The sequence below is a fragment of the Bactrocera dorsalis genome, chromosome 2, assembly GCF_023373825.1.
Source record: "Bactrocera dorsalis isolate Fly_Bdor chromosome 2, ASM2337382v1, whole genome shotgun sequence".
Taxonomy (NCBI): Eukaryota; Metazoa; Arthropoda; class Insecta; order Diptera; family Tephritidae; genus Bactrocera; species Bactrocera dorsalis.
The window spans coordinates 44,078,475-44,150,563 of NC_064304.1; the positions used below are offsets into that span (position 1 = coordinate 44,078,475).

Consider the following 72,089-nt stretch of genomic DNA (forward strand, 5'->3'; position numbering starts at 1 on the left):
GATCCCTGTATTTTAACGACGTATTGATCATTAGTTGATTTGGAATACCCGCCTGGACTTGGTTCGTTGTTAAGGCATTCTAGACCCCCTTTGAATAATTTGTGCCAACCAAAAATACTTACTCACGACAAAAGGTTATCACCGAAGCCCTTTTCCAACATTGTGAACGTTTCGGCAACAGAAATTTGATTTCGCATACAAACTTTAATGGAATCATTAAATTAAATGCTAATTCAAAAACTTAAAAAGCATTCATTGCAAACTTGCAAGTGACATATGTGGAAAAGGGGAGTCCGCTGACTAGTTATGCATGAGCTGCATACAAGTTTTAAACTAGTTTATAACCAGTTGCTTCGACTGCAGGATATCTATGGTAATCATATACATATTCGTGTGACTTCATACAAATGCGAAGCATTGTTGGTGCTCGGCTCTCATGCGGAAACACCAATATTATCATTGTAGTTGCTGCGGTTGCTTGCTGTCTCAGCTTCACCTGTTTATGTAACTTACCACAAGTGCTACGTATTAACCTTTCTGTAGTCTTTATTTTCAATTTGTATTGCCACACGCCATATATGGCACATACTTGTGTGTGATTTTTACTGTTTAATGCCGGAGCTAGTTAACACTTGTGTGATATTAGGAATACGCTGGCAGCCAACTGCAAACTTAACTGGCTAAAATCAACCAATTTAGTATTTTTACCGTTCACCGCAACCGCTCTGTCACGACATATATATATTTAGCAGTGCCATTTTACGGTTTTACCGTTATACCTTGCAGTCACAGTCACTGCTTTTGGCATATTTGCTATGCATATGTCATTGTTATTGTTGTAATTCCATTTTATAAATGTATATTTACTTTGTCAGTTTGCCAAAAATAGTTTCATGAAAATTTCATTAGCGGTCACATATGAGACAAGTGCCTGAGGCACAACAACACGCACACAAACACATGCGCAATAAAAATTTATGGGAAAATGCACACATTAGAGCTTCGAAATTTACATACATACATGGTGTAACTGCAATAATGTGCTCGCAAATATGTTTATATGCGTGTATTTGCATCAGCATCAACTTCATAATTCGAGTCGCTGCACTTAGCAACCGGCTGACTAGCGCCCCTCTACAAATGAGTTGCCAGTTTGTATTTAGCGTCACCAAGCAACGGGTTATTAAAACTTAATTCTATGTTTATGGATTTTTTGTCAGTTGCCAAAAATTTGAACGTTCACTCGCAAGTGTTTCCACTCGCAACCTGTTTAGTTCATATTACTCTCATGTCAGACACGTGTGTGTTGTTGTTATATATGAGTGTAATTCACGTTTGAATATGGTGTTTTTATTTCTAAAATTATAACTCGTATAAGCTATACTTTAATTTTTTTAGAACTGGCGAAATATTTTAATTAGTGATTCAAATAAATGACGAAAACTAAAGTAATTTGATATCACTAGTGCCTCTCGACACTGGTTTTAATTTACAAATAATTTTATGCTCTTGCAACATGCAGCAAAGTGTATACATACTATTATACATATAATAGTAGCATTCATATAACGAATATAAGATAATCCCACTAAAAATCGGGATATATAAATATTTGTCAATATAGTAAAGCTGACAGGCAATTTCTAGATATATCATATACCCCTCCGCCCGTACATCCGTAGATATCACAAAATCAATAAAATGAGACTGTTGCTGCACAAAATGGTAAAATTCTTGATATCTTAATAAAATTAAAATGAAAAATAACGTAGCTGAAGAGGCTATTCTAAGCTACAAATTTGGAAAAATCGATATTTTTACCATAATTCGTTATTTAAGATATTAAAAATATCTGATTGTAAAAATAACGCTTGTTCGTATCACCTAAAACTATTCGAGATAGATATGGGGTTCTGTATAAATGATCAGGATATCGAGAAAAGTTGAAATCCGAGCGACTGTCTGTCTGTCTGCCCGTCCGTCCGTGCAAGCTGTAACTTGACTAAAAATTGGCATGTGGGTTCCTTAGTACAAAAAAATTTCGAGTTTGTGGATGGGAGCAATCGGACCACTGCCAAGCCCACTGTTTGAAATTATATATCAAACTGTTTGATTTGTAAGATCAAACTTTTTAAACTCAACAAAGAATCTTTAAATTCTTACCGCTGGTGGGGGAAAAATAAAGACCTTAGTCGAGCTGAGAATATTTCATTCTAATTTTATTATTAAATTTGTAAACCTTATGTAATATTTTAGAAGTCTAACTTATCTAATTAAATATATACATATATATTTACAGCACACCACATGGGGTTGTTTTCAACTATACAATACAATACATGTGTGTATGTGTGTGCTGTCATACAAGTATAATTTATATTGCTTGCTTTGGGTTGTTTTCAAGTGCACATGTGCATTTGTAATCAATTGCCCAAACCTAAGTAAATATGTTTAGTATGTATTTCTTGAGTGCATGCGTATCACTCATTAATGCATACGTGCCTCATATGTATATGTTTGTATGTTGCATATCAATGCATATATTTTATGTGTTTATTTACGTATGTTCAATATATTTGAACATAGATATCTATTAGTAGTGGACTGTATGATCACAATAGCTAGATTATTTCTTATCTTATTTAACATTGAAATATATAAAAGATTTAAATATAATATTGTTGTCCGTGCTTTGGCAGCAACGAACATGTTCAATTTTGAACACCCACAAACCGCTACTAACCGAAAACCTATAAAGTGCCATAACTCAGCACTAAATTAAGTTATAAAACACAAACTTGGTACAGAGAATCGGAACAGCAAGGGGCAACCCTGGGCAAATGATTTTTAAAATTGGGCGTGGCACCACCCTCTAATAAATTTGATATGCGTATCTCCTAAATCGCTGAAGCTACAGCGACGAATTTACCCAGCACAAAAATTATAAGAAGAAATCTGAAGATAACACGCACCACTCCTGATATAAAGGAACGGTTAAAACTAGTAAAAGCGGAATAAATCAATAAATATTTACCCCAGAGACATTAAATCTCATATCTGATATAGTATGGGAGGACTTTATTGAAGCTGGTGGGAAAATTGGACGATGGGCGTGGCAACTTGTAGGAGAAATCCCAACCGATTTTTGTGCGTGGCTTTCTTATTATATTCCTATGTCACAGTGTGAAAATGAGCTAAATCGGAAAAAAACCACGCCTACTTCCCATATAACAGAAAGTTAAATTCCTCTTGATTCTTTGACTTTCCATAACACAAATCAAGAGGGGGATACAATTTTACACTAATAATTTTTATAAAGTATGCAAGCTTACGACCCAAAATTGCCCAAATACAACCAAAGATTTTCAAGGACCTAGATACCGAATATTTAGACCCCGGTACCTATAGTTGACTTTCAACCGAAAATATTGGTTAATGGGCGAAATATACAATTGAAACTTAGAGAGAATACTTTCCTGACAATAGTACATTACAGTATATCTTATTGCCTAAAATAGATACAATTGGGAAAAAACTTGACCTAGCCCCTATATACGTAACTACTGCAAGGATTTTCGCACTGACTGGCTGACTTTACTCCATACGATTGGTGGTTGTATATGAGGTACCTTAACGTAGCCTAGGGAACATTGTTTTTGTATCGAGTACGATAATAGTTAATAAATTAAATTGGAAAAGCCAACTTTATAAATATGTGATGGTTATTTTTGAGAAACCAAAATTAGTTGATGAAATTTTAATTTGAATGAAAAAACGAAAATTCCTATGTTATAGTAAAGAAATTATATGTGCATACATATTTTATGTTGCTACTTTTTTTTCTGTAACTGTACACTTGTTTTTATAGTAGATTGTTGGTGTTATATACAGTTAGTATTTACTGTTAATCGAATGCTTCTTTTTATTTCACTCGTAGTACGCGTTTGTTATTATGTCTTTCGAATTCAGTAGAAAATATTTATATGTGCACGAGAGCATTAGTCAGTTGTTCTTTTTTAGAGACGCGTTTGGAATGTAGTTAATATAATAAATATCTTTGAATCTAAAAGTAAGTAAATAATTTAAATTTTGAAATAATTAAAAAAAAGATTCTAGTAAATAATTTCGGATTTGTAGTCCAATATGCCGCGGGGAAGAAGTCTTTCAGGGTTTGAGCAGGGACGACCACTAGGTTTGCGTGAAAGTGGTATGGAAATTAAAGAAATTTGCACAGTGCTAAACCGTCATAGAAATACGATTAGTAATTTCTTAAAAAACCTTTCAAAGTATGGCACTAATCAGCGTAGTGGTAGAAAAACCAAAATAGATGTTCGATGCAAACGTCAAATACAACGCCTAGCTCTCGTTGATCAAATGAGTTGTTCAGAAATAAAACGTCATTTGGGTTTAGATGTAACAGGAATGAGAATTTGTCAAATTATTCATCAAAATGCTAGCATAAAACACCTTTTTATGGTACCACAACCAGACCTTTTGCCTAGACATATAGGTGCACGTTTAGCATTTGCAGATAAATACCAATTTTGGGATGAAGAATGGCGAAGCGTTGTGTTCAGCGACGAAAAAAAGTTTAATCTCGATGGACCTGATGGTTATAAAAAATATTGGCATCATACACAAAACCCTCGACGCACCTGTCTCCGACGAGTACACGGCGGAGGTTCTATAATGGTGTGGGCTGCTTTTTGTTATGAAGGAAAAACTCCCATATGCTACATATCAACCAAAATGAATGCACAAATGTATTTAGACTTGCTCGATAGTGAATTGATTGAATTTGCAGGCCAATTTTACGAGGACGATTGGACTTTCCAGCAAGATAATGCCCCGATCCACAATGCAACCCTTACTAAAAGTTTTTTCGAGTCAAGAAAGATTCCGCTTTTGGAGTGGCCAGCAAAAAGTCCAGACTTAAACCCTATCGAGGATCTATGGGGAATATTATCTGCTAGAGTTTTCAAAAATGGACGCCAGTTTACTACGGCAAAAGAGCTCAAACTTGCAATACAGAGAGAATGGGCTTCAAACGGCATGTCAACGCTAAAATCTTTGGTTGAATCGATGCCATCTCGACTTAACCAAGTCAAAATTAATAAAGGAAAACATATTAATTACTAACAAACTTAATTTATCAAAATATTTGAAGAAAACACCTTATTTTTTAGCATGCACATATAAATATTTTCTATAAAGCATATGTTTAATTCTTAATTTTGTTATATGCACCAAAGGAATTTTAATTAATTTTTGTTGTATGATGTAACTAAGAAAATAAATATATAAACAAAAACTAAAACTTTAATAACTTTCTTTATTTACAAATTTAACGGTTTTGAAGTCGTGCACATATAATTTCTTTACTTTATGGGAACCTAAAAAAAAATAGCGAGTTAAGCTACAGCAGGATTTTCAGACTGACTGGCTGGCTTTACTCAATACTTGTATAACATTTCATAATTCTGAGAACAGAGACACAACATTGTAACTAACAGAATCCAATTGAAGTATAATTCAAAAATGTTATGAAACATTCTCTGACGTATGACGTGACGATAACAGTATTTCATGACCTTAATGCAACGAAATCTAAAAGGCAAAACAGAAATATGTTCAGAAACACTGAGGAAACTAGATGTAAGCTTAAAAACAGGGATGTTATGTATGCACCACTACGCGACAAGAGAGCTTTGAACTGCTGAATGCGAAGTAGCGAGTTCAAATGCTCTGTTTATATTTTATTCTGCGACTGGGCAAACTAAAGCGCGCTCGAAGAGCACACATATACTCGCGCTCGTACATGCGACTAACTCACGAGCGCTAACGCTCAGCTTCCGGAGGAAAAGCCGAACGCAGCATCAGCTGAGACCAAAGGCTCACAGCCACCAGACCGACGAACGTTGGCGAATGCGTGCAAGATACAAGCCGAGACGAAACGAAAGCCAACTGTGTTGGCCAATATACAAATAGGCTGCTCAATCAGGACAGCTGGAGCAGCTACTCAGCACATTTGACACTTCAGTCAGTTCATAAACTTGAAACAGTGTAGTAAACGAAGACGGAGACTGTGTGTGCATGCCACAAAAAGGGCGAGATATAAGTGAAAATGCAAAATGAATAAAATTATATTACTACTTGCAACAAAAAATCGAAAATTTCATAACCTGTCGATGTGATGTGAAGAAGCCGTGTTATCCACGCGCTGACTAAAGCATAATAGTTACAGAAAAAGTAAAAGTGTAGTAACGTGTATGCACATGTAAATGTATTGCTGCGAACGTGTCCATGTGTTCGTGTGCGTGCCCAAATTCACAACAGACAATAAATCACTAAGTGTCAAAGATCAATTGGATGTGGAAAATTTATCGAGATGCTGAATGTAAAACAAAGTACACTATTTGCAAAGTGCTTCAACGCCTAAAAGCACGCAATCCGCCTGGAGATAAGCGTAAATGAAAATCTCAGTTATTAGTTTTTTTTTGTTGTGCTATTGTTGTACTATCCATACACGCTCATGGCCGCTGATGGTATAAACAAAGGCGTGTAAAACCCGTTATTATCTTACTGTGTGCATGTTGCGTTGCTATTATAGCGGCAGCATAAAGCACTCAACTGTGTGTGGTGGAAGGACCATTTTCAGTGAATGCTGCCAGTGTGGTTGTTGGAGTTGTAGTAGCCCTGGTGTTGAAGTAATCTAAGTTAGTGTAGTTTTTGTACTCGCATTTGCCGTGCTGCAGTTAATACCAGACATCTCACAAACATACACATGCACTGAGAGGAAACAACAATAACAAAGATCTCAAAAAGTGTTTACTGCGTCGAGGAAAAACTATTTGTAATCGCAGTAAGGAAAATAGTTGGAATACGCTGCTAAACCTTTTATACACATCGCTTAGGCGGCGTGAAGCGGAAAGTAGAGTGAACAAAGTTAGTAAAGCAGAAGGTATAAAAAGCGATAATTAGTTTAAAAGCATGTGAAGAGTTTGCATTACAGTTGGAAAATGCTGCAAGCGGAGTTGAAGCTCGAAAAGCATTAATCATGCTTTGAAGAAACACATTTAATTTAGTAAATTTAATTGAAAGTATATTTAAAGAGCTATATAGGGAAGCTTTCGGGAGTGAATCCAGAAAACTTGGTTTTATTATCTACAAGTATATTATTACTATATTTGTTTACACCTGAAGTTGGTTGATCTGCCAAGAAGTTCGTAATATCCAGAAAAAATCGTTGGAGACCGTATAAGCATATAAATACATACGACGAGCTTAGACGATTTATATATAAGACAAACTGACCAATCTAAATCAAATTCTTATATGGAAACCTTTTTTGTAACACAAGAAATCTTCAAAAATTGTGTACAAATTTTTATCCCAGGCATCACTAAAATCTCCGAGCAAATTGTTTATCACTGTAGCATTTAAAGTGACCGATCAGAACCAAGATAAAGACCTTTCTCAAACCTTTTCTTTCCTTAATAAGTAACGTTATTTCGACTTAAAGGTTCTTTTTATCAACCAACATGACTGAGAAGAACAAGAAAAAAGTTTTCATTTGGACGCAAACCGTGAGCCGGTTAAGTTTTGAATTTAGTTATACTTATAGTTGCTATAAGAAAGGCACCTATGAACCTTCATACCTAGGGTATAATAGAAGCGTTGAAGCCAAAGTTAAAGTGTTTCTTGAATAACAATGTATTAACTAATTTTAGGGGTAAATTTGAGTAAAGTGAATAATAATTTTTAGAACTAAATCGGCTTTAGCATTATATAATAGTACTATATGTTATAGATAGTTTTTTCGTATAAAAAATTATATTTTAATATAAGAAATCAATGCAGTCAATTGCTCTAGGAGTGCAAAAACTGCCAAGCCCATAACTTCTGTTGTTTTTAGTTTTATAACTAATATTACACTCCAAATGTTGTAAAGAAACTTGTGCACCAGGAGAAGCTCGAAATGGTGAATTATAATCATCACTTTCGGGCATAATATTATTTTTTAAAATAGTCGTGGCGCTTATTGAAAACAATATTATTATATTTTTCAATCTGCCTCAAACGAAAAAATCTAAAATTTCTTCCTCCCACATACAGGGCGGACTAAAATATAATTATGACGATATGGAAAATTTTGTCAATATATTAAGGGGCTTTGAAAATGCCATTCACGCACAATGATAACAATAAATTCGGACTGTCAACAAATTCAGGTTTATGTAAGATAGCATCAAAGGTATATAAAAACTTGAAAGCTGAATGAAAATAATTTGTAGAATTATCGAGAAATCGAAAGCCTGGCAGCAGAGGGTGTGTATATGTATGTACATACTTATATGGTATAAAATATATACAGCAGCTCCTACCTAAAAAATTCATCTAAAAAGTAGCAAGAACTAAGCTGCGCTCAAGGCCATGTAATCTTATGTAAATTGTTTATTTACATGCGAAGCCAGCAGCTAGCGAGTTTGGTTTGGCGGCAGATGCCGTGTAAAAGCAGCTGCTAGGCGTTAGAGAAAATTAGCCTGCATGGCTGTGTGAACTTGTATTGTGCAAGCGTTTAAGTATACGGAAATTTTCACTGGATCACAAACAGACGCGGCAACGAATAGCATAGCTTACTGGATGGCATATGAACACATTTGTAATCATTTCCGTTGAAATAATTATTCGCACACACGTGCAGTATAAATGCAAAAAGTTGGGACAAAGACAAATTATTTATGCGCTTTAGCATCAAAAACGGTTTTCCAGTTGATAGGACATTATTACCGCTACAAAGTGAAGTCACCTTTAGTAAAGTAGTACAAAAAGTAGTTTGATAATGAATAATGAATCTGTCCAAATGTGCGCATACGTATATATTATCACATATTGATTTTTTCCAGTTTTTCTTGGAAAAGCTTTTATACAAGCTTCCATGGTACTCAGGTGGTTGCATAGTAATGGTCATCAATGGACACATTTGTTTTCATGTGGAATAGAATATCATTAAAACATTTCGAATTATCTCAGCAAAGAAACAAAAGCAAACTGCCAATGTAATATATGGACATGCAATATTCTCAATATAAATATATCATACTTGTAATTACTGTTAGAATTTTTATTACGTCTCATCTAATATTTGTGGTGATATATAAACCACCACCATATAGCAAATTTTTTACTATGAAAAAATATTTTGATAATCAATCGGACATATAGTTCGAAAGTAACAAGAAGTTTATTTATATTACCAATCATTATTATCAAGCGGAGCAGACAGCACATACGTTCAATTTGTATGGTTGCTGTATGCATTAGTGGTCCGATATCAACAGTTCCAACAAATGAGCAGCTCCTTTTGGAGAATAGGATGCCTGTAATCAGATCTGATCTATATATCAGAAACTGAGGGAGTAGTTTACATATACTCAGACCAGCGAGGTGGTCAATCTTGTTTTTCATTTATTTATATATTTTTTAGGTTCTCCATCGCGATCATCTGGGTGTCACGAACTTCGTGGTACACTTAATGCACCCTGTTTATGGTATAAATATAAATATCATCACATAGAAGTCAAAATAACGTAACATCACTTTTCATAAGTTAACACGCGAAGTAAAAACTATAAGCACTTATAAGGAAACAAAATCTGAGGTTTGGCTATAAAAGGTTTATATTTGACTGCGCAAGCTTAAAATTGTATGCAACATATACATATGTATGTATTAAGTTATAGTGAATCGTAAGCAAGAAAAAACTCAATTTCGTTTTTTTTTTTAATGAAACAGTTTAATTATTCATATTTGGGTTCATATTTTGTAACCAAACAACGGATATTGTTCAACTGCAACTACTGCTTGACTACTCTTTAAAAAGTACAAAAAATTTAATAAATGGTACTCAAAGCCATTACAAATCAATGAATATGGGGAGAACTAATACACATAAGTATATTCGAAACCATTTTATATAGAAATATCTGGATATGGGAAGTGAAAATGAGGTGACTCATACTGACCAACCAGCTTTCTGGACTTGACTCAGTTTCATGCATAAAACAAGTACAAAATGTTTTGTTAGCAATGAATTCGCAGGCTGAAATAAAATATGACACACGCTCTATTTCACTTAACAATTGACACACATACATACAAATAAATATCAAATAGATCTCAAATGCGACGAAAATACGAATTTGGTATTGGGTGGAGAGAATTTATTTTAATTAAAGATATTTTAATAATAATATTTTAAATAATTGTTTTTATATTATCTACCCTAACAAACGAATATTATTGTATAATGTAGTTAATAAAAACACGATGTACCAAAAGTTTAAAGATTATAGCTAAAAAATGATAAAGCTTATATAGATATAGCTAAATAGATCTCTCCTGTTACTTCAAATTTCGTTTAACCCAGTCAAATTAAGGACGCTTAGTAAAGAGATAGTAATTATAAGAAAAAAAAAACAGTTAACATTTCATTTCATTTTCATTTTCATCTTCATTTTCATTTCTTGAGGACAGAAACAAAAGTGAAACAGTCAAAAAGTTATGTTCGAATAGTACTTGTAAGTTTTCAGAGAGGCTTATATTTTATTAGAAATATAACTTAGTGCTGGAGATTTGAAAAAATTTTACACCTGGAAATAGACGGTGAAAAGTGACAAATAATGCCAAATCTACTTTAAAGCTTTTGTTGACATTACCAGATACAGATGTACATCGGTAAACAACATCAAATATGTACTGCAAACCAACAACAACCAATTATACAATACAAAACCTTCTAATAAATTACTCATAAATTAACCAAATAACAGTTACATAAGCCCGATTGTAAAAAAAAGGAAAAAAAATTAAAAATAGGTGCGAAATGAATAAATATTTTCAAAATTGAACCATCAGTGAATGCTCACCATAAGCAAGCAAATATACAAATCTTATATGCAAATCATACTTGAAGAAACGCCGGCTGCATAATTTAAATTTCCTCAACTTTCCGCCAACTCAACGGCTGCGAGCGTCACAGCCTCAGCATGGATATCGAGCAGCTCTTGTACTGTTTCATTCTTCTAATCGCGGGTAAGTCGCTGCTTTTGTACACGATTACAATATCTCCTTTTTGTTGTGTCTTTTATTTTTTGTTGCTGCTGTCATTTTTAATTAAACACAAATGTAATGCAATAACATTTGAAATTCCTGGCATTCTTATTTTATTGCCTCTTTCAATACCAATTTGATACAGATTCTCTGTGCCTTTTTATTCTGGCTGTTGAAATTCTTATGATTCGGATTTATGTAGCAATGTCCTTGGGATTACAGAGGATATTTTATGGGGTTTTAGTGAGATTGTGCGCGCAAGCAACAAAAACAATCACACGCTCACAAGCACACACGAACACTTCAACAAAGCAGTCTGCATGTAAATGAGTGTTTTTTGTTTTTTTGCTTTGTGTAATCTTAGTCGTAAACAAAAAGTATAAATAAATAAAACAATGAAAGCAGTACAGTGAGTATAGTCAGTATTAGCTTTTTTATTTTGTGCTTCTACATGGAACACACTCGCCTATTGATGTATTTATTAGGGTGTTCGTGGTTTGCCATGTTGATTTCGCTTTTGTTGAGGTCCAGTTTTTGTCCTACAAAATTAATCAATGTGTATTTATTTTAGTTTAATCATTGACTAACTTATACCTATTTTACAATGGATATAACATGGCATATTTTGATATTTGCATTAAGCAAATAAACCTACAACTTTGACGAAGTGATATTCTATAAGAAGTTTTCAGCTCTTCCGAAAAAGATCATATTTTGCATAAAAGCATTCTTTTAAGAGTTATAATCAGTCAATGTTATGCATCAAATGTACTGACCATTCACACAAGTGATTTATACATTCTGTGTTGCTCATACGGCATGGTGAACTATGTGAATACATTTGATTTAATATTATTTATTTCTAACTGCGTACAACTTCTAAAGGAATATTTTTATGAATAAAATTATTAATTATTTTTTGTTGTAGTAGAATATAATTACTTTAAAAATATAGGTTTATCTGCTTTGGACTGAAAAGTGTATTGCAGAGGATCACAGATCTCATGTAATTTTTGTAGGTAAAGAAATATGATTAGCCGCGGTTTAAGTTAAGTGTTGGATAATTCTTTTTAAGAACAAAAACTGAAATCTTTAAGACACATCTGCACAAAAAAAAAAACAACTTGGGGAGTAACGGACACCCTATTATGCATTTATGTATATATGTGTAATGGTACTTCAATGAAGGCAATTACTATAAGGGTACAGAATATAAAAACAATAAAATGCATAGGCCGATAGAGCAAACTGGAACATTTTATTCGCTGTTATTTCGACGTATTCTTTAAAAAGTTCCAAATTCCGTTGAATTTCAAGCTAATACTTTTCAAGCATTTCACCGGAATTTAACTCATATACGGTCAATTCTGATTTGTTATTAGAATTATTTGGACATTACAGTTTGAAGAGAGATCAGAGAAAATAATGATTCATCCATCGTTATAAAAGTTCGAAATGCTATTGGCTCAGTTTATTTTGGTTGGGTTGCCGTCAGGGCCTAATACTTGGAAGAGCATTGTAAGAAGCTTACCAAGATGGCTTAGGTTTTATAATTAATAAGGCAGCGTAAGCTTTTGATAGAAAAGCCTGCGTCAAAATATGTACTTGTACGTTAAAGGCAAATAAGTATGCGAATGAAGCGCCGCACTTAACGCATAGGTATGCCACAACAATTGCGTTGCACCAGTAAACAAAAATCAGTTGTTCTTTATAATCGCCAACGTCAAATTTCAACTGAATACACCTTGCATATACAAGCGTATGTACATTGTACTCAGTTGTCAGTTGTATACATTTCTACTACGGAACCAACCCACTTATTCTGACTATGTCCTGTGCTAGAAATTTGTCTTGACTTGTGATATATTAAGAGTTTATCACAAGATTCACTTAGTTGTTTTAAACATATTTATTCAAAATAGCATTCGGGGCATGTGTGAATATTTTATTAGAACGCTTTGAAATGCAAGCTCTTTTTGTTAGTGGATTTTTTGCCAATCCCGAAGGAGCAAATGTATGGCTATAAATTCTCAAAGCTCAAAACTATATAAACCTTTCAGTCCGTTGGAAAAAATTTCACTGTTTTTCCATAAATAATGCTCAGAAAATCGGTGATCCAGTCTATGACAAGTAGCTAAAAGAAAGTAGAAGATCGGCAAGATGGATAATTATGTGTGAATTGGTATATATATAATATAAAGAGACTTATAAAGTGGATTAGAAACTTTAGCTATAACCAGTTTAAAATTATTTTAATTTCAAAAGGGTTCCCATAACTATATTTCGATCCAAAATAGTCTGCTATAGCATCCAATTTCTCCAGTGCAAGAACGGTTCAATAATACCAATATTTGGATTCGTGACCAGACCTGAAAAAATATTTATTTTTGGAATTTTAAATAAAAAATTCAATTATCATTTAAAAAAATAAAATAACTAAAAGACTTTTAACGCTAGATATAAGTACATGGTATGAAAAAGTTTTGAAAAAGTGAATGTTTAGTAAAAAGGAAAAGTGTATTAACGCTAATTTTTCGATATATTTATTAATTTTATACATTGTTTTCGCTTTTGAAGTGAAATATTCCCATGCATGTCATTCTACATTACACCTCTATATTTTGACATAAATACATAAGTAAGTTCACTTGGGATTTTCGTCGGATATCGTGGTTATAAAATTGTATGTAAATTACAACGCTTAGGAATCATCATGAAAACGGCAACAACAACCATCCAAACGATTCTTTTCAGCAACCTCTTCTATAAAAATTAAAAAAAAATTCTAATACATAATATAGTGCGAGTGGTGAACTCCTACCCGTATTCATGATATGGGATGACTTCGAGTCCTGGTCAAATATTTGTTTTTTGCAGATTTTATTTATGCCATGTTTACTACACTACTGTACGCTGCCCTTATGATAAATAATAAAAAACTGCTTTCCTTTTAACTCTACATTTTTTCACGCTCAGTGGCACTTAAATACCATGGCTGTTGCCTTTAAATTTTAAAATCACGAAACATTAACCTTAACTGACTGAATATTAAAAAAAAAACTTTAATTGATTTGGAAACATTTAATTACATTTTGATAATATTGTCATATATATATATATCTAAACAAATATTACTGAAATTCTTAAACTGAGGATTCACTCTGGTCTTATTTATTTTATACGAAGCCATTTAAGCCTTTGTTTTCCCTCCATATTTAGAATCCTGAATTGTCCCTGGCTTTTATATTCAACAAGTAGCACAATGTACTTTTAATTAGGGTTGTAAAAACTTTCGGGCTTACACGAAAGCAACAAGGGTTATGAAATAAGCAGAAATATCTATGAGTAACTAAAAATGTTTGGTTGATCAAAAAACTATCAATGAATTTTAATTAATAGTTGAGCACACATTGTACAGCAACTCAATAAAGTTATCCATATATACAGACACACATCGAAATGAGTTAGAATTGCTTAAAATCTATTATACTGGAATGTCCATAAAAGTTGCGTATACGCCATAGTGTACTTAGTACTGGGTTAGAGGTTACAGCATTATAGTTACATATCATATTGACAATGGAATATTTTCGTCAGTTTTTTCATATATTAGTAGATATTTAAATATTTAATATTAGAAAAGTACTGTTATTTAAGCTCAGCTGTTTGCCGGAAAAGTGCTTAAAACTTTAAACGTAATCCTCAAATTAATTTTCCTACCGAATTATGCAAAAACTGTTGGAAATCGGAGAAATTTAAAATTTTCACGGAATTATTATCCATAGTATAACTCATGTTTTGCAATAACCTTATATATGTGTGGGGTGCCAAAATGAGGTATATAAACTTTTACGTATATAGGTTTATTTGTGTAGGTTAAGTGAAAATTTTTGCCTTTGAAGCACAAATAGATAAATAAATTTCATAGAAACATAATTTACACCCATTATTTCTTCAGTGAAAAGTAGCCGCTATATTGGCTGAATAAGCTATTGACATTTTTTTAAATTACAGACAAGTTCGATTTTAACAATGAGAAGTTGACATGCAATTTTAAAAATTTATATTGTTATATCTAAAAGATTCGGATTAAAATCCATCATATAACGCTTGTAAAAGAAATCTAGTACTATGACACATAAAGTTATACAATACACCCAAGGAAATTCTTCATACATATATTTAGAAATGTCATTTCGAATATTTTTTTTTCAAAAAATTTAAATTTTCTTAGTCTTGATTTATTCTAGTTTTGCTTGGTTTGGCTAGAAAGGAATGGGCCAACAGTTTTAAGAAATTGGAGGCTAATAAAGCTGGGGTTCGATCGCTATTTTAAAACTTTTATATTTTTAAGGCGAAGGTAGAGGGAGATCTGTGTAAAAATCAAGCAGTTCTATAGGTAAAGACATGACCATTGATAAAGCAATTAAAGACAAACTTGGAAACAGCTCAGATCTACTTCCAAATTGTCTTTAGATGAAGTGATAAGGATGAAGTATTACAAAATATTGCCTAAAAGACAGCTTATGGAACTGTTTATCCACCAAGAATTTACTGCGATACTGCGTTTATCGATTTATAATAATCAACAACGACTTCAAATCATCTTCAACCAGTAATGAATGCGATAATTGTCTATTGTTGTTATGTTAATGGCAATTAATAATGACTTACCAGAGTTGCGCAGAACGCTGGCAAACAAGAAGTTTAAATCGATGTGCTGAAAATGGCAAGTGGCGAAAACTTTGCAGAAATAAATCTTCAAAATGGCGAAAAATTCATCGAAATATCATTTAGTACTTCGTCAACTGTTGTTCGAAACTTGTGTAGTTACAGTTACTATAACTTTAATGCAACTCGATTTCTTGCAGCTCTTTAGCGACTCATACAGCTGCTGCTGCGTCGACAATGTACAACTTCGCTGGTTCGATATTATGCCTAAGTAGAGTTTAAAGTTAAATTGCGTTTAAAACGATCGTAATTAGGAATGCTGCCAACGGCGTTGACGACGTTAACTGGCAGTTGGCAGTGAAAAATAACGGAAGCGCCGCACAAAAAGTGGAACACCAAAGCGAAGCGAAGAGCAAGAGAAGGGCGTAGAAATCCTTACGAATCGCTAGCGTTGGTAAAGTTGTTAAAGTTCGAGCAATGGAAATGAATTTAAACGCTACACTCCTCCACCATTAAACTTGTACGCAACCACCGCTGCCAGCTCACCCCCTTTCCGCGCCAAGTAATGCATCTTGGCCACTGCTGGCGCTCCAAACGGAAAAACTCCGGCATTCAGCCGGTCTGGCATTGCGGCAGCCAAGCAACAACCCACCAACAACAAGAGAAAACTATGCAAAATGCCATAATGACTTTGGCGAAAGTTTGCCAACTCCAGCACATGCGCGTAGACGCGTATACGCCGCTCGAGATATGAGCGAGTGGAAGCGAATTAAATTATTTCGTTTTTCATAGATGAAGAGCAGAAATGCAAACTTTAAAATATTTTGCAGCAGCGAAGGAAGGGAAGATATGTAGATGTCTAAAATAAAAATCCCATTTCCTAGTAACACAAACTGGGTTTTAGCAACAAAAAATTAAACGGAAGTATAATGAAAAATCATCCGACTGAAGCGCACATGAAAACTGCGTTGAAAATCACAAATTTCGCAATTTAAATTACATGAAAAATGTCAACTATTACAACAGCAGACAAGCCGGCACATACGAAAGAGTCGCAAAAAGCTGGAAACTTTAGTTTTCAACGAAACGTGACCTAACTAGCTTTGTGTGCATTTGTGGTCTTGATTGTACGGGTTCAAATACAGATGGAATTTATAGCGAAAGTTTTTCAATCTGTCACTTACAGGCCTCTAGCTACACTACTTACGCACACGCTCACTCCTCGATCGCACGCACACATATTAATAAATACATTCGTATAAATCTGTAAATACGAGTACTTAACTAAAATGTTATTAAGTGCTTAAGTCGAAATAGTCTCTGAGATTTAGAGATGTCTATCTGAAATTATACACACGTTCTTTTCTCAATAAGCAGCTGATAAATGCTGATCGGACAACTGTACCGATCAACCTCAATTTCTTGGTGGAAACCTCTTTTATTTTTATTTGCTCTTCACAAAATTTCACATAGATTATTATCAAAGACATCCAATCTCTCAACAAATAATTCAGATCGGACAACTACAGCTTATAGCTGAGACAATATCTTTCAAATGTATCTAATTTTTCCAATGGGCAAGCTTTTCTCGGACAACACACAAAACACCTGTCATAGTTACGTCACAATATTTGTTCTCTTATTAAAAAAAATATAATCAAAGCAAGTAATAACGTGTGAAAGTATATCCCAATTTAGTTCTTAGTGGTTCGGTTAATGGCGTTTTGTGGGCGTAGCAGTGGTCCAATTACGGCCATCTACGGACTCGTACTTACCAAGTTTTCGCCTCGTCATCTTGATTATTTATATACAATATAACCCACCATCAGCTAAACAAACCTCTCTACCAACATGTTGCAAAAGTATAATAACGCCTGTGTAAAAGCTCTTTATTTGTACTTTGGTCTTAATCCCTAGCAAAGCTAGTTACTTCATATGCAAGCCTAATTCGCTATCTTTATACAACTTTTTGAATTATTAGATTCGGTTATTCCATTCGTAAGAAATGACGAATTTAAAAATGTAAATATTAGAAAAAAGTTGCGAGGTGAGCTACGGGAGGAGAGATAAGAAAATAATGGCAATTATGTTGTCTATATCGATCGGCTGACGATAAAGATCTTCTCAGTTGGAAGCAGAAAATAGAGCTGCAAAAGCTACGCCAAAGCAATAGAAAGGCATAACCTTCAATATAGCTGAGTTATTTGTTTCAATGATCGGTTGGAACATTTAAATTCTGTTTTTTACGACGCTTTTGCCACACAAACTTTCAACACCCAGAAAAATAGTCGAATTTACCACATTGTAAAATGAATCGCCAAGTTAAGTGAAATATGTATTCTATTGTTGTGTTCTATTGATACAAATCTAGCGCTTTAAAATCAGCCCTGGCCACACGTGTGACAATTTTTCGTCTCAAAAATTACTAAAATCAATCCTAATTTCACCACCACAGGCTTAAATTTGTTTGTTTAGGGAAGAGCTCTGCCAAGGATTTCTGTTAAAGTTTCTTTGAAATTCTTAAGACTGAAAGAAACATACTTATAACTGAAACTGAAGCATATGCCTTTTAATTTCCATGGAGTGTATGTGTTAGGTTCCCTGCTAATCCTTTCAACGGATTGGAGTTTCGGTAGTTGTGACTTGCTCGGTCTTAAAAGATAAGTAAGAGTCTACACTGTAGTAGTATATGTTACCAAAGTTGTATGTATAGATTTATGTATACATACGAGTTTATATTGACGTATATATTTTTGTGAAAAATTGTATATATGTACATTAAAGCGATGTTGGTGTTGAAATTTGCAATTTGGACATATGCCGAAAGTTGTGATTTTGTATAATGCAAAATTGATGTATAAAAAAACATAATACGTAAAAATATTAAAAATCTCCCCACTTCATTGTAGTGATAATGACAATTATGTTTCAAAATATTACATGCGAATTAATTAAAAGTTTCATAACATTTTTGTTTGTAAAATATTTGTAAACTTAATCAGTTATATATATTAGTTTACGTATATTCTACAAAAGAAACCCTATAGTACTAAAATATATTCGACAAATTAGAAAAATATATTTCTAGTATTAAATGTAAATATTTAATATTTGTTCTAGAACACCAAATTTAGACATGAAATTTTACTTGCGAATAAAATTGAATTTCCACAGTTTAGATGTGACAAAGAAACCGAAGCATGCCACATTTTGTGTACTGTAGATACGTATAAATATGACACACATTTGGCCATCAAGTATTAAAATCTCAATTTTCCATCAATGGTCTGCAAACAAACACATACAAATTTTAGGAAATCCAGCAACGATGATTGTGGCAAGAATAGAACAAGCATACATGTATGTCCAAACACTGCATATTGCATCGTCAACGTTGACCAAAGCATAACAAGTGCCTGCTTGTAGATATGTATATACATACATATGTCCTTATTCAAATTACCAAAAAAAAAAAACAATTATTATTTAGTGCAGAAACTATCCAATAGTCAGTGGAAAATATTCTTGAGTTGTGTGCACACAAATGTTTTAAATTTTCTGCATAGGGTACGCAATATTTAAATTGCTAAAATGTGCCCAACAAATTTTGTATGAAACACCCTTTGGAAAATCGAGCAAAAAGTCACTTCTTCGTTATTTTTTAGCTTGCGTATTTTCAGGCACTTTGGTATACTTGAATGGCTTTAAAATTAAATTTTCATTTCTCTGCGAATTGTTAAGTTATACAGAATAATGATACATTTAACGGTCGATCTAAATAAAGGTACTTTTTTTGATAGCGCCTTTTGCAAATAACGCATTAGACGTGCCAAGGTATCTTCTTATTTTTGTTCAGTATTGTATGATCCAGCGTTCATTACTGGATAATATTCGACCGAATGGACCGTGTTCAGCATTCAGAAAAGACAATATAGCAGCCGTAGCTGAGAATGTACACGGAAACCGTGGAGAGCTCGGCGCTGTTCGCAGCAACACGGACTGACGTATGGAAAGACTTGGAGCATTTTACGTCGAGATCTTAAATTAAAAGCATATAAAATACAGCTTGTGCAAGAACGGAAGTCGCCCGACTCTCCTAAGCAAAAGTGCTATTCTCTATGGCCTCTAAAAATGTTCTAAGAAAATCTGATGTTCTCGTGCCAAACTTTCTTCAGCGGTGATTCCCATTTCTGGCTCAATGGGTATGCAAATAAACAAGATTGCCGCATTTGGGACGAAAAGTAACCTGAAAAATTCAAGAGATTTCATCCAGAAAAAAAAAACGGTTTGTTGTAGTTTATGTGTCGGTGGAATCATCGAACCATATTTCTTCAAAAATTACTTCGGTGAGAACATAACCGTTAATGGTGACCTTTATCTGACCATGCCATGAAACTGGAATATTGGATGCCTGAAATTGAAGCTCGTGATCTCGGCGACATTTGGTTTCAACAAGACGACGCCACACCGCCATACATCGCATCAACCAATAAATTTTTTGAGAGAACACATCGGAGAGCAGATAATCTCACGTTTTGGGGCAGTCGGTTTGCCGCCAAGAACGTGTGATATCACATCGTTAGACTTTTTCTTGTGAAGATATGTAAAGTTTAAAGTCTATGTGGACAATCCCGCCTCGACGCGTGTCATTCGCCAGCTACTAGTCAAAATGGTCGAACGAATAAACGAAAATTGGACTCAACCAACAGTAACGGCCAACATTTGAAAGATACTATATAATCTTCCAAAAAAAAACTAGACAATATTCTTTCGAATGATAGTAAACATTCCCCATTAAATTTTAATTTTCTGTGATTTTTCTTAAAAAAGGAATATTGAAATGTTTTTCCCTTTATAAGTGTCATATATGTACATAAGTTCCAAGAACTGTAGAATTATAGCTTTTTCAATTCTCTAAGCCTTTAAAATTCGAACACATTATACCAGCTGATTAAATTGATTGGTACTAACTGCAATGCAATGCTTCGCTGACGCCAAGGCAAATGTGTCAGGTTGTTTTCTTGCTTTGGTGCAGAAATACTTCTTTCATAACTTTAAGATCTTTAACAAGGAGTAGCTAAGATTTTCAAAATAAGACAATACAAATATGTATGCTACTACCAACAGACTTTTTATGTATGCAACTGGCACCGAAGTTAGCTCTTAGATTGAAGGATCTCTACATATTACTCGTCTCGTATAAGGGGCACTCTGAAATAAACAAAACCTACCCAAAGTCACGGAGTTTTTCCTAGGTTATCATCTTAGATAGTGAAATAATCTCTTAATGGATCTAAGAGCCTGTTTCACAATAAACCTGCCTTGTGTCCAAGATATTCTGATATCCCTAGTAACTGTGACGTAGATGAACTAGCCAGGACAGGCAACGCCTTTGTCTCCCACACATAAAATAATTTTTTTAGACAAAATCTTCACATTTTGACCTTTTTTAAAACATATGTTTTTATGAAACCTCTTTCAATGCTCTCTGCGTTTGTAGCTCTCAGTAACAGTCTTCAGTCACGAATTTTCCTACTTGCTACAATTTAAAACGACAGAATTTGTGCGAAATATATTGCATTATTTATGCACAACTACATATGTTTAACTTTCACACGCACACACACCCCCGCACATACACAAAACAAATATGCAAAAGCTCTTTTAGTAACACAAACACCTGCAACTCTATACCTTTCTCTGCATGTGCAATTCATTTGCTTGTATTTGTGTTTGTGCTGCACTTGTGGTAGGGTTTGCTCGTTTCGTCTTTATTATCTTCCTTATCTATGCAAATAAATATGCGGTGACCCAAAATATACATATATGCTCTTCTATCTATCCGAAATAGCAACAATTTATTGCCGTAACAAGTCATGCCGGCGTGTTAGTGCATACTGACTGCATTATCAGTGTATATGTGGGCTCTGTGTAATTTTGGCTTATCCGAAGCATTTCATCACTAGCTGATATTCGTGTCACGCTCACGTTTCTGTGCAGCGTTTTGTTACTCTCTGCAAATGTGCGTACGTTTCTATGTGGACTGACACTATTTTGATAGTTCATTTGTTTCTTTGTTATACTCTCGCAACAAAGTTGCTAAAGAGAGTATTATAGTTTTGTTCACATAACGGTTGTTTGTAAGTCCTAAAACTAAAAGAGTCAGATATAGGGTTATATATACCAAAGTGATCAGGGTGACGAGTACAGTTGAAATCCGGATGTCTGTCTGTCCGTCCGTCCGTCCGTGCAAGCTGTAACTTGAGTAAAAATTGAGATATCATGATGAAACTTGGTACACGTATTTCTTGGCTCTATAAGAAGGTTAAGTTCGAAGATGGGCAAAATCGGCCCACTGCCACGCCCACAAAATGGCGGAAACCGAAAACCTATAAAGTGTCATAACTAAGCCATAAATAAAGATATTAAAGTGAAATTTGGCACAAACCATCGCATTAGGGAGGGGCATATTTGGAAGTAATTTTTTTGGAAAAGTGGGCGTGGCCCCGCCCCCTACTAAGTTTTTTGTACATATCTCGGAAACTACTATAGCTATGTCAACCAAACTCTACAGAGTCGTTTCCTTTAGGTATTTCCATATACAGTTCAAAAATGGAAGAAATCGGATAAAATCCACGGCCACCTCCCATACAAAGGTTATGTTGAAAATCACTAAAAGTGCGTTAACCGACTAACAAAAAACGTCAGAAACACAAAATTTTACGGAAAAAATGGCAGAAGGAAGCTGCACCCAGGCTTTTTTTAAAAATTGAAAATGGGCGTGGCGTCGCCCACTTATGAACCAAAAACCATATCTCAGGAAGTACTCGACCGATCTCAATGAAATATGGTATATAATATTTTCTTAACACCCTGATGATATGTACGAAATATGGGCGAAATCGGTTCACAACCACGCCTTCTTCCGATATAACGCTATTTTGAATTCCATCTGATTCCTTCTCTGTATAATACAATATATACATTATGAACCAAAATAAACAAATATGTAAATGACGGATAATGAAATCTCGATTATCACTTTATCATGCGAGAGTATAAAATGTTCGGTGACACCCGAACTTAGCCCTTCCTTACTTGTTTTTGTTTTTGATTTGACATGCATAGTCTTTATATGTATGTGTGTAAATAAAGGGTGATTTTTTAAGAGCTTGATAACTTTTTTTTAAAAAAAACGCATAAAATTTGCAAAATCTCATCGGTTCTTTATTTGAAACGTTAGATTGGTTCATGACATTTACTTTTTGAAGATAATTTCATTTAAATGTTGACCGCGGCTGCGTCTTAGGTGGTCCATTCGGAAAGTCCAATTTTGGGCAACTTTTTCGAGCATTTCGGCCGGAATAGCCCGAATTTCTTCGGAAATGTTGTCTTCCAAAGCTGGAATAGTTGCTGGCTTATTTCTGTAGACTTTAGACTTGACGTAGCCCCACAAAAAATAGTCTAAAGGCGTTAAATCGCATGATCTTGGTGGCCAACTTACGGGTCCATTTCTTGAGATGAATTGTTGTCCGAAGTTTTCCCTCAAAATGGCCATAGAATCGCGAGCTGTGTGGCATGTAGCGCCATCTTGTTGAAACCACATGTCAACCAAGTTCAGTTCTTCCATTTTTGGCTACAAAAAGTTTGTTAGCATCGAACGATAGCGATCGCCATTCACCGTAACGTTGCGTCCAACAGCATCTTTGAAAAAATACGGTCCAATGATTCCACCAGCGTACAAACCACACCAAACAGTGCATTTTTCGGGATGCATGGGCAGTTCTTGAACGGCTTCTGGTTGCTCTTCACCCCAAATGCGGCAATTTTGCTTATTTACGTAGCCATTCAACCAGAAATGAGCCTCATCGCTGAACAAAATTTGTCGGACGTAAAGCGCGAAACACATTTCGAACCGAACACTGATTTTGGTAATAAAATTCAATGATTTGCAAGCGTTGCTCGTTAGTAAGTCTATTCATGATGAAATGTCAAAGCATACTGAGCATCTTTCTCTTTGACACCATGTCTGAAATCCCACGTGATCTGTCAAATACTAATGCATGAAAATCCTAACCTCAAAAAAATCACCCGTTATATATTTTACACATTTGAAAATTTCAAAAAATATTTTTGCCTTTCTGCTCTTCGTTGATTTTATTACAACATGCTCATGTCGCTGTTGAATATTCTATTTAATTTTTTCTGTGTTGGAAATTTTTCTCCTTTATCGTTTCGTATTTACATTTTACATTAGACTTTGAAATATTTATAGTGTGTTTGTTACTTGAAGCACGTTTTCTTGGTCGCACGGGCACGAACAAATATATTGCATGTGAGCTGAAAATAACTTGCAACCTCGATAAAAGCAACAACAACATTTTGTGATAACAAAAGTTTTACCAAAAAGAAGGTATTTTTAATAAAAAGATGATTTTTTTTAATAATATTTTAAACAATATAGTCAAGTTTGTTGGTGAATTTATTTGGCAGGAGATCGAGTGAGAGTTTGAGAATAGTTGCATTTGAAATCCTTTGACTTTCCTTATGGGATCTCAAAGCTTGTGTGCTCTTAAGCGAATGAAAAGTAGTAATTATAAGTCATTAAATTCTTTTAACAGAACCTAGAACCAGAAGTTCAAAAAAAATCTTAATTTTCATAACAAATATCTTGCTGAAATCAAAAATTCAGTAAACTCCCTTAAAAACTAGATGTTTTAGGATTTATAATATTTTTTTTGTCATTGCGTTATACAATATACAAAAGAAAATAATATTTTTCTTTAAAATAATCAAATTTTACCCGTTAGTATCTTTTAAACTTTGAGGTTTACGAAAAAAGCGTTGGAGACCTTTTTTTAGAACATACAATTTTCTATAAAATCTTTGAAATGATCTTGTAAGAATGCAGGCTACTTCTTTTCGCAAAATTCGCCATAGCAACGTCACAGAGATGCCAAACGCTCGAGAGCGACGTGTGAGAGACTGATTTGGGTCTTCCTCAATGGAAGCGGCAGCAATATTCTCGACACTACGGGCACTTTTTTGTCTCACTGGCTCGGAAACCTTTTCTTCTGTGTCCGTAGGTTCAAAATTTTCCACTAAACGCTTAATTGTTGGTTTGACAGGGTCATAAATTGAACCTAGTGCTCGACTTATTATTTTATCGTATATCTCTCCATGATAAAATGTATGAAACCTTACTGAATAAAAATGTAAAATAGCGAAAAAAATATCACGTCATTTGTTGTCCTTATCGATCTACTTTTGTAGCGTCCCTATTGAAAAACTCGTTAGGTACACATACTAAGTCATATCGTTTGCCCATCTGAAAACCAAAAAAGTCGACCGGTAGGGATTTAACTAGTATTCTTTGGGACCCACAGATAATTATTTTCATCGACTACCTCGATAATGACAAAACAATCCCTAAAGAATTTAACTTTACTAGATTGATTGAACTTCGAAATTATTGTAAACTCAAATTTTCACCTCAAAGACTTTTCAGCGAGTGTGGTATACCTCAGACATTGCTTAAGGTAGCTTAAATTAATGAAGCGAATATCGCAAAACTTTACATAGGTTGGTTATCAAGTCTATATCTTGCAGATTTATAATTGTTATCAGTGTTGAAAAGCGCATAGTAACTCAAGACTCAATGTGAAAGTTTGGTTCAGTTTCGGTGTTACGCATGCCTTGGGCAGAGTCCGGCTTCTTTGATTTTTATAAACAGTAGTCTGTTAATGGTTTTCATAAAACAAGGTTATACCCTTTTACTTAAATTGCAAAACCATCCTACCGTCCCTGATTATTGTTCTACTGTGTCTAACCCATAAAAGTAAATACATTTCAATTTAAATCTGCTAAGGAAACTCACCACATATTCTTACATAAAACATCAGTAGAAGTGACTGAATGAACTGAACATCTTTAAAATATTTTCTACCGTAATTTACCCAAAACCGAAAACTTTCCCGAAAGTAAAATGAAATATATGCTGTGAATTCAACACGGCCACACGTTGGCCTATAAAGTGCACTTTATTTATGCCATGTAAAAAATGCAAATTGATTTTACGACAGTTATTTGCTTTTGCACAACTTTACAACGCCTACAAGTCCTTCAGCAAATACACAACGGGTTTGAGTGTACATATGTATGTACACATATTTATAAATTTTATGCACGTAGGCCCCATGCATGGCGTTTTCACATTTCACTTTAAAGTTATCGAAACAAATATCACACCTACATGTGTAAGTATGTATGTGCGCGCACCAGTTTAAGCATTTCGGTGCTTAATATAAGCCTTTGCTTTTATACTCGTATTACAGTGCGTGACAAAATAAATGCTGGATAATATTGAGGTTTTATACCCTGAACATGGTATATGTATTAAGTTTTATAGGAAATGTGTAAGAAGGAAACGCGGAGACAGTAATATACAAATATATACATATATATATATATATATTATATATAAATGATGAGCATATACTCGAACTAGTCCACGATTCACGATATTTTATGTATTATTCTTTTCTCATCGAAGAGTTGCCGCGATACAAACTGATCGATCAAAATCCATGTTCTTCTATTGAACACTTTTTTATTTGACGCGATGTCTTCATAAAGTTTGGCATGGCTTATTGTTCATAGTAATGGTACAATATTCGGATATGCTTAGAATGGACCACTATTGCAGATAAAGTCATACAAACAGAACGATCAGTAACTACTCCTTGTATTGAAAGCTTTTGTATTTTGCGAGGGTAAAATTTGGCATAGATTACTTTTCGTAACAACTGTATAATCTTCGATGAAATTGCTCAGATTGGATCACTATAGCTTAAAGCAGTCATACAAACTAAACTTTCATAATCAAAATAAGGATCGTTTGTTCTATAAGAAATGTGCCTGTGAAAGGTATTATAGCTTTGGTGAAGCAGTTGCTACAGAGTATTAAGTTGTACGTATCACCTGAAACTAATCGAGATAGATATAGGGATATATATGTATATATAAATGAGGAAAAAAAATTTAAATCCGGTTGACTGTCTATCTCTCCGTCCGTCCGTCTGTTCGTGCCAGCTGTAACTTGAGTAAAAATTGAGATATCTTGATGATAGTCCAACCAAAATCAAGTTCAATATCAAGTTGACTTTTGGAAAATATCTTTCAATGTGTGAGATATATAATTTAAAATCAGGTTTAGCCCAATGATATGTCTGTATGTCAAAAATTGGTCAAATCGGGCCTATACTTCCCTGAGCCTTCATATACCTCATATAAAGATTTTCGAACTTCTAGGTGACTATGCTAGATATATCGGCCACTATTTGAGTTATATTGATGAAATATGGAGAGGGCGTTTTAATCATGACAGTTTTTCCTCATGCCTAAAATGGATAAATTTCAGCTAAAACCTGACCCAGCCCCCGCCACATTTGTCGGCCAGTGTGTGAGTCATAAAGAGTCAAGAAAGTATCGGGAGTTCTTCATTTCCCCCTCTCATCTCCCGCTTATGTGAAAGACATGTAAACTATTTTTCCTAGGTTGGTACAACTGTCCCTAATTATGATGCCAAAACTAAGCGCGATCTGTCAACCAGTGTGCTTTCAGCAGCTGGCTGTGTATGTCAGTCGACCGCAGTAGTGTTTGTCGAATTTTACAAAACTTTTTAACGTATTTGTGTTAAATTTTGGCCGAACACTCAACAAAAATTTTGGGCAAGCACCGTATTCAGCTAATTTAGCTCCATATGATTTCTGGCTATTCTTTTAACTCAAAGAACCGCTCCGGGAAAACCATTTTGAGTTAGTTGAAGACGTGACAGCTGAAGGCCATCCCGGAAAGTGCCTATAAAAAATGTTTTGACGATTGGAAGATGCGCTGACACATGTACATCGCTTCAAATGAATGTTACTTTGAAGGCGATAAAATAAATTTGGATGATGATTGAAAAAGTATATGATTTATGTGCTCTTATTGAGTATTGAATTGTTTCTAAAGAAAAAACGATAATTTAACAATTTAGTAATGTATTGCTAAACTAGAGTGGCAGCATATTTTCCCACAACAGACATTGTACATATGTATACACACATCAATACATACGTGTCTAGAGAGTAGGGTATAAAAAATATATATTTTTTATTAAATTTTACACGTTTACTTAGGTACAATAAGTGTTCTAACTTACGTATATAATATACGTATAACACACTCATATACATATATTGTACATATTATTTGTGTATTTTCACATACACATGTTCAGGCTTAAAATGTAAATTTCTTTATTTCATTTCATTGAGCATTTTTATTTACATATTATCTTTCAGATTTTCATCGAATTTCCTGCCTCTTTGTTACTGACATCAATGTTCCGGAAATTGTTGATTTTCGCGATAATGTCACGTTATCCTGCAGTTATGATATGAGCGGACATACGTTGAATTCCGTAAAATGGTACAAGGATAAGCAGGAATTTTTCAGGTAAGCGATTGTGATATGTAAATGTTGAAAATATACACAAAATGGCAAAAAATACCGGCAATTGTTGCAGCATTTAAATTTTCTCAGCTGCCGCCCATGACGTATACGTAACCAAACTTGACGGTAATCTGTTAAATTGTTAATCTGTTACATTGTGTAAACTCCTTTATAGATGTGCTGATACAAGTACATATACATATTTATAAACTTAGTATACCACCTGCTAGTGCGTAATTCAATTGGAAATGCAGCCACGCACGGGCAAAATGGTAGCAATGCAATCATCATATTGGTGGGCAGCTGCAGCAATATCTGCGATCTATCTATTCACTAAAATTCGTTTGCGCCGAGTTTCAAAATTATTTTCCTCTACAACATGCGGTAATTTCTATTTAGCAAACTAACATGCAATTGCTTTCACTCGCGAATTGCAGCAAAAATTATTAGTTTCAAATTTCTGTAAAGCAGCTAATTAGAATGATAATATCTTAATCGCTACGGTTTTCTACATTTCACATTATGAATTTATTCATCAACGAGCAAGCATATCTCCTAATGGAATCCCACTAAACCGATTGAATGGGACCTTGGACTGTGGTTTCTTATTGCCGTCATTTGATGTAGAACTGAATTTCACATGTTTCATTGCACCATATATTCCAAATATAATATATGGCGCGGAGTTCCTGTTTTAAAAGAAACCAATAGACTTTTGGATGACTTCTTTCAAATGTAATTAAATGACGTTATTAGAAGTCAAAGGCATTCAAAAGAGACATCTGCAAATTTGAAACAATGTGTGTCGCGAGATACTGAAGACATTCACAGAGGTCTAGTATCCCATCATCTAGCGTTACTAATTCTATTTTACCAAGTTTCTGAAAGTGGGGTAGATATTTTGTGATGACCACCGTAATGTTCCATACCTCTCATAGCATAGCTTTGTGGTCGGTCGGCCATTAACACTAAGTCCATTGCTTCAAGCAACTTTTGAAGGAGCTGATCAAGTTGTCTTCTTATTTATTAACTATTCCAGTTTGAGAGAGTTTTGTACTGAAAGTCCAAGTAATGCCGGTTTACATAGTCTTACGCAATGAAACTTGGTTTTGGCGTTTCTAATAGACAGATCTCCAGTCACTTAGTTTGAAGTTGACTTCTCATTATTTGGGTTGTCGATACATTCTTTACGGGTCACAAGATCAAGTATTATAACATGCCCGTAATAACGCCTATATTGGCTCCAATGGCCTTTGTTTGAATAGATTAGGTAAAAGCATTGTAATTCGTTTGGAGCCCTGTTTTCAATATTCCCCCTTCATCTTATTTTATTATTTAGAAAACCCACGAGTTTTTTTACGGAGCTCGAGAATGATATGGTCCTGTGTTTTGCTCAACATAAGACTTAACCAAGTAGTGGTTAAAAAAAATTCAAGTAAAAAGAAACTTGATGCCCTTGCAGTCTGTTACTACTACTACTTACTACTTTAATAGTTTTGTTCACCTAACGGTTGTTCGTATCACCTAAAACTAATCGAGATAGATATAGAGTTATATATATAAATGGTCAGTATAACGAGAAAAGATGAAATCCGGGTGACTGTATATCGGTCCGTCCATTCGCACGTCCGTGCACCTAGTAAGTTGAGCAAAAAATTAGATATCTTAATGAAACTTGGTATGCAACATATGACCAGCATCAAAAGATACTGCCTTTCTGGAGTAAAGCAATATGAATACCTCTATGTCTACTCTCAACGCGCTCTTTGTTGAGGGTAAGTCCCTACTCCCTCTATCTTCACATTTAACGACGGCTCATCCCAGTGTTACTGGATAGGAATCCTAGCCGAAGGCGTTGCATCCTCCATTCCAGAGTAGGCCATGTCAGTTTGGCATCTTTACGGAACAGCTCTCCCGCTCAGTCTTACCCTTGCAAAAGGCGTAATATTTCACTATCTTTAAACCTTAAAGGTTGGTACGCAGCTCTCAAGTAATTGCTCAAGAAAAAAAATACATTATTTCTGAAGTAAGTTTGACAGCTGGTTACGCATTGTGAATGATCCACATTAGAAGAGCAAGAGAGAATAAACAAAGTAAACAAACTTTGTGCGTATGTATGTATGTGTATGGTACACAAATATTTTCATTGAGATTTAAGGAATGTTGTTGATGATTGGTTGGTTTTATACAACATTTCAAAATGGAATATACTTTATAATAATGATTTCAACTAATTTAGGATGAATTTGACGATTACTTCGAATTTCCCTCAAGAAACAATTGTTGATTTGATGTTTCTTCGCAAAACCAGGTTTGCCATATTCACATTTTATTGAAAAAAAGTATTAAAAATTAGTACTAGATTTTTTGAGAGCTGCGTACTAGCACAAGTAACTTTATAGCAGGAACGTTTCTGGACCGTTTCTTAAGCGTTTTTTTATATGAAGTTTTTACGTTTCTTGAGAGCTGCGTACTAAGCTTAAGCATCCACTGGCTACGGAAGATGCCGCGCACATGGTACCACCTACTGATGATGTGATACATGCAAATTTCGAGGCTCGTCTATGAGTTTATTTGGCGCCTCTGGAGTCTGTGAATTTCCACCTAGTGTATTAATCCCCTTGCTGTCATCTCCGCTCATATTCGATTTTTGAATTTTTGTTCTTTTCCTAATGGCAAATGAAATTTCAGACGCTCATTTTAAGGATATAACCGCGTCTCAAGTATGGCTTGTGGATTATCATTTCTCCAAATGCGACAATTTTATTTATTAGCGTGCAATGAGTACGTTAAAAGTGCTTTTCACCGCTGAACATAATTTTCTTTTGAAAATCAGGTTCGGTCACCATCTCGTTTTGGGCCCCATTCACCAACCATTTGAAATCACCAACTCTAAAATTGGACGTCAACACATCTAAGAAAATGAAGGGTTTTGAACTATAAATTAACCTTAAATGAAAGCTAAAAATATATTTTAAATTATCACCTTCCAACAAATTCTAATTTTAAATTCTTTTATACCTGTACCACATCATTGCTATGCTGTGCATATGACTTACTTCGTTACTATGAAATGCTATCGGAACACTTGCTATTTGCAGTTACCTCCGAAGTATCAAAAGCAGACCAATGCAACCATTGGGTCAGACATTTCTCATTAGCAATTTGAGAAACTAAATTTGAAAGCACAGACATATGTACATTGTAAAATATGTAATATATATATGTATTTGATTTAATGTGAATGATACAAGACTTGTCCATTATAATCAGTGTGTAGTAAACATGCCACTGTCTGTACTTGCATATGTACATATGTATCTACATACCGACATGGACATGGCAGACTTATAATGGACACTGGTCCCTAATGAGTACGCACATTTGAGCAAGCGCATACTAAATGTATATAGATATGTATGTGTACCTATCGAGTTATGAATTTATTGACTTATTAGAAAGGGACTGAGACAACGTGGAACCAGCAGTTTAATTTGTGTGCTCCGTCTGTGTATGTGGGTTATGATTATATTTCGCTTTTCAAACTCCATCGCAAATATGCTGATGTAAGTAGATATTTTGCTCAGCTATTCCGTTTAATTATTTTTAATTGCCCGAAATTCCAACTACGCATTTCTCTAGGTCAGAGTGGTTCTGTAAATATTTTAGTTGATCCCAAATCAATGTATGGTTCTACATTTTGGATTCAATAATTTCATATGTGCGAATGTGTGTGTTTACCAGAGTGGTGGATAATAACATTTACATGATAGCTTACCTTTTTTTCAAGAAATTTCTATAACTTCATTTGAATCGCCAGAAATCAAAAATTAGCCCATTTTAGAAGGAGAAAATTGAATGTAATATATAAAGTTTACAAAAGAGAGAAAGAAATAATGTGTTTACTTTAAAGAAACTGAGTGGATACTCAAAAAAAGCGCTCTTCAAAAAAACACAAAGGTGATACTTCTCCAACAATTGTCAGTCCTTCGAAAAATAAAAATAAAGAGCAGGCGGCCAACAATGATACTAAAACCACCACCCACCTCCTATTATAATTAACGACGTAGAGGATTTTAATAAACTACGTTGTAATACGAGATCTAATAAGGAACAACTTTTTAATAAAGCTTTTGAGCAACGGCGCCTACAAACTTAATGTCTTTGATGCAAACAACTATCGCACAATAACAAAATACTTATCTAATGAAAATATACCTTAGTTTAGCTACGAGAGTAAACATAATAGGCCAATAACGGTAATGATAAAAAATTTACACCACTCATGCGATACACAATCCATTTTAATGATCTAAAATCTCAAGGTTTTAAGGTCATAAATGCAATTAATAAGCCTAAATGGAAGACTAAAGAACCGCTAGATATGTTTTTAGTAGTATTTAATGCCACCGAAGACATTAAGAAAATTCACCAGATCAAACCGTTGTCAAAGTTGAGCCTATTAAAGCATCTAAATTAATTCCACAGTGCAAAAACTGTCAAGCTAAAAACTTCTGTGGTAAGCCATCGAGGTGTGTGAAATGTGGAGGCAAACATCCTACTATTGAATGCCGAAAAGCCGAAAAAGACCCTGCTAAATGTTGCAACTGCGGCGATTCTCATCCTGCAAGCTACTGTGGTTGTGTCGTCGCAAAAGAACTGCAAAAACTAAGAGATAAAAAGAATGGAAATTCAGTTGAGGAGAATGCCAATGCTCCGACGAACAAACCCGCTGTGAACACAGGAGAAGTAAAATCCCTTCCTTCCGGTTCTAAAGTTTCATTTGCGCAAATAGCTAAACAAGGCCATACAAATGCAATGCAAAAAATTAGTCCGTTATCCCAAATCTTGGATAAACTAAATGAGCAAGAGAAACTATTTAAGTCCTTTAATCAGCGGCTTAATGCTCTTGAGTACCATCTACAATTTATTGATGAACAGTAACTCTTTGAGAATAATGCTATGGAACGCTAATGGTCTTTCCAAAAGTAAGAATGAATTAGAAGTTATTCTACACGACAGAAATATTGATATATGTCTATTATCTGAAACGCATTTTACGAACCAATCATTTTTAAAATTTAAAAATTATGAATTATATCACACACCACACCCGCAAACCCGGATGGAAGAAATTCAAGCTACAACAATTTCAGTTAAATTGCACAATCACCCATTGTATCTTATTGCTCTGTATAGTCCACCTAGACATAATATAAAAATAGAAACGTTTATGAAGTTATTACAAAAATATGACGGAAGGTACATATATCATTGGTGGCGACTATAACGCAAGACACACTCATTGGGGATCTCGTTTAACTACAACCAAAGGTCGAGAACTTCTCAAAGCTATACAAGCAGTTGGATGCAATTTTGTTTCTACAGGAAGACCCACTTATTGGCCTACAGATAGTTAGAAATCGCCAGACCTTCTGGACTTCTTTATAACACAGTACAACAGCTAATCATAAAAAAGGCGATAAATGACACTTTTTTGAATGAAAACAAATACAAACAAATAGAAATTGTAATTCTTAATTTTTCTAAATTTGTTTCATCAAAATCGGACAAGTGGTTCGCGAAAAAACATCAAGATAAGGAAAAAATGTAAAAGGTCATAAAAAAAACTGGCACATACGAACGCCAAACCCTTTGAGGGTTTTACTATACTGACCTAGTACCATCACCCTGACTTGGAATTTCTCACCCCCCAGACAATAATCCCAAAAATGTTCCACAGTGTAATCAATAAAATACCAAAACTCAATTTATGTATATGAAAAGCCAATTCTTTCGGCCGCCAAGCCAATGTTATGCAATAAACACACTAATTGAAATAAATTTAAAAATATATTAAATAAAGTCGACCCAAAGCTGAAACACATATCGACTGGTATTGAGTTGGACTGTGAGGTTGAAGATTTCACAAAAATAATTCAAAATGCTGGGTGGAAGAGTATATCAAAAAACCCGCGTGAATCTAAGTGGTACCAAATATCCAAAACACATCTTAGAAAGTATCCATAAAAAGCGCAAGCTTCGACGGAGATGGCAGCAAACTAAGTCCTCTGCTCTCATAACTGATCTTAACAAATGTGCAGCGAAACTAACGAGCACAAATTAAAGAGTTTAAAAATTTTTCATTCAAAACTTATCTGGCTAAACTCACAGCTGATAAATCCACCGACTATTCACTTTGGAAAGCTGCAAGAAATATTAATAAACAAATAAAACATGTAGCACCATTAAAACTAAACGAAACTGCATGGGCCAAAACGAACTAACAGAAAGCTGCCGTATTTGCAAATCATTTGAGAAACACATTTACGCATAACGATGGGTATGAGATAAACTGTGAAAATAGTTTCTATTAAAGAAAATAAAATTTTTTATCGGGAATACAAGACTCAAAAAAGCACCTGGGTACGATTTAATAACTGGAGAAATATTACTCAATTTACCAAAGATATGTATAAAAAAACTTGTAAACATTATAAACAGTGCTTTATGCCTAAGACACGTGCCATCGCTTTGGAAAGTATCTGAAGTCATAACGATACCCAAGCCGGGTAAGCCAGTACACGCTGTTACATCGTATAGGTCAATTTCGCTACTGCCAGCCTTATCTAAAATCTTTGAGAATGTACTCATAAATAGGCTCAAACCAATAATCGCTCATAAAAACCTAATACCAACGCATCAATTTGGCTTCTGTGACCACCATTCAACAATTGACCAGGTACACCGAAGCGTTAATTTCGTTGAAAACACAATCGATAAAAAGAACGTTTGTACGGCGGCCTTTTGGACGTGTCTCAAGCTTTTGACAAAGTTTGGCATATGGGTTACTGCTCAAATTGAAATACAAATAATTTTGTGAAATAATTGCTTCGTACTTAAAAGATAGATACTTCCGCATTAAACAAGAACTTGCAACCGATAGAAGCTGGTGTTCCCCAGGGAAGCTTTTTGGGGCCAATGCTTTACTTGTTTTTTATCAGTGACCTCCCGTCTGATTCTAGTTATATGACAGCGACATTTGCGGATGACACAGCTTTGTTAGCAGCTGGAGAGTCAACTTCAGTATCTAGTCGACGAGTGCAGACAGCAGTCGACGCAATTACGAAGTGGGCATCTAAGTGGCTCATCAAATTAAACGACACCAAATCAATTCATGTCGACTTTACCTTGAAAAAGTCGGCATATTGTCCAATTTATATAAATAACACTCCTATACCACACTATAACTGTGCTAAGTACCTAGGTATCACCTTAGATGCTAAGCTACGCTGAAAAGAGCATGTCAAAAAAGGCGCGAGCTTGATATGAATTTTGGCAAACTTTACCAACTAATTGGCAGGAAGTTCAAGCTATCAATACAAAACAAACTGTTATTATATAATCAAGTCTTAAAGCCAGTTTGGGCCTACGGAGCCCAACTATGGGGTTGCTCAAGTCAAAGCTGTATTGCCAGCATTCAGCGCTTTCAAAGTAAGGTACTAGGGACTTTAGTTAATGCTTCTTGGTACATTAGATCTGCTGACCTTCACCGTGATGTAGGCGTGAGTTCAGTGGTATATGAAATCTCCAAATTAGCAAAGTCTCACGAACTGAGGTTTAGACAGCACGTTAATGAGGAAGCTTTCAGACTTATCGAAACTGCTGGGCGAGAAATCCGGTTGAAACGCAAGAAGCCTTCCGACCTAGTAAGACAACAGTAGCAGCAAATGTATTTCTTAACATTTAGCTTTTAAGTATCTCTCTTAATTAATTAGACCAGAATTGTTGTTAGTACATATTTTACTTTTATATACTTGGTACAATATAAAATAATAAAAAAAATTTGGCGTTCCATTTGTCCAAACATATATATATTGTATATTGAAAAAATTTTAGACAAAGTGATATAATAAAATATTATTCTTTAGTGGCTGAATATGAAACAAATCTTTGAATTGCAAACATCGAATGCAATAAAGGTTTTCTTTTCTGTTGGCATTTGTAATATCATCTTTCCGCTACAGCATTATAACCTAACACCATCGACTGAAGAAGTGACTAGAAACATCCGACCACGGTTTATTTTGACCAATTCACAGCGCAAAAGAGAGTCTCATTGATTTTGAAACTTTTACTTAATAATTGCTTATACTTGAGTCAATACTTTGACTTCATTAGGCTATGGAAATAAATTTTGGATATTATTTAAATATTTTGTCGATACATCATGACACTGGACCAACGCACGCCGCGAAGCTGGAATATTTCCTGAACTTTGGAAGACACAACTAATCAGTGAGAAAGAAAGAGATCTCAACTTGCTATCAACATCCATTCAGTATGCATGTATGACACAGCAGGAATACTATATAAAAGACTACTTAAACAAAGTCTCGAAGGAACTATCCACAAAGCTGGATGACTTTCCCCTACCCAAGACAGTTTACGATCCAGCAGATCAAATTTAGGTGCTATAAGGATCGCCATTGAAAATGTAGAAGTCTCAAAGCGTAGAAGCAATAAATACAAACGAATAGCTTTGTACAAAACACCTTCAACAGCGCAAGATTGTTGAATTTAACACTCTAGAAAAAGATTTGCCAATTACCTTAGAGCTTGCACCACAGCAGCCTTGTTAGTAATAGAAAAATTGTAGAAAGAGATCTCGACAAGTATCAGATTAGCTCAAGGATCTATTAGCTATGGCGCTATAATAAAGCAAGAAATGTCATACGACTCTTATGTAGTTTGATACACGGAGGAGATCGCAGCAGTAATCACCGACCGAGACACAGAAGTAGTGCGAATAAAACAAAATTAGGTGTATGCCTTGGCTTGAATCATACACCCTCCAGCTGGAGAGGAAAAAATCAAAGCTACTATTACTAAGAAATAAACATATACCTCTCAAAGAAAGTAAGCAAACAACTACAGATTAATATCCTGAGTGCACGACGCAGGAAAGGCAAAAAAATCACCTGCTAACTTAGCTGACTAATAACCAACATAAGAGGGCCAGACAAGAAAATAGAAAGATTCTAATATGAGTATCGACAACTATCAGATTTCTATTATACAAATCAGAGATTTGATCAGGGGGCCTATTCTGTAAGTCGATTCGAAAAAAGAATTTACTCGAATTCGGATTTTTTTATAGTCTGTAACTCGATTTTTCGGATTTCAAGCCAGATTTCGAATAAAATGTTCTTTAGCTTTTGAGTTGTAGAAAGCAAAAACGAAAATTGTACGTATTTATTCTGGCACAGCGTGGTACAACTTTCGCATAATTAGAATTTCGAGTAGAATACATTTACGAATCGAGAAACAGAATAGGGCCCAGATGTGCTGAAAACGGAAAATCGCAGTCTTCAAAGTTGTATCAGATTACCAAACAGTATCATGTGATGCATTACTACATAGTTATAAGCGGTATTGCCCTAATTGACTTTAGAGCATACGAAAAAAAGGCTGTGAGAGTTAAAGGAAGTATTTTAAAATAGAAAAAAAGAGCAATTAAAAAACATTAAAATATGCGATATTAGAATGTAAACGAAGATGAGAGAATGAGTGTCGCGGCAGTTAGATGACCAAACTTCTAAGATATTTTAGATATACCAGATATTTTCTTTTTACAAAAGATGAATCATTTATGAAGATATCCCAATAAAAATTAACACAACTAGTGCCGCTTATAGATATTAAATCAAGCCTTAATGGTCGAAGTAAGATCATGATTTAGAATAAAAGCCCAGCGATGAAAAATAATACATGGTCTCTCTCTACCTGGGGACAAAAATGATCTCTTGGTCCCCATATACTTTATATAATTCTTTTCGTAATACTGGTTGTAGATATCCTAACAGAATTGAGTGGTTACACCTCCTAATTTGCTAAGTCAGCTTAGCTGAATTACCTCACTGAATACAGTACAAAACGGGCCTGACCAACTCTGATGCACCACGAATTCCACTTAACACCAGAAAACTTAACGCTGGTTTGTTTTCTTTGAAGAATTAAGAAGCTTAATGCTACACATAGTCATTTTTCTTTCGAACTCCATGAATCTCAGATTTCATTCAATTATAATATAGGGCTGGTCATTCTCCGTGTTACTTGAGTCAATACGATACGACATATTAAAGACTAATAAAAGTCAACTTTAAACTAAATTCCAGTATCACAATTACCCGTTTCATATGTGTTAAAAACTTTAATTTTCACTGAACTATTGCGGGTGTAAAAAATTCTTTATTTGAACTTTCAGATACTCGCCAATGATGCATCCGGTGTATATGAAATTTCCCGTCGCTGGCGTTCAAGTGCAAGATGGCAAGTACTTCTGCAACGAATCGACGTGTCGGGTGGATTTAAGTTTAGTCGGCGCCAAATCAACGGGCACATACGAATGCGAGGTATCTGGCGATGCGCCACACTTCAAGTTGGCGGCAAAAGGAGACAACATGACCGTAGCAGGTAAGAATCCATACGCATATCCTGCTCCCAACGCCACTCAAACCAAGCACAGACACATAAGTTGAGAGAAATTGTATCGACAACTAACGATTGGAAATAAGTAGCAAAATCAGCACGAAAAATCACGCAACAGCGTGTTGTTAGCGATACTGTTTTTTTTTTTTATCTAAGTTGCACTAGTGCGATATCCACTTGTGCACGAACTGCTATTCAACGTAATGCCACTTTCAATTTTTGTAACATTCTCGCCTTTTTCGCACTCGCAGCGCTGCCTCAGAGTGACCCGCTGATCGACAGCTTCAATTCAATGTACCGCATGGAGGAACTGTTGAGCGCCACCTGCACCTCGGACTATTCAAGTTTGCCCACGCGACTGACATGGTTCATCAACGCCGAACAGGTGAGTAGGGTTGCCCTCAAATGCGCACACTTAAAGACATACCTTGTAAAAAATTAATATCTAACGGAACTATATCGGTGATTTGATTTTTATATTTTCTATTATTTCGCGCCAAAAAATACCATATTTTCCTATTACTATTTCCACCTCATATTAACGAATTGTATCATGGTGGTGTCACAAATTGATATTTCTATTTTATTTCTTATTGTTCTCCCTCCTTGTCACACCGTACAGGCTTCGCTGGGCGAACTGCAACCCAGCATTGACACCAGCATTCCGGCGCACGATTATGTCCTGCGACGCCAAAAGCTTCAGGTGCGCTTTTATTTGAGCGGACCACGCTTCTATCATGCTGGAAAAAATCTGGAATTGAAGTGCGTGGCGGAAATTGAAAATTTCCCGGAACTGAAGCGTGAAACTTCATTGACTGCGGCAATCACACACTATGACAATTTGAACAATCAGATGCTGATACATGCCGGCAGTGGAGCGAGTGGTGCTGCGCCCGGTAAGTATCTTAAATGCGTGTATACTAAGAGTGGCTTTTGTTAAAGTGGCAAAACGGAAGGGAAATATAATGTGACAGCGACAACATATTCGTACAGATGTTTCAGGATGTTAAATGCTTATGTGTGTTTACTTTGTTGTATAAGTTCAATACTATGATGTTAACCATTTTTGGCATTACCATATCATTACCAGCTGAGTATTTTGAAGTCATCTCAACATACTGACCAACAAATATATGGAAAGTTAATGACAAAATATAAAGTCTTGTCTATTTGGTAAATGGAGTAGGGGAATTATTGCCCTGATTTTACCCATTTTTGACATAAGGCCTCACTAATAACAGGGGTCCATATATTCGGAATTTGCGGATTTAAAAAGTTATTGGCCAATCTCAACAATTTAAGAAGTTAGATGATATATTTTAAGACACAATGAGTATTTGGTTCAAGTATTATTTCCATAACGTCATAAGCTCGCTATTTATAAATGAGAAAATGAAAGAAATAGTGCGGTTTCGAAGATATTATGTTTGTGATGTAGGCGTGGTTTTTATCCGATTTCGCTAAATAACACTTACATGATATACGAATTTCCGGATAATATGGATAATATTACGTACCAATTTTGGTAGAAATCGGTTAGTATTTCTTAAAATACATAACTTCAACTAAAGTTTGACAGTGCGATGAACATTGCCCGAAGATCAAGTAACTTCTATTGAAACTTGTAAATCCCATTATTTACACTATCTGTAAAATTTGATGACTCCAACCTATTGATTTGCCAAGTTATTGTATTTTAAATAGTTTTTCTCCGATTTCTCCCATTAGTCACAAAGTTTGACATTTTTGAGGGTATGCATACTCAGGAGGTTTTTATATACGAGCATTATTTGCATTATTTACAGTAACTTGAAATATTCAAAAAAATGGAATTGAATCTTGAACATTTTCGAGCGATTATTTTTTAGAACTTACAACGTGGGCTATCTCAGCAACAGTGCACCGCCTATTTTTTAATAAAAAATGGATAATTCACAACCATACCACCGAAATAAGGCATAACAACATATTCTGAGTAGTACACAATCATTTGTTTGCCAGTTGCACATCAAGAAAGCAGAAAAACCAACCACCGAGGACGGATTACTCCGAACGGATATTTTCCGTTCGTAAAAAACTACAGGTTAACGTTTTTCGACACTTGAAGGGCCGATTGATGCGTTCAAGAGGCACCTTTTAGACATATCTCAATCAGAGTGGAAAAAGAGCTCCAAGTAGGCAGGCATATCTCTTCTTTTTAGGCATGTTTGATCACAGGAATGTACTAATATATTGTTTGATTCTGCTGTTCTCTACTTTTTTCCTTGCCATAGGAATACCAAGATCTTTATGGATATTTTCATTACGCATCTACTAAGGCGAAGGCGTGATTGCAAGTTAAGTTACTTCGCATGGGGTACTAAAATATTGTTCATTTTTAATGCCGGGCACATTTTTGGTCTTACCCAGAATGTAACATGCTCTCCTTTTTATCCATTCATATTTACACGCTAGTTGGCTAGCCATTCTTCGCTCACTAAAGCTGTATCATTCGCAAAAGTTGAAGTCAATACACTATTAGCTGTTGGAAGATCTGCTGTATATATGATGTATAGAGTTGGACCTAAAATACTACCCTGTGGTACACCAGCCCTTATCTGTCGTTCATCAGAGATGATATCTCCTACTTTAACCATAAATTGTCCCTTTTTTATACCCTAAACTATATTAAGTTTGGCGCGAAGGTTGTAACCCCGAGAAGGAAACGTCGGAGACCCTATAAAGTATATATATAAATGATCAGTTGAGCTGAGTCGAGTTAACCATGTCCGCCTGTCTGCCTGTCTGTCTGTCTGCCTATCTACCTGTCCGTCTCTCTGTCCGACTGTATATATACGAACTAGTCTCTCAGTTTTTAAGATATCATTTTGATACTGTTGCACCATAATGTCGTATAGCTGCCATACAAACTGAACGATCGGAATCGAGTTCTTGTATGGAAAACTTTCACATTTGACAATATATTTTCACAAAAGTTGGCACAGGTTATTTTCTAAGATAATAATGTAATATACGAGGAAATTGTTCAGATCGGCTTACTACAAACCGAACGAGCAGAATCGAATGTTTATATGGAAAACTTTCGCATTTGACGTGATATCTTCACGAAATTTGACATGGATTACTGCTTATGGTAATAATATGATCTCCGAAATTGTTCAGATCGGATTACTATAGGATATAGCTTCCATACCAACTGAACACATGGTTACTAAAATAAATGTTTTATACAGTTCTAAAGGTAGACTTTTTTTAATCTTATATGAAAGGCCTTCATGTCACACCTTAACAAATGCTTGAGCCACGTCTAGAAACAATGCTGAACAGTACCTGTGTTAAAATGCTTTTCTTATTTCGTTAGTAATTCCATTTACTTGCTCTATCGTGCTATGTTTTTCACGAAACCCGAATTGGTGCGTTGGTGTTATATTATTTTCGTGGAAGAAAGAAGACATCTTTGATAGTACTACTTTTTCAAATATTAGGTTGACAAATATCTCCCTTCCGCCTTTCTGTTGTTTTAAAGAAACGTTCCGTGAGATTAATGTTGTTTTGGGGGATGGTGGGTGCTCTCTATCACCTCGAACTGCGGAGGAATGGTTTCCACGAATCAGAGCGTTGAAAACGACACCACAGATAAGCCACCCGGCGGAAAACCTGTGACGACGAATACCGATTAAATCATGGAAAACATCGTTTGACCGGCATGTGGCATCTCGTGACATCGCCCAGAAGATGGAAGTTAGTCACCAAACTATTTTAAACCATCTGCAGAAGCCTGGATACACAAGAAAGCTTGATGTTGGGGTGCCGCATGATTTGACGCAAAACAACTTTCTGAACCGAATCAACGCCTGCGATATGCTGCTCAAACGGAACAAACTTGACCCATTTTTGAAGCGGATGGTGACTGGCGACGAAGCAAAAACATTCGTGGTCGAAGGCCGGGGAATCGTCCAAGCAGTGGCCAAGCTGGGATTGACGACCAGGAAAGTTTTGCTGTGTGTTTGGTGGGATTGGAAGGGAATCGTCCACTATGAGCTGCTCCCATATGGCCAGACGCCTAATTCTACCGCTTGAAGCAAGAAGGGTGTAGGACAACGCCAGGCCACGCACTTTGTTGTTGACTCGTCAGAAGCTACGGGAGCTCTGATGGGAGATTTTATCGCATCCACCATATAGCCCGGATATAGCGCCAAGGCATTATCACTTGTTCCTGTCCATGGCACAAGGGCGTGGTGTAAAGTTGAACTCAAAAGAGGCTTGTGAAAAGTGGCTGTCCCAGTTCTTCACAAATAAGAAGGGGGGAGTTGCCGTCTAGATGGAAACAGATTAACGAACGAACGATCCGATCACTGTAACACTTTTTATAAAACATTGAATAAAGAGCAAAAACGCGGAAGGGAGATATTTGACAACATAATATGTTAGAAAGTTAGTGTAGAAGACTGATTGGTCTATATGAAGACAGCTGTCTAAAATCACCTCTACAACAATATTTGGTAACTCAGTTAGCATTTTTGTTGTAATTTTGTCCTATTCCACCCAAGTCTCGCATAGACATGTTGCAGTTGAGTAGTTGTTTCGAGGACATTTGGGCTTTCCAAAGAAGATTTTGCTTGCTTGAATTTGGACACAGATTCTTTATATACTTGTACATTTCAGTGTTGAATTCGTTCTCATGTTTAAGCGCTAAGCAGGTTTTATTTAAAGCTGAGTGGAAGGGGGGCGATTTTTATGTCATTCTATGCAGAATGTTTTGAAGAACAATAAAACGAGTTTCAATGATACAATTTATTTTTGTTCTCGTATCTCGAAATATACGGTTGGCTTGTATTCGTATTTCTATGTATATTTTTCCAAGCATTACCATATATATATATATATATTTTTTAAAGTTTGGATATACTCCTCAAGTTTCGTACAAATATTTGGATACTTTAAAGATCTCACAGAAGAAATTTCTATATTTTTAAATTGGTATTAATTTTAAAAATTGGACTAGTTCGTTAAGTCATAAGATGTGTATTTTTACCATTATCTCTTTCCAGGCATTCATCAACACATTCCTGCTAGTAAAGTTATACCCATTTTGTTTGTGATATGTTTAATGTTTAGCAGCATGCTACTCTCTTTATGATCTGCCTGCGATATATTGGCAACTAGCAAAAGACAGAAAATCACCAAGAGACGGCAAATGGAACTGGCGAAGCAAACAACAACTGTTTCGATTTGGCAACAGAGCCAAGCATCGACGAGAGCAACCATGACTGCGTCCACTATATCACATTAGTTAGTTAGATGTAACCAATTATGATGTAAATATAAAGAAAAAATGAAGAAAGGTAACCTATAAACATACAAACTACTAAACATAACATAAATTTAAATTAAAAATCACCAAAACTGATGAAAGACGCTGGAAAATACATATATACCTAAGTAAGCAGATTATATAACTGAAATGATAAGGAAGTGATGTGCATTTAATTATGATTATTAACTCATTGTGGAAGATTTATTATTTTAATAAAAATCAATGATACTCGTACCTTAGTATAAGTTCTCAAAGGTTGATTGGTATTAAGTTGAACGCCAACTTGTGTTAGAAAGCGCTTACTTAGTTACCCAACGCATGTGTGCACTCAAAGTGCGCCTGCGCCATGCCAGTGCATTAATAATATTCGAAATTAATTTAAAAGTAAGTTTTTACAATTGCTTTGCGGCGGATTTGCAATGTTTTTACATAAGATTTCCACCTACTTTGGGAAACACGAATGCATTCAGGTAAGGCAGCACCACTAAGATATTGACTATTGTACACTTAGTCGTCAGATAAGCCAATACTTATATGCAACTACACACCCAAGAAAATTTATAAACACATACTCACATACATACATGCATATATATTTTTCTAAAAGCAATAATTATTGTTAATAAGTAAGTGAATGTACATAAGTTACTGAGGTTTGATAATATAATTTTTATATTTTCTCTTTTTTTTCATACAATTTTTTTTTTATTTTAAACATTTCTTAAACAAGAGTCCGATAAATATACTTACAACCTACAAATAAAAAAATCATTTTATTCCCCTTTTAGTTTCTTAGTTCTATAAACTTTATACAGCAATATTCCATTTAACCCATGTGAAAAGTACGTCTTTTAGATTTTTGCAAAATATGCTAGGCCTTCGTGGAAAAAATATTCGAGCGAATTTTTTTCAAAACAAGGAACACAGTGAATGGAGCAGAGCTATTCGGGGCCCACCAATTCAACCAATTATGGTATGAGTCGTTGAAATATCATCACGAAAAAGCTCCTATTCTCACCGAATGGATCCGATTTTTTTATTAATTCAGCTTAGAATTGGTCAAAATATCAAAATTAGTAGCTCTGTGATAGTTTTGTTTTTGTTCAGATAGTCAAAACAGATAACGCATTGTGAACCCCAAAAACCGTGACCATCACTTTACGTGCTGTTCACCGCTACGAATGTTCCTTGGTCTCTGTACCAGTGAAATCATGCAGACACTCCCTCGGATTTAGCTATAATAATTTCAAATACAGCTGAAAAGTAGTTTCACGCTTGTCTAACAAGAACCAAATGTAAGTGTCTGCATTCTCCCTGCATGGCCGAGATATAGTTGTTGTTATTATAACGGTTATCTAATCCCCGTTAGTGTGGTAAGGAACAGATAAGTTGCCATCGAGGTCATACAACAGTAGGCCACGAAACGTGGTTCTTCGATGGAGCCGGACCATAGGGAGAAAAGTGTCTGATGTGTAGACTTAGCCGGGCATGTAAAGAGATGTTTACTGTCATGCAGGAACTCGTTGTTCGCTTTGTTTGATATATCAGGGTCGATTTTGGATAAGTAGCAGTTTCATATGTTACAGTTTCCAGAACGAAGTTGCGCAAGGGTAAAATTTCCACAACATCCAGTTCTACGTTACCGGAGAGTTTGTCATCATTGGGCCAACGCCTTGCAACAGTGTTGCTTCGTATTCTCCAAACTTGTGCTGGCATTGAGTTTAACCCGGGCCCGAAGGAATTTTTTTGCTATATATGCTCGGTATGTAACAAAAATTTGTTTTGAAAATTATGCCGAAAATTATGGTCATAATTTCATTCATAAATCCGTTATTTCAGTTTTCGATGAAAGATTTTTCAATCTTAGCTTTATAGACGTTAAAAAAATCTCCTTTGCACTCTCAAATTTAATTGGAAAATTAGGCTTTAATTAATGATATCTCCAAATTTGTGTCTTCACTTTCGCGATCTGTTCTAGTGCCCCACTTCTTTGAGTCTGCTCCTTAATTTTTTCGGAATATTTGAAAGGTTATACTTTGTAGAGAAATTAAATAATTTTTTTCTGTAGTTTTCTTAATTTACTAATCATATCTAATTAATTCAGAATTATAATAGCGTGTTCTATATCATGTCATTTTGCATATGTATATATAAACATTTTCATTTTATAATTTAACACAGAATCATAATTCTCTAAATATTTTAAATCAAAGCATATAATGCATTTCTCCAAACGTTAACAAATGTTATCCAATATTTAGACTTAAAACCAAATTCTATATTCGTGTTTAATTATGCACCGAAAATTTCACAAAATGTATACTCACCCATACATACACAAATTCACCGTATTAATGTAAATTTCATAAGCAAAGTATAAAAACAAAATAATTTTGCACCAGAAATTCAAGAATTTAATAGTTTGTGAAATTAAATAAAATAAAAAAAAAAACAAAATGTGGGTTAGATAGAAAACTCTGAAGATCAAAACTGCTTTGCTGACAACACTTGACATTCACGTTCTGTATAATAATTCACCTAATTTGAGCTGAATAGCAGATTTTATTATCCCGTGCTCAACTGTAGCATGCTTTTAAGGGCAGAAATTGAAGTAAAATAATTTTTTTTACATTGAAAAGATATAAAATTAATCAGTTAAATATTTCCTTTTAAATATAAAAAGTTTACATTCACTTCATCCTTAATGTCGTGGTAAAGGGTTTTCTATCTAATCGCACACAAAAATTATATGAATTATGTAAAGTTAACTATACAGTTTAAAAATTCTGGTTCGCCAACGAACTGTTGTAAATATAAAATTTTAAAAATATAAAATTAGAAGTACTTTAATTAATAAGTAAATGGTAAAATTTAATAACAAGAAGACACACTCTACCAATGTTAACTTATGGCAATGAAATGTTGAAATGAATTTTAGGCAACATAAAACTGAAGGAAGCGCAAAAAATTTATCAGTGGTGCAATTATACATATTAAAAAATAGAACGAAAGAATTAAGGAAATAAATACAAAGATTACCAAATAAAAACTAAGATACTAAAAAATTCATGAAACTGAAAAATACCAAATCTGTAAAATAATCTCTAGGCTATTAAATCTAAGTTATAAGTAAAAGTGAAAATGAATTAAATTCAAATACAAAATGCCAAATGTACTAAATAAATAAAAATCCACAGTTTCGAGAGCCTCATATACCAAATGAACTAATGCCTAATGATGCCAAAGACAAACTCGGCAAAAAGCAGTGCAAATGATGGCGAAAATTAAAGCTGCGGTGGGCTGTTTGTCTGCCTCATTAAGACATGTGGATATAACTAATTAAGGGAAAAAAGAAACACATAATTATAGTTATAAGATTATTGTTAAATGTTACTTTTCTTTGAAGTATTATTCACTTTTAATTTTGTTTTTATTTTTTCCAGATGTAAAATATTAATTAAGAAAAGTGAAAATAAACGAAAAACTGAAACTAACAAACTATTTGTTTCTCATTTATCCAATTGGTTAAGCGAAGTAGTGACTGCAAAATAGTAGTATTTTTTGCATAAAAACCTTTCTTTAAAAGTTATACGCAGTGAAAGTTATACTTTCATCAAATGTACCAAGCTCTCTGACAAGTGAATTATACATTCTGTGTTGCTCATACGTCATGGTGTACTATATGAATACTGTACGTTTGATATCTGAATATTATATATTCAAAGCCGCATATTTATATACTTCGGGAACAAAAATTTGTTTGCACACGATCACTGAAACTTGAGGGGACGTCTGCAAGAAAAGTCAACTTGTGAAATGACGGACATTCTAATACCTATCTATGTACAACAAATCCGGCAGAGAAACTCCAAACATCGTTTAATAACTCTGCCAAATGTAAAATATATTAAAGCTTACATATTGCATACGAGTATTCATTTAAGATATTGTTATATAGATTTTCTAAGTTGATACTTAAATTGAGCAACTTATTAGAGTTAAACATTTCCGCGAAATTGATTAACTAGATTGATTAAAATACTATAATAAAGAGCACAGTCGAAACCCTTGGAATCTTTGTTTACTATAATATTCTTTCTGTATCCAAAGTGTCCAGAAAATTGCTACGTTAGATGAAAACCTGACAAAAGTCCATGAGCTACGGATATATGCTTATCTACATAATAGCAAAGTGACCATACGTATTTTACTTGAAATTTAAGGCTGTCGGCATGGTGTGCCACGTTTGATCACTCCGGACAGCAAGCGAATCACTTAAAACCTCTACATTGTTTAATCAAGCTCAATTCAAAAGCATTTCTGTGACATAACAATAGATGAAACATTGATCGACTGTATTCATCAGAAACAGGGGAACAATCAAATCAGACAAAAAACTGTTTTGAAGAAAGTTAAAATTGTGCTAACCCCCGAAAAGTTGTAAAACCCTAAACCCAGTATACAACCACATCCACAACAAAACTTGGTATACCCTATAATATAGACACATCTATATATATACATACGTATATACCATATATGATTTTAGGGGGGGTCGAAAAACCAATAGTTTTTTTCGCTTGGTACTCTGAAAACTTGGTGGACAGACAAGAAAAGCTCTAAGGGTTGAGTTATTAATTGTGTCAAATTTAGTGGGGAGTGTTTAGTATCATTCAAAAAAAACATTCTTTCACGTCTTATTTTTGAAGATTACCTCTCCAAAATGTTTCCCGCCGATATATCTTAGATGATCCATATATTGAGTCCAATTTCCGATAACTCGTTTGAGCGAGTGCAAGGTCAAGTTTTCGCCAAATTTTATCCATTTTAGGCACAAAGATACACTGTTATGTGTAAACCACTGTCAGTAATTTTTATTGAGTTAGCTCACATATTGGCTGGTAAGCTAAATAGTTCTAAACTCTTGGAGGTTAAGAGAAGTATTAACCCGATTTAGGCCATTTGTAGCACACAAACATAGTACTATCAGAAAAGCATTCTCTCTGAATTTCAATTCGTTGGAACTATAAGCTGTAGGAGATATACGAAGACATTAACATACTTGAGCGAAATCAAAGACAACGATTACCCTGGCTAAGCCATGTCGGCCGGATGGATGAAAACACTCCAGCTCGGAGAGTATTCGACGCATTACCCGCCGGGGGAAGCAGCGAAAGAGGAAGACCTCCACTCCGGTGGAAGAACCAAGTGGAGAAGGACCTGGCCTCGCTTGGAAGCTCCAAGTGGCGCCACCTGGCGAGAAGAAGTAACGACTGGCGCGCTGTTGTTAACTCGGCTATAACCGCGTAAGCGATGTCTACGCCAGTAAAGAAGAAGAAGAACTTCAATTATACATCTCACACATTGGCCGATATTTTCAGTCAGAAGTCAACTATAAGCTCAGAGGTCAACATATTCGGTACCTAGGGGCTTGAACAATTTTTAATAACTTTTGGTCATAAGGTGGTATGAATACCCTAAATTCATTATTAAATTAAATTATTATATTAAAGAATCAAATGACATATAAAATTATGTTATATGTGAAGAAGGCATAGTTGTAATCCGATTTCGCGAAAAGAATGCCACGTAAAGTGAGTCCCGATATGTGATTTTACCAAACAAAAAAAAAAAAATAGGCGGTGCCACGCCGATCGTCTAATTTTCACACCGGGTCCAATAAATATCTGTCTGTTCCATCTCGAAGGTAAAATTTAACGTCTCTAGCGTATTTACATAGTTATTGATTTATTGCGCTTTTAGTAGTTTACAACAGTACCGCTATAAGAACTGAGCAGAGTTATGATCCGATTTCATACAGTTTCACACTGTCGGTAGGAGTTCTTGTAATACACATGCTGGGCAAATTTACTTGTTACAGATTTAGTGATTTAGGATATTTGTTCATAAAGCTTATCAAAGATCGTGTACAAGCTCCCATTTAAAATTTTTCTGTCCATAGGTGACCCATACTATGGTGATCCTTTGTGTAAAATTAGAGTTTTATATCTTAATTTAGTGCTTTGTTGCGTTGTTGTTAGTTATATGTTTTCGGTTAAAGGCCATTTGTGGGCGTGGCAATGGTACGAATGTGCGTATTTACAACTCGTACGGACAGGCAGACAGTCACCCGGATTTCATCTCGTCTCGTCATCCTGATCATTTATAATTAGGTATATATTTAACCCCATATCTATCTCGTTTTGTTTTAGGTGATACGTACAACCTCTGTAGCAACATGCTGCAAGAATATAAAATTAAAAAATAAGTAAACGTTTTTATGGGGCACTAAATTCTTTACAAAACTAAAATTTTTTCTATTTGCAATAATTTTTTTTCATTGAATTCTATCCGACATGATCTTTCCTACATAGAGAAGAACTCGATATTTTGCCGCTGCCACCAGAAACTATTGAAATATATATGTAGAAGACATTGACATTTGACATGACGTATGGCATCATTCCATCTTCTGCAATACTCGTCGTTGCTAGGTCATAAAAAATATTCATAGATCCTTCAAGTGCATTTCTCTCTAAAATTCGATACGCATTCCATTAGGTACTTGGTAGGTTGTCTTTTTTTGAAATACACAAGGTTTGGGCAGAATGAGAGACCTAGTGTCATCATGAAAGCTACAAGAGAACTCTACATTTCCACCTCTTAGTTCATTCAAAGACACTCTTGCTTCTAAGAATCGGCACTGAATTTCAAGTCATGACATTATTTTTGTCGTCAAAAATAGATTATACTGATAATACACTCAAAGAAAACACACAAAATATTTTAACAGATGGCGATAATTATTGATTGGATTGAGTAAGTATTCAACAGATGGCGTTATGTTAAAAGAACAAACGTTTTATATAAGCTACAATTTAATTGCATAATCACTAATTATTTTAATATTCAAACACAAAATAAATTTGCAATACACTTATACCAACGAATTTTCGAGTCATCTGTGCACTTGGAAAAATCCTCCGTCATGATAGCCATCAGAGGCAACGAGGTAAGATTAGTTTTTACGTGCAGCTGAAGTATTGTGACCTCGTCGGTGGCCTAAATAAAATACCTTTCAACACTCACTTAAAGTGAGAATGGACAAGCTACTCTGCTGACTATCTGCTTTCATTACAGCAAATAAAGTTTGACTCTTGCCGACATTCGGTCTTGAAGATCTTACAAACTGGAGATCCTAACTCTCTACGGGTTTATGATTTTTTTAAGTTCTTAAAACAGAGCCATAGCTAAAGCACGGCGTCATAGTCTCTCATGACAAAGTCCATGCAACATTTGAAACATTTTTGGATGAAAGTCGCAGATGCAGTGCCCTTATTTTCCCATCCACCTCAATTTAAGGTATGTTGGGGGTGATATTAGCAGTGACTCTCCCTTGGACATAAACCGTACAGTGACAGACAGCTTTTCCATTGAGCGACAAAACATTCCAGATACATATCCACTACTAACAGCTTTAAAGAGTATTTTTCATGTTCATGCAAAGTTCAGAGCCTAAGACTCCTTTTCATGTAACATATACCGATGCAGAGTTGAACACTTGAACCTTTGGAAAGGCACATCTAATAACTTTACAAGGCAATAGAGAGGCCTATATTTTTTATTTCAGTATGATTCCTAAAACCAACTACACTTTCTCCTGATGATTATACCCGTAAACAGATTGCAATAAGGTTTTTAAAAAAAAATTCTGATAAATTTACTTGAAGCCCTACCGAAGGTCACGCCATTTATAAATTCATTTGAGCTCGTGTATGTAACTGCGCCAATTTATATTTTCAAGCTTCGCTAATGAAATGCTGAGTTATTGCACTTCGCAATGTACCCTAATACTAAGCAGTTTTTGCTCCTTCAAAAGCTACGTCAGATCAAAACATGTACTAATTACAAATGCGATGCACGTGTAAACTTCGTAGACGTCAGCAACGTACCCTACTGAGATGGAAATGTTATTAAAACAATATATGCCAGCTAGAAATAGCGCTCTCCACGGAACTGTCTGAGCATAACCGAAGGGGCAAATAATAATAAAAAAGATTACAAGTCTTACAAAATGTTAAGGAGGGCAAAATATGCCCAACATTAATTTATTTAATTAACCGAATATGTACAATTAATTATGCTAAGCACACTTTTTCACTCATCAAAGGGCTCCTTACATCTTGGCGAAAGGATTACATAATTAATTTACCGTACAGCGTGCCATAATGCTCGTCCGCGGCACGATGAGGCGCTTTAAGATGCGGCCATTTGGTGTGGTGTTTAATTTTGCATGAATCCATTAGTGGCTGTCCCTCTAGCGCCGGCCCAACTGAATGAAGTCGAGCCATCACTTTTAGACAGTAAAAACTGGAAGGCTAGCAGAGGCGGCAGGAAGCGAATGACTTGACGACTGCTTACCAAAGTTTACAAGTCAAAAAGTGAGAAATGGCAAGTTTGGCACAGCGTACACAGAAATGTGACAAGTGCAGCTGAAGTGTGAGGATGAGAAGAAAAAAAATTGAAATTATCTGCAAAGAGGCAGCAAAGCTTGATGCTGAAAATGGGTTGCTTGCATTTTTTCGCTCTCCTTTTGATATTGGCGCATATATTTTGATTAAAAATTATTTTGGGGTAGGCTTGGTGTTGAGTTGGCGAAATTGCTTAAGCTAATCAAATGATGTTATTGCTGTGTGCAAATGATTTTAGTCTCTTCATACTAAGGTCAATCAGAGTGGAGTTTCACAAATTTTAGTCAAATCTTGTATTACGATCTTCTTAGAGTGCTAAAGTGTAGACCTAACAGTAATGGCGTTTTTATTCGTTTAACTAATTGACAGCTGAGAATATTATTAAAAATTCACTCAGCCGTTCTTAACTATGTATGTATGTATGCATATTGAACGGTAACGTTACAGGGTTTTTTAAAGGAACGTTGTTAGATATTCCTTCACGAAAGAACATAAGGTTTGCTTAACTTGAAAATGAAAGTGAAGTGAAAGACTCCAGACATTTTTCTTTTTTCAATATTTGGAGCGTTGTCGTACCCTTAACAGTATTCAAGTCCTTAGCAATATTAGAATCTCGTAGCACTTCTTCGATTTTCAATACATTTTCATTTCCTCTTCCATTCGGATAATCGACAAGTGCCGAACCCTCAATTTTCAATTGGTTTTAAAAACTTAGCGAAGTATGAAGATTAACCGTTCGGAAACATACATATGTATGCCGTACCATCTGCGATGATTAAGTATGTATATGTTGCTTCTGACATTATCAAGTATGGAATAAAGATTGTTATTGCCACACAATTACAATACTTCATTTTGTATTTTCCACGCTAAATAGTGAGCTTGCTTTCGGTTTCTTGATTTCTGGCTGTCTTCATTTTGAAATTGTAGCGTTTTTGTTCGTTGATGTTAGCTTAGACATCTCTTTACATCTGATGTATCGCCCTAGGTGAATAATATTTTTTTTTCGATCTTCCACTACTTCGTATTCTCCAATGATCTGTTATACCATCTTCATGGTGCAGTCGTGGTAGCGATGACCCCAACCCACATCCTTCATTGAATAGGCAGCATAGAAAACAGCACGAAGCTTTTTAAAAAACATTTTCGTTTCCAGTTATTCGATGTCTTCGGATTTTCTCTTTGTTGGGTAGTTCTTTCTGGAAAATATCGATTGGAAACATCCTGCTACCGTAGTCTCGGGGAAAACTGTGTGAATCTTTAGAAGATCTGAACGGCTACGCATAAAACCGAATACGTCATTGTTGATAACTATATGATATGGCCTTCATTAATCACTATTTCATTGCCAGTATTCAAATTCTAATCAGTGGCATCCAGTAATAGCAGTTCAGTAGTCCCCTTTTTACATATTTCGACTTCAGAGTAGAGGACTTCAACTAAGGTTGCCTTTACCATTCCATCCGCGTTACTTTTCCTTGCTTCTTGATTATTCTGTCCTGTGGGATCATTCTGTAGTGTATTTTCTGAGTTACCATCATTGGGAGAAGAGTCAAGAATAATTATAGATTTTGAATTTGAAACTAAGGTCAAGAAACTAAAAGCAGAACCTTTTTACATTTACAATTATTTTACCCGATTCGCACGGGGCCCCTGTGAATGCAGCGCCTGGGACAGAATGGCCCGGATACTTGCACCGTGTAAGACTGGACACTCTAGACTTAAGAGGCACCGATTATGCGACATGGAGCCGAAAACTCTCGAGCACATGCAGCTATGTTCCCGAATAGGACACACATCGCTACAAAGCATCCAGCACGATACTTAAATTTTTCAGCGTGCTGGGCCTATGTGATTCGTTAAGACAGAAGGGAGGCAACACTAGACCTTAGGTCGCCTTGCAAGCCTCAATTTCAATATATTTTGTTCTATTTTAGGTAGCCGAGGAACATTTGTTTCAAGTTTCACAAGATCTCACATTTTATTCAAATTATGCTTCACTCATCGGAATAACAAGTTTCAATTTGTATAGTTCTTTAACTTATAAATTCTTTTGTTCATAGGAAGAACTTACCAAATTTTCTAGAATAATGGCCAGAGGCAGATCTACGTATTTTCTAAAAAATGTAAGTTTGTAATTAAACTAATCACTTAAAATATAGTATAACATTTGGACGATAAAGTCTGCACCTGCCGCAGAGATCGCGTCACGAACGAAACTGCACTATGTGATTACCTGTCAAAATTTCATGTTTTTTGACATTTCGTCCAATCGTTCTCTTAGTCTCTAGAAACAATAAAGTTCTGAAATTCCTCATAAACAATTTTCACGACTTTCCTTTGCTGAAATGCATGAAAAAGTTTATGTCAGCAAACAAAGTGATAGCAAATATTGGCGATTGATGAGAATAACGGCAAAAACTTAAAAAATCTCTCGACAAAAATTATAATTATAATCATTAGGAAAACTGCGTCAATGGCAGTGTTAATGACAGCTAAAGAGCGCAAATGTCAAAAGTTTTGACGCACCATTTTTCAATATACTTCGCGCTTCTGCGACCAGCATTCGCTGCCTTAGTCACTGTCATGTAAAACTGAATGGAATGCTGAAAATTAAATTAAAAGTTTTCATTACACGCGAAATCTTTCTGTATTTGATGCATTGCCAATACCCTTGTTGGTGTTTTGATCTTCTTTCTGCGCTTTGCGCTTATTTGTTTTAGTGTCTTGCAAAGGAGTTCTTTTAAACTGAGAGTACGCGTTGCCTATGAAGGTAACGGATTCTCAAATGGGTCCTATGTGGTAATGAAAATAAATATTTTTATGACTGAAATTCGACGAACAGTTAAAAACTATCAAGACAAGGATGTTGATAAAAAATACATAAAATTAGGGGTACATTCTAGTCCAAAAAATAAAAACTCACTCAATCAAAAACTCAAAATTGTACTAATCAAGAATCGGCAGTAACTACTTTTCCTTGGCTCACTTATGTTCAATAAAATGACTTTTGTTCTAATGCTTCACTTTGTATCGAATATATCAGATACGAGGGCTGCCTTTTATATTTCGAGATTAGAGAACAAAAACAAACAACACAAACAACTGAACTTCACAAAATTCGTCTTGGAGTGATCTACGATGTTATCGATGCATTGCTGCTGAGTTAATCCTCGTCGAGCGTTGTAAAAAATTACCGCCCGAAAATGTTCGCGATTTAGTTCCATTTTCCGACCGAGATGAATATTTTAAGTTACTGTGAACAACACAAATATCGCTCGTATGTTAAAACGATTTGAGTATGTATTGCATGAAAAATATCAAACGTAACTATAAAGTTTTGAGCTATCAGATCATCATTAGTGTTGCCAAATCACGGAATATAAAAGGTAACCAATATAAAGGTTATTTTGTTTTACTTTTCCTCAGACGTAATATGCCACTTTGGTATAAGTTCTGTTAGTTTACTCCTCTACGTTTCGCCAAGTGTTAAGTAACTAAGCTGTCTTATCTATACTTTTTTGCAAGAAACTGTAATGTTATCCACTGTTCGTTTGCATCCGAAGTCAACTCATCCGTGAATGTTTTCTTTCAGTGATTTAAAAGTGGTCTGCGTAATTCTTAATTTATTTTTATTTATTTAAAAAATACATTTATACTTTCTGCACTCGAAAATTTTATGTATTTTAATTCTTTTGCACACAATTTTCTCAAACGAATCTCGCTGAGGGGAGGCGCTGATTATTCTGCAGACAACGTCATGTCAACACCAAGTTCTGCACTTTGCAATCGCGCAATGTTTGCAATTATTTGCGTTAATTTGAATTTGATTCATTTCCTTTAATCGTTCTCTTCCACTTCTACTTAATGCTGTCGTAATCATTTGCATGACAGCGAGTAAGAAGCGAAAAAGTAGAAAAAGCGTATAATTAAGTATTCGCACTAAAAACCACTCAACAGATTTTTTACACTTTTTACAGCTTTTACTCAGCTTTGCCCTCTTCATTTGTTTTTAGCTGATATATTACTGATAAAAAAGTTAAGATCGATTGCTATGCAGAAATTGGGAAGCACTGCAAGCGAGAAAAGCTGTTTGTGAAAATCCATTACGTAACATACTTCAGCTTTGAGGGAATTAACAAGACAACAAGGGATAGTTTTGCATTTTTTCGCATTTAATTTTTAGCATGAAAGGGAAGCGCTGAAATGGAGTGTGTAATAAGTGTGTGTAAATAATAGAACCTTTGATAGTGAGAAGCTAAGTAGGAAGATTGCTTAAAGCGAAGGCCGACTAATTACACCTGAAAATATGGAGGAGAATCATAAATTAATAAATGGCAATCCTCGTTTATCTCCAGAAATTTACGAAACTTTAATTACGATATATTAACAGGAATACTTATTTTTTCTTCTTATTTAATTCTGACTTTACAAAATTCATAAATTTTGGTTGTCAGGTTACCAACCAAACTACCAAAGGAAAAAAAAGGCATGTGACTTTTATAATAATTAATTTAGACTTTATGTAAAGAAATGATTTAAAAAGTATAACGTGTATAATATTTAAGAAATTAATGAGGTATATGGTATTCAGGTACAAATCTAAAGCTGACAAGGTGCGTAAGTTGTTAAGCAGTTGTCAAATCACTACTGACACTTGAACCAAATTCTTCCCATCGCAAACTAAAGCTCACACTTCTCATACCATACTCTTCTTGCGCTGACGACTAAATTTTACAGCCCATCTTCAAATCAGTATTGAAATTTCCATTACAAGATTTCCCAACGTGCGTGTTTCACATTTCGTACACCCACATTACTCTCGTAGAGACGGTGAAAGCCTAATATACGTTGATAGCTTGAAGACAGTGAAAGCCTGGCAACACCGCCCATCTTTCAACTATTTAATATTCCACGGGCATGCTACACTTCAAATCCATTTTGACATACAAATGACTTAGTTCCGCGAAAAGTATTCGTGCATTTGAGAATGTTTTGGCTTTGCCATTCGCTCCGGTTGGTTAAGGGCCGCAAAATGTAAATAACAACTTCCAAGAAGAAATAAAAAACTTTTTATGTTTTACTTTCTATTTCTATCTCTATTTCCATTTCGAATGTAATACTAAATTTCAAATAATTTTTGCTTTAGTTCACTTTATGTGCTCTTTGTTGTTCTTTTTGCTCCATGTTGTTAAGTTATTTGCGGCATTTGCGAGTGGAATTTACATGTCAACGTGGCAAAACGGTTTTCTCAAGCATGTAGATTTCATTATACTCCGAATGCCTGGGTCGAAGATATTTGAATCTTTGTGATGGCTTACTCAACTAGTTTAAAAGTGAGAAACACGTCGGAATATTAATAGAAATTTCTTCTAATAGTAGTGTACTAAAGCTTTTTAAGAAGAAAAAACGGAGATATGATATTCTTTACACATACAAAATATTTCTTAAAAGAACTTGATTTTTTTTCGTTCACTTTGTATGCATTTGCTTTAGCGAAAGTTTTATGTACATATCTCCTAAGCCACTGAACTTACAACAACCAAGTTTGCCTAGCAAAAATATTATAAGAGACCCTACCGACAGTGTGAAAATAGATGAAATCGTTTTCGAAACCATACTCTTATTTCCTAGCTTTAATTTTAGGTCAGATGTTATTTTTGATTGCAATCATTACTCGTTCACTACATTACTTCTATCCATTTCAACTAAAGTTCGCCAATAAATTTAATTGATAGTCGATATTTTATTCTCTCAGCGGCCTTGACTACAAAATTTTTGAAAAATTCGAAATATATTATGCGTTTTCGGGCAGTGAATTAGTCGGCATGTAAAACACGAACAAAAAAATTTACCAGGAAAGGATATTGAGTGTATATAATTACTGAACTGAAATTATTTGCGGTCAAATGCACCGCATATTTGTCATTTGCATTTGACACTAATTGGCTAATGCTGATTGCTCTACATTAATACATTTGAATTATTAAAACAAATTGAATTTTACATACGCATTCATTACAGCGTGTACTTAAATAGCTGTGGTATAATAAATGTGCAAAAACTTGCAGGAAATCAAGAGCTAAAAAAGATTAAATCAGCATACTTACCCAGTTTTATTTATATTTATGAGATGCAGTCAGAAAATGCAAAAGGGGGAAGTAGAACTGCGGGCTTCAAAAGTTGTGTTTAAACAGTTTTTAGACGAAAGATCCCGTGATCCATTAGCACTTTTTGAACAAAGTTTTTTTCCGATAACTTCCTTCGTACTTGATGTCTAAACTGTAAAGTGAATGAATCAAATGAATTTTAAAATTAGTCATATGGGAATTAGGGGGCCTTGTTATATTACGGACGTTATCCTTATTTATTATATACATATTTTGTTCTCTGTTGCACCATATTGCGAGAGTATAATAAGTTTGGCTAATTATGAGCTGAACCGTGTTTTATTCCATATGGAAAAATATAGTTATCGTGCAGTTTGGTTCCAATTCCATATTTTATTGGACAATAGTTTTATGAATCACAAACTGGCGAATTAAGCACTTCTTGAGGTAAATATCACATCTGCGAAATTATGTGATTGCGTCTTAAAATATAAGTAAGACCCCAAATAAAACGGCGTTCAAGCACTAAAACTCAAAATTGACACATCACAGTGAAAGAAAAAAAATTACTGCGATCATCAGTGCCAAATTACATCTATATCCATCATCTATCTGTTCTAGATCTTTATTTAGCGCTTAGTTATTGAATTTTATAGGGTTTCGGCGATTTTGCAAGGATAGGGCAATGTTACAAGGATTAAATTCCTGTAAACCAAAGAAGGCACCGCCATGGTACAAATGGGTGATTCGGTCGCCGTCGAACGCTGTGTCCAACATTTGAACAACATTCCCGTTTGCAATGGTGGCAAAATCCAGATTGCCTTCTCCAAACAGAATTTCCTGTACGAAGTTATAAATCAAATTTTACTACCCGATCATACATCCAGTTTTAAGAAGTATACCGGCTCAAAGAATAATTGCTTCCTGTCGCCAGCACAGGCAAGCAAAAATCGTTTACAACCACAGAGCACTGCACTTCTTCAACACACCACCTGGAATAACATATTCTTAGTGCAATGATCTGCCAATTGAGGGTAAAGGAACCAAATTCCTCTTCATCATGAAACTCTGCTTCTCATCGTCGAAAAGCATGAACGGCGCATGGAATAATGCCACCAACGAGGGTATGACCGATAATGAAATGCAAGTGAAGCAGGGTGTATATAATTGAAATTTAATACAAATTCTCTAAGCTTAAAAAACAACAAAAACAACAACAGCTATGTGAAAATAAACACAACCGCAAGCATATAAATATAGAAAAGAGAGGAGAACAGTAAATAAATTACAACAACAAAAAATAAATAATTAAACAAGTCAAATACAACAATATTAAACAAGAACAATTTGAAATTTGTAAAACAAAACTAAAATGAAAGAATGCAACGCTGCATGAAGTTGTGAGAGAGAGAGAGCGAAGAAAACAGTGTGCAGCATAACAGAATTTTCTTTCTAATTTTTGAAATAACAAGCAGACAACAATTACAACAAAAAATCAAAGGCACTTATTTTTCCAGTAGCATAATTTACTGGTATGCAAAGGAGACGACGCAGGTTAGCTGTAAATAACAAAGACTAAAGAGCACAGAGCATATGTGTGACAAAGTAAGAAATCACGCAACAAAGTAGGACCACGCTTTTGACACACGATTTGGAAACGTTAAACTTAGGCTGATGGTTGTGGCATTCTATTACCTCAGTATGCAAGAGTGACATCTTGCAGAAATGGCTTTCAGGGTAATGTCATAGGCATCTCCGTCCCGTTAAAACTTTGGCAGAGCTTCAAGTACGTACGATGCTACGTCGCCATCGGGTTGGCGGTATAGACTCAGTTGATTTCAATCCTGACTAGTGCTATGGTCCTGGCTCTGAACACGAATTCCCATAAGATTTCGTATCAACCACGTGTGGCCTCCCTGCAATGTATAGATAACCACATAGACCGAAAACGCAACTGTACAATCGAGCGAAGATAGCGGCTTGAAGCGGGGACCCTTACAACATGAACAAAGAAAACAATGAAAATAACTGCTAGAACAAAACCAAAAAGGACGAATGGACGACGAACTGAATGCAGCACAATTTTGCGCTAGCCGCCACAGAAGGGAAATGAGAGGGCAATCTCAAAGGTTTGCGTGAAGGAAACCGCCTCCTCTATGCCTGAATCAGCGGAAGCAAACAGGAAAACAAGTAATAGGACTCCGGCTACCGACCGAGGACTACGAAATGAACACAACTCTCCAAGGAAAGAATTCATTCGGAAGATAAGAGCAGAAGAGGATGAAGCCCTCTTAAAGTGCCGCGCTACCCTGAAAAAGAGGAAGTTGGCAATGCTAAGACAGAAGAATATAAGTACCGATGTAAAAAATGGGATATCCAAGCTAGAGGAACTCTTCGATATTATCGGTAGCCTACGTCGAAACTGGATAAAGTCAGAAAGGGATACGGGGCACATGAACACAACTAGTTAGATACATGCAACAAATACGCCGATGTTTAACCCTTAAATGCATGATGATGTATATATACATCAGTGTTTTCTTCCTTACATAATTTCTAAACGGTAACTCAAACACAGTACTTTTTACTTTTATTAGGTGCTAAAAATATCTGTGTTTGTTTTTGAACGCAAACTTTCATGATATGACATTTCACTTTTTAATTTTAATAATTTGACAGCTTGGCGCGCCACTTACAAATACACACTTGGTATTTAAAAAGGAAAAACCATGCATTTAAGGGTTAAACGCCAGTGACAGCTCCTCCTTAACGAACGGCACTAATTCCAATAGAACAGGAGTCAGAGAAAAGGGGACGAGGACCCGGAAATACTGTGTGGTACGTAGTAAAAGCAAAAAGGAAACAGCAGCCAAAACGACATCAAAGTGAAAAGCAAACTCAAGGACAAAAATATGACAAGCTCCAAAAGCAAAAACGGGCACCCAGAACCAGAGTTCGACCAGAAGCAGTGCTAATCAAACCGGCAGAAGGCCGCAGCTATGCCGAGGTGCTCAAAAACATACGGCAATACGTCATGACAGGCCAAGACAAAGTGGAAGTCCGGGCAATACGGAAAACAAAATCAGGTGTCCTGCTCCTAGAACTAAAGAAAGGAGAAAACCCGAAACCAGAGCTCTGAAATGCTATCACGAGCAATCTACGAAGCAAGAAATCACAGTGAGGACCAGCGCTCTAAATAATTGCGAACAAATACGCGCATATGTGACGTTGACAGCCGATAGCGCAAACAGGATGAAGCTTATGAAGGATGTTAAAAAATGCTACAGATGCTTCGACTTCGGCCATTTACAATGGGAATGCAAAGGGAAACCCGACACAAGCTGAAAGACTGCAAAAACTCACAGAGCTGTTGCCTCTGCTAGAACAGAAGCATACCCAAACAGTTAACATCCCAGGGTCTCGGGCGTGCGAGTCGTATAGGGAAAAAACAAGGACATGAAGATCTTACAGTGTAACATGCACAGAAGCAAATCGGCTAACCATCTCCTGCCGCAGCTCATGTTGGAACTCGGAACCAAGGTAGCATTAACGAGCAATAAAAAATAGGGCAAGATGAAACATGGCTGGAAAACATCACCGCCACAGCGGCAATATGGCTAACGGAAAGAAGTAGTTTCATAAAAATAAACAGAGAGAGAGGAAATGCATAAAAAACGAGAGCATCACGGTTGCCACCTGACACCGAGCTACTCAAAGCCCAATGGTATGGGGCACACCAACTACAAACTCAAGGGGCCGGAACATTCTCGACATGGCTAGATTAGATCTTATCGTCGTCAATAGAACATTCCAAACCAGCCTCAGAAGGCCAGGATGTGGCGGAACAACCCGCGATATCACGCTGGTGTCCGAAGAATTCGCAAACCAGCTGCGTGAGTGGTAGCGACCACCAATACATATCCTACCTCTTAGGCCCAGATAAAAATCCAGAAACAATGAAAAGAAGAGGAACACGTAAATGGAACGCTTCCAAGCTAAACTCAGAAAAGCTCCTTGCGGCCATAGATGAAACCCACCAAAATATCTTGTAAGTAGCACAGCTAGGTCGATTGTCCAAGCAACTGTGAGTACCATCACCGAGGCATGTAAAGTAGCCATGCCCAAAAATAAAAGGCGGACATCCAAAGAAAACAGTTTACTAGTGAACTGGCGAAATTCGAAATCTTAGACAAACTTGCCTGCGCAAAAGGCGACAATATACAATAGCTAGAAGAAGAGAAAGAAACGGAATGAAAGAGAATAAGGAATATAAAGCTGTGAAAACTGAGCTGAAAGACGAAATAACAAAGACAAACAAAGATAAATGGGAAGTCCTACGTAACGATATAAACAAAAATCAGTGGGGATCGTAATGAAAGAACTCGGAGCAAAACAGTCCACCTCTGAGTTAAACGCCGAAGCTATGGAGCACATCGTAAACACTGTGTTCCCAACCTATGACCTGGGAAGAGAGCCACCAGAATATACACAAGACAGCTCATGACCGCTTTAACCTTGGAGGAAATGAACAAGACAGCAAACACTCTAAAATCCAAAAGACCCCTTGGCCTGACAGGATACCAGTGAAAGTGTTAAAGCTAATCGCTATGGAACGCCCGCACTTACTGCTATCCATATACGAGTATAATGTATGTCTGAACGAGGGCATTTTCACAGAAATATGGAAGAGGTAGCGTCTGACCCTAATAAGCAAAGGCAAAAGAGACCCAGGAACACCATCTGCATACCGACCTCTACAACAAGGCTCCCGACCAAGCAGGTCCACCATCAGAGCTGTGGAAACCGTCGTGCGCAGCGTGGAGGAAGCTCATCGAAAGAACAACTCCCCGAGGCCAATAGTTCTCCTCGCAACAATTGACATAAGAAATGCATTTAATATCGCAAATTGGGCAAATATGATCGACGCACTAGAAAGTCGCTTAAAAACGCTCCTCTATTTGAAGAAAAGACAGGGAACTACTGTGCGATAGGAGTGACGGCCCACAAAGTAAGGAAATAACCTCTGGAGCAACGCAGGGATCAATACTTGGACCAGATCTATGTAATGCACACGACATCGCCGCCGTCATAACTGGGTGCAAATCCAACATGCTACAAAAAAGTCAGTCAATATAATCATGTCGCTATCAAGACTTATGGCAAACACCGGAGGCCCACTTGCAAGTAAAAGGAAATTGCTTTTGGACACAACACAGGCAGTGCTATTTTACGGTAGTGAAATATGGGCCGATACATTAAATGTAGAACAAAGACGGAAAGTGCTTGCTAAAGTGCAGAGGACAGCAGCCTGAGAGTCGCCTCAGCGTACCGCACTGTATCCGAACGCGCAGTGCTAGTGGTCAGCGGCGCCATCCCAAACGACCTTCTCGCAAAAGAAAGAAGACAATTCTGGCTATGGAAGAAAGACGGAATAGAAATACACATCCCCACAAGACAACAGGCAAGGAAGGAAACTTTTGAACTCTGGCAAGATCAGTGGACAAGGGAGAGCAAAGGAAGATGGACCGCAACTGATTAAAGAAATAGAGATGTGTCACAGTAGAAAACACGGCGAGGTAAATTACCACGTGTCATGGCTATTTCCGAAAACACCTGTAAAACATGGGAATAACAGAAAGCCCAGCATGTATTTACGGAGACGAACCACTAGATGATGCAAATCATAACTTTTTCAAGTGCCACCGATGGAATTGCGAAATAATTGCCTCATATGTGGAACATGTTCTACGCACTAAAAAAGAGACATGGATGCGGACTTCCAATCGAAGATGAGCCAAATAGCTTGATGCTGGGCTACAAAATCGTAGGCATCCCCAGACGGAGGGAGAGTAGAAATTGAGCTGTAATGGGTCCATCTAGGAAACCTTTCCCTGATGTAATGCGAAAGCGGTTCCGGGGTAGGAAAAAAAATCCATGATAGAAGGGGGAGTCTTTTAGTGGGTACATCACTCACTTAGGATGACGATCTCTATACGGTGCGAAGGCCGAATTAAAAGGTTGACTTTGCTAATAGCGAAGCTTTCCGTAGACATTTTATTGTTTAACCTGTGTCAGAAGACCATTCTCACTGCACAGTTGCTGATAGTTTGTTAACGGGCTGATGCAAAGTTCCCAACAATGTACTCCTCTACCTTCTCTTCAGAGAGCAAGCTTTTAACGAAATATAAGAGGAAATGTGAAAGGTTTCACAATATAATTCAAACGATGAAACGTGGCATACTTCGATAAAATTTTTTACAAATATTTATTGATATTTTAATGTAAGAAGAGTTGTTCATATTACTCTGACATGATTGACACCATCGACACTGGTGTTAACTATAATATATACAAACTTCTGTATGCCAACAAATGCAACACCATTTTCGCTAAATTTTTATAGCTGCTTATTTCAGCATTCTCACTGCCTGCACTAAGTTTGTTTGAAATCTATTCGACAAGTGTACCCACTATACTACATGGTATATATATGTATATGTATATATGTGTGTGAACGTTTCGACTTTTTCGCAAATGACGAAAAGTCGAGTAGTTGCAATTAAAAGTTTGGAAATGCAATTTGTTTATGCTAACAGCAACTGTTGGGCACATAATTAATGAGCGCAAAATATCTTCTTCTCTCAGCGGTGGAGTGGTGAGATAGCTCCGGCAAACAAGCAAAAAATATGGATACAACCCAGAGCATGACAACAAAGCAAAAAAAAAGTGAGACAATGCAAGAAACAAATGAAAATTTTCATGAAATCATTGAAAGGAAAAACGTTGCCTAATTGGAAATAATGTTTTGGGAGTATTGGTGGGGAGAGCAGGAGAGAATCGAATGGAAAACTTTTGATTAATATGCAGAAAAAATTTACATTGTATATGTATGCATATACTTTATGTATATAAAACTGGACAATTGTAAAGTTTTAGCTGAGCAAACACAAAGCAAAAGTATTTATTAATGATAAATAATTTCGAAAATTTATTAAGGCCTCCTTTTTTGCTCTCTTTCGCTTGCTCTTTGATTTTGAAAGCAATATAAACTATCAATCAGTTACTGGGTGCCCAACATAAATATCTGTCGATTTCAGTGAATAAGATCACGTCTGAGCTTTCATTAACTTTAAATTTTAGAGTTTATTTGATATAGTGTTCCAGCTAACCATACATCTTCAGGTATTAATAACGCTACATTAATAACCTACATAATGTCTTGGATAGACTTTGATGCGGATGTTCCCATATTTCTTTCCATCAACAACTCAGATTTCGTTCTAGATAGATATACAAGGTTCTTTCTAAAGTAAACAGGATAGATATAGATATAGATATAGATATAGATATAGATATAGATATAGATATAGATATAGATATAGATATAGATATAGATATATATATAGATATAGATATAGATATAGATATAGATATAGATATAGATATAGATATAGATATAGATATAGATATAGATATAGATATAGATATAGATATAGATATAGATATAGATATAGATATAGATATAGATATAGATATAGATATAGATATAGATATAGATATAGATATAGATATAGATATAGATATAGATATAGATATAGATATAGATATAGATATAGATATAGATATAGATATAGATATAGATATAGATATAGCTACACATTTTTTTTTCTGCCCGCTACCTGGAAAAAACCATTACTCATTATTACGCATCTCTGCATGTTAATTATAATATATAAGCTCCTGCTCGTATCCCTGGGACACTACTATAAAGGCAGACACCAATTATACGGCCAATTTCGGAATTTAGTTCGCAATCAATGCAGCAAAATGGTCTGGTTATCAAACATTCATACACAAAAGGCGTCTGGGTGTTAACATTTATACACAGATACATACATACATATGCATATGTAGTTTTGAGTAAATATTTGCACTCTCATATTTTCTGGCTGTATATTCCCCTCGTCATAATTAACCGCCACCAGTAGCGCTCTTCGACACTTTTCAATGAATTTAAAGCACAGATGCAACGCAATCAGTATCGAACACTAATTTGGGTATTCCGTAGCTATCAATAAACACACTTACATGTGTATATGTTTCGTACGTTGGCGAGTGCGCACAACCACATGTGGGGGGCGTAAATGGCCACATAAAACTGTCAAATTGGAATTGTTATCGATTGCATTGCAAATACGCCGACAACAAGCTATGAAATTTATGTGCCCAATTGTAAATCGTTATGGAGTAGTAGCGACATCAGCAACACCAACAACAAGCACAGCACTGAAGCTGTTTACGAGTATGTGGTAATCAGCATGCCTGCAATAGCAACGGCTCTCAACTGGCTAACTTGATCTGTACGTGGGCATAGATGTGCTTTAATGCGAACGGATTTGTGGCTCTTGTACAGAACAAGCGACATATAGTAGGACTAGTTACATAATAAGTAGTTCAACAATCGAATTGGTTCTGAAATGGAGCTTGGCTTGTGTTATTCGTATATCTCATCTACATATGTATGCTAAACGATTTGTATAAAGCAACAAGTCTAATGTCGACAGGACAAAGATGAACTCTTCTTCTTGTTAATAGAAAGAAAAAACAGAAATATTCCATAATTCTAAGTTTATGAAAGTAACGAAACAAACTCGTTGAGAATTAGACATGAAAAAATGTCTGTTTTCTTAATCATAGAAAATACTCGTGTCATACAAATTTGACTCGGACCAGATCATTTAAACTTTATGCGCAAATATTTGATCTCCATATGTCAATTAGTGTGTGTTTGTCAGCGGTTTTTTACGTTGCTAAAAGTTTGTCCGCCGATTTTTACCATTAAAAAAAATTTAACAACTATCTGTATTTTGTTGAAATTTTACATAAGTTGCCGAAAGCATTCTGTGAAGGTGGCGAAGTCAAAACGTGTATCATGCGAGTGATGCATCCTCTTTTGTTTATGACGACAACATCGAAAGAGCTGGAGTAGTATCGACCCGATTTTAGCTATTAATTATTATCATGTTACATACCACAAAAATTTTCACTATGTTTCATTAGGGTACCTCATATACAGGCACCAATAATATGGAGCAAAGTCAGCCGGATGTTCGAAAATCATTGTAATAGTCATAAGGGGAGTTGTTCAAATTTTCGGCCAATTCTATCCATTTTAAGAATTCTCTTATTTTCATTGAAATAACTCAAATATTACCGATAAATCCAGCATAAAGTCAAGAAGAAGTTCGAACATCTTTATATTAGGTAGTATTGACCCGATTCAAGTCATATTTGATGTACAGAAATCCTATTGTCAGGAAAGGTTTCTCTATGAATTTCAATTGCATATCTCCTGCATTAACCGATATTTCCGGTCACAACTCTATAAATACTGGGAATCACATATTCAGTACCTACGATTTGAACAGTTTTGCTTGTACGAGTATTTAAGCAATGTTTGGTCGTAAAGTGACTTACCTTAAACGAATTATTTGTATATTATATATATATTATATTTGGAAAGTGAAAGAATCAAAAGGAATTAAAAATTGTATGAGAGGAAAGCCACGTAGTTAATTTAGTCGAGGTATATCAAGTCCCGCGAGCTGTGATTTCACCAAAAAGTGGACAGTGCCACTCCATACCATCATACCAACTAGGAGATTTTTAATCAAGTTACTGCATGCGTAGAACGGACAAATAGATTGTCACCTGGATTTCAACTTTTCTCGTCATCCTGACCATTTATAAAAGGGTGATTTTTTAAGAGCTTGATAACTTTTTTTTAAAAAAAAACGCATAAAATTTGCAAAATCTCATCGGTTCTTTATTTGAAACGTTAGATTGGTTCATGACATTTACTTTTTGAAGATAATTTCATTTAAATGTTGACCGCGGCTGCGTCTTAGGTGGTCCATTCGGAAAAGTCCAATTTTGGGCAACTTTTTCGAGCATTTCGGCCGGAATAGCCCGAATTTCTTCGGAAATGTTGTCTTCCAAAGCTGGAATAGTTGCTGGCTTATTTCTGTAGACTTTAGACTTGACGTAGCCCCACAAAAAATAGTCTAAAGGCGTTAAATCGCATGATCTTGGTGGCCAACTTACGGGTCCATTTCTTGAGATGAATTGTTGTCCGAAGTTTTCCCTCAAAATGGCCATAGAATCGCGAGCTGTGTGGCATGTAGCGCCATCTTGTTGAAACCACATGTCAACCAAGTTCAGTTCTTCCATTTTTGGCAACAAAAAGTTTGTTAGCATCGAACGATAGCGATCGCCATTCACCGTAACGTTGCGTCCAACAGCATCTTTGAAAAAATACGGTCCAATGATTCCACCAGCGTACAAACCACACCAAACAGTGCATTTTTCGGGATGCATGGGCAGTTCTTGAACGGCTTCTGGTTGCTCTTCACCCAAATGCGGCAATTTTGCTTATTTACGTAGCCATTCAACCAGAAATGAGCCTCATCGCTGAACAAAACACGCGCGGAAAGTCCCGCGATATGTGATTTCACCAAAAAGTGGACAGTGCCACTCCATGATGAAATGTCAAAGCATACTGATTTTTAATCAAGTTACTGCATGCGTAGAACGGACAAATAGATTGTCACCTGGATTTCAACTTTTCTCGTCATCCTGACCATTTATATATAAATAACTCTATACTTTTCACGGTTAGTTTAAGATGATATGTTCAACGGTTAGGTGAAGGAGACTACTATACTCTACTCGTATAGCAAACAAATCGTCGTGTTGGTACTTGAGAGATTGTATAGAATTCAATATCTCTTATGGATCGACTCAACACATTTTGTTTAATGGTTTGGGTTTGAAGCTGTCAATACTGAACTAGACACAGGATTCGGGTATTATCTTTTGAAAAACCGACGTCGAGTAGAGTTCGCAAAATATATGTTTGGCCACGTTACTGAGAATCCTACATTTACATCCATAGGTTGAAACTATTCAACAATTAAGTCAAAATCGCTTCAAAAATTAGCCAAAATTGAAAAATCTAGGACCTTCCCAGCCGGTGCTTAGAATTGGTGTAGGGAAAAATAAATTAAGCGTTGAACCTATTTTGAAGTCGTAGTAATAAAGATTGTATCCAAATATTTGAAAATGTATTTCTTTTTATTATTCCGGGTTAATTTTGATCAGGTGTACTGCAGCGCTATTTATATAACACAATATTAACTTCAACACTTGAACTTTTTATAAAATGGAGACAAGATGTACACATATGTAGGTAACAAATAAAAAATAGTTAGTTGATTTATTGAGTTCAATTCAACGCTGATAAACCCAATCTTAACTAAGTATTACCGCATTTTTTCAGAACACTTTAAAGGGGGCGAACCTACAGGTTACAATAACTACCTCAGTTTAATTCGACACTTATCTTTATTTCAGAACATTGCTCTAAAAATTTTACAACTGAAAATTGTAAAAACGTTTCTGAGTTGAATCCGTTAGAAGAGAGTATGCGGAAAAACTGACTGTAACAAACCAGACCAGTACTACTGCATTCTAGATTAGTTTCATTGTGATATAGCTTAGCACCTCACTAGGCTAATACAGCTAAGGCGACGAAAGGCAATTCAATCGATTTTCAATAAGGATATATGCATGTACATACCCTACGAAATCTCTACGAATTTAAGCTGAAATGATTTAACACGCATAACATAGCTTGGTGCATTGATCACGCTTAGCCATCAATAACGTCATGAATGTCCAGGATATATGTATCTACATATATCTATATAACGGAAACTAGTAATATGCACAATTATCAGGAAGAAATTCGATCATTTAATTACCTTAACCGCTGACACTCATACATATGTAGATGCTGAATCATTCGGTAATATGCCCGGATATTTAAATGTACACGTGATTATAACTAAGCTTGCATACTCCTCGGCACTGAAGCAGGAATACAACCCGTTCTTAGAAGCTTCTTGTGAATTGCCCAAAGGTATGGCATTATGGACATGTGGCGCCAACCAGCCTGTAGCTTAACTGCATTGAAATGAATATTTGCTGCAAATTGTAGCAAATGTGGCTTCCGTAAAGACCATCCCAAATTCATTATTTCCTACGAAATTACTCTATTAGTGGTATTCCCAACTGCATGTGTGCGTACTAGTATGTATGTAAGTCCACATGCCTTCCGATTATTTTAGTTTCTCTGTGGTTTTCGTCAATATATTTACTTGTTGCGGTCTTATATTTTCCGGAAATTTAGTTATTGACGAAGTAATAAAAGGCGTTGTCACCTGTTATATGAAGGCAAGAATTTCGAATAAAATGCTTCGTTTGCTAACGGAAATTAATTGCATAATATTTTGAAATATTGCACAGTAGTTTGCCAAAATTACCTTTATAAAGCTCACATATGTATATGGTATTTTATTTTATTTTATTTTATTTGAAACTAACCGCCTCCTACAGATTTTCAAAAACAACACTAGGTACTATTTGCTTTAATATTTTCTGTATTAGACTTGGTTTAAGTTACTAAAATAATTTATAAATTACTTGTCATTTCAAGCTACCTACTAATAGACTATCTAACCTACTCGGAGTCAGCCTGAAAGAAACACATTTGCACGAATTTAATATAAATCTTTATTACCAAAATATACTGCATTAGAAGCAAAGCAAGCATGCCAACGATTAACCTAATTTTTTCTATACATTCATAAACAACGGTTGGGATGGACTACGGGAACTCAGCGAATGACCTTTAACGGCTTCAATGAACTCATAGTTAGTTCTCTGAACCGGATTTTTCAGTTAGGAAAACAGACACAAGTCTTAGGAAGTCAAATCTGGCGAATATGGTGGCTGAGCGTTGACGCTCGTGTCGTGTTTGATCAAGAAGTCAGTCACTGCGTATCGTCGGGAATTATAGATGCGTTTTATACTAATCTCTCATAAATCAGGTAGTTTACGATGTATATCTTAACTGGACGCCTCAAAATGACTTATCTTTCTTATTGTCCGCTAGACCTAGTGGTATGATTTCACGATAAACCAAACCACGGTATTCAAAGAAAACGATGAACGCCAGCTTGATATTTGACACGTTTTTTTTCGGTTTTACGTCATTTTTCGAATGCGACTGTTGACTGTTGAATAGTACTGGGCATAAACTGACGTCTCATCCCCATTAATACATGAAGATCGATCCTCGGTTGCGATATCAAACGTACCTTAGGTGACCTCTACTCAACGTACTCAAGGTACGAGTCTAGAATCGACACCCTTCATACCCAAAACTTTAATGAAAATGTGTTGAGCCCATCCATAAGAGATCTTTAGATCCTCTACTTCCAACACAACGTTTTCCAAGCACAGTTTCCTTAACTTTTTCGATGTTGTCATCATTAAGAGATGTGGATGGTTGACTTCTAT

The 72,089-nt window shown here is 35.5% G+C and overlaps 1 protein-coding gene and 1 pseudogene across 2 annotated transcripts; both read left to right on the plus strand.

Moving 5' to 3' along the window:
- Nucleotides 1–6,029: 6,029 nt before the first annotated feature.
- LOC105232926 (uncharacterized) lies at nt 6,030–47,578 on the plus strand. Of its 2 annotated transcripts, none has more exons than XM_049450598.1 (7): nt 6,030–6,466; nt 10,613–11,094; nt 28,128–28,281; nt 38,546–38,754; nt 39,021–39,154; nt 39,392–39,665; nt 43,821–47,578. In XM_049450598.1, the coding sequence occupies exons 2-7, from the start codon at nt 11,049–11,051 to the stop codon at nt 43,907–43,909; spliced, it is 906 nt and encodes a 301-aa protein (XP_049306555.1). In that variant the 5' UTR covers nt 6,030–6,466; nt 10,613–11,048; the 3' UTR covers nt 43,910–47,578. The 2 variants fall into 2 exon arrangements, with proteins under 2 accessions (XP_049306555.1, XP_049306554.1); XM_049450597.1 differs by having other exon boundaries at nt 10,722–11,094.
- A 2,090-nt stretch (nt 47,579–49,668) lies between these two features.
- On the plus strand, nt 49,669–59,838 carry LOC109579328 (heterogeneous nuclear ribonucleoprotein L-like; annotated as a pseudogene).
- The last annotated feature ends 12,251 nt before the right edge of the window (nt 59,839–72,089 follow it).

Excerpts from the sequence above, each read along its gene's own strand:
- LOC105232926 (XM_049450598.1), top strand. The coding sequence starts at position 11,049 with ATGGATATCGAGCAGCTCTTGTACTGTTTCATTCTTCTAATCGCGG. Across the intron at positions 11,095-28,127 it reads TTTCATTCTTCTAATCGCGG|ATTTTCATCGAATTTCCTGC; the intron begins GTAAGTCGCTGC and ends ATTATCTTTCAG. Across the intron at positions 38,755-39,020 it reads AGACAACATGACCGTAGCAG|CGCTGCCTCAGAGTGACCCG; the intron begins GTAAGAATCCAT and ends TCGCACTCGCAG.